Source organism: Oenanthe melanoleuca, chromosome Z (genome assembly GCF_029582105.1).
Source record: "Oenanthe melanoleuca isolate GR-GAL-2019-014 chromosome Z, OMel1.0, whole genome shotgun sequence".
NCBI lineage: Eukaryota > Metazoa > Chordata > Aves > Passeriformes > Muscicapidae > Oenanthe > Oenanthe melanoleuca.
Window position 1 is genome coordinate 61,566,523 of NC_079362.1, and position 72,089 is coordinate 61,638,611.

The 72,089-nt window shown below is 38.5% G+C and overlaps 1 protein-coding gene across 1 annotated transcript; it reads left to right on the plus strand.

The window, feature by feature from the left end:
* Positions 1-22,480: 22,480 nt before the first annotated feature.
* On the plus strand, positions 22,481-47,893 carry EMB (embigin). Its single transcript, XM_056513700.1, has 10 exons — positions 22,481-23,040; positions 27,851-27,931; positions 30,860-30,943; positions 32,520-32,682; positions 33,825-33,913; positions 37,305-37,429; positions 38,350-38,626; positions 39,299-39,332; positions 40,897-40,965; positions 43,032-47,893. The coding sequence occupies exons 1-9, from the start codon at positions 22,959-22,961 to the stop codon at positions 40,928-40,930; spliced, it is 969 nt and encodes a 322-aa protein (XP_056369675.1). The 5' UTR covers positions 22,481-22,958; the 3' UTR covers positions 40,931-40,965; positions 43,032-47,893.
* The last annotated feature ends 24,196 nt before the right edge of the window (positions 47,894-72,089 follow it).

The window sequence follows — 72,089 nt, forward strand, 5'->3', positions numbered from 1 at the left end:
TGAGATTAAAATAGAATGTAGAGAAGTTCTGGTCCATTTAACAAAGAATTGATCTTTTACGCCTGAAACAGAAAGTTTTGTTTTGGGACAATCAATTGAGGAAAAACTAAAGCTCATAAAACTGCCCTATGAAGAAACGTCCTTTTATTCTGAATTACAAGGCCTGAGGAGACCTCATGTCAATGCCTCACATTTATGGAATGCCTCTTGACATCTATGTAAATATTTTACAGAAGGTGAAATAGCTTCAACAAAGGGGCCCCACTCTAGAAAACTCCATCAGCTCCTAGCTAGAATACTTGGTAGAAGCCAGGTTTGCTTTTCTTTCTGCATTGATTGGAGCAGAGAAGCAATGAACCTTCAGCTCCAGTGTTTGAAATCTCTCAGGAGGACCCCAGGCCCTTGCTCAGTGTTTTGGTTTAGACAAAGAGAGTCAACTTTACAAGCACAGAGCAAAAGCACTCATCTGAGAGCTGTGTATTTATGGTACTCTGTTCAGGACCATAAGATCTGTCTCCTGAAGAGGAAGGAACTCAGTTTAACTTTCCCATATTTGGAGTGAATTCACAAGCTACGTTATTCAATGAAGGAAAAGATTATGTTGTGCTTGGAAAAAAATAGTCTACTCATGCATTTAACCAGAATAAAAAATTCAAAATCTCCCTTAGAAGGCATTTCTGTTACTTGATAAAAAGAGCAATTGTTCCTATACCACTTTGATACTCTACTAAGAAGGAGTAAGTAAGACGAATGTCCAGGAAAATGAGGCATAATTTGAGCACCTTTGGAGTTTGGAAACCCTTAATTTTCAGAAACTTGTTGACTGACATAGTCATTAGTGTTCTCAAGGCCATGTTCCTTGAACTAGAATATCGAGCGGGTCAAAATTTGATCAATCAAAATTGCTGTAAAACATAAAATCTTTAAGCATACACTCAAGGAGAACAAACACAAAAAAAAGAATAAAGAAGAAAAAAGAACAATACAGATGAAACTTTGAAAGTGAATTTTTATGTGAATGTCAACAACAGCCACTACAACATACTAGAGAAGGTATAGTATGGTGTACTGGCATGTTGTTGACATGTAGGAAGTTTCTTCCTTCGCTTCCTCACTTCCTCCCCTGAAACAATGATGAAACTTCACAGGTTCAGTTCAAGCTTCCACAGTCCACTTATTTTCCACCTTTGCCTGTACGTACCATTAGAGCTTGTGCAAACAGTGAGCTGATGCAGGGAATGAAACCAAAAATCGGGCATGCATAAAAAGCGATTTTAAACAAGATGAGCTCTTGAAATGGCTTTGTGCAAAACTGTACACTAAGTAACTTGCTGATTAAAGAGAGGGGACAGGCCCAGAGCAAACCACACCAGTCAATTGTAGCTACCCTGAGAAGTCTCCTGTACAGGTTTGGAATGGTCTGGTTTTGGTCGGGTTTTGGTAGCAGGAAGTCCACAGAGACGGCTCCTGTGAGGAGCTGCTGAAGCTTCCACCATGTCCAAGAGAACCAAACCCTGACAGCTCTGAAGATGGACATGCTGCTGGTTAAAACTGGGCCAATGAGAGAGGCTGGTAAAGCCTCTGTAATGACAGAGTTAAGAAGAAAATCAAAATAAAGTCACAAGGTTTTAGCTTCTAGTCAGAGAAAGGGAGGAGGTGAGAAAAACAGAGGGAAACAACTTGGAGACACCAAGGTCAGTGAAGAAGGAGGGGAGAAAATGCTCCAGGTGCTGGAGCTGAGATTCCTCTGCAGGTTTTAGTGAGACCATGGTGAGACCACAATGAGGCTGCTGTGCCCCTGCAGACATGGGGATCCATGGGGATGCAGAGATCCACCCACAGCCCATGGGGATCCAGGGGGACGCAGAGATCCACCCACAGCCCATGGGGATCCAGGGGGATGCAGAGATCCACATACAGACCATGGGGATCCATGGGGATGCAGAGATCCACCCACAGCCCATGGGATCCAGGGGGATGCAGAGATCCACCCACAGCCCATGGGGATCCAGGGGGATGCAGAGATCCACCCACAGCCCATGGGGATCTGTAGGGATGCAGAGATCCACCCACAGCCCATAGGGATCCAGGGGGATGCAGAGATCCACCCACAGCCCATAGGGATCCAGGGGGATGCAGAGATCCACCCACAGCCCATGGGATCCATGGGGATGCAGAGATCCACTCGCCATGGGATAGGTGCCTGTGCAAAGCCCATGGGTGCCTGGAGGGGGCTGTGATCCCGTGGAGAAAGGGCCCTGCTTCCAGGCCGGAGCAGCCTGTCCTTGGAGGGCTGTACTCTGTGAAGAATGACCCATGTCACAGCATTTTGGGAGGGCTCTGTGCCCTGTGGAAGGACTAACATTTGCAGCTGGTGCTGTTTGGCTGCTGCTCATGGGAGTGAACCCACGCTGGGGAAGCTCAGGGATAACTGTCTGCCGTGGGAGGGACCCCCAAAGCCTCACAGGGGCAGGACTCCTCTCCCAGAGCAGGGGAGGAAAACCTCGGTGATGAACTGACCAAACCCCCACGCCCCATCCCTGGGAAGGAGGGAGGGGCTGCGGGGAGGTGTTTTAAGGGCTCATTTTACTTCTCATTATCCTCCTCTGGTTCCCTTAGTAATAAATTTCACTTTGCAACTAAAGCTGAGCCTGTTTTGCCCTTGAAATAGTTACCCTGGTCCTTGTCACTCATGAAGCCTTCACCATTTCTTTTCCCTTCTCCCTCCTCTGCCCAGCTGCAGCAGGGGAGGGTGAGGGAACAACTCTGGTTGGGTGACTGGCGTTGGGCCAGTGTCACACCACGACATTTCCCAAGTCCAAATGTCATAATGCATACACCGATCAGAGCCAAGCAGTCTACTTACCCCTTGCACAAGAACATAAACATTATGGTCTAAAATATAAACTTACTGAAGTACAGAATTCATCACTTCTCATCAGGACTCCTAAAAAACACCAGCTGAGCTGTACTGCTGAAACATTTGATGTGATGACAAAATAACTCATCATGAAGTGAGTTTTGGAAAACAGGCGGCCACCTAACATGATGCAGTTGTCTCAGTTACCTCCTTAACATACAGATCAGAACAGCTGGAATCTGGAGATGAGTAGCTCCGAAGTGGGAAAGGACACAAACTACCAGGAAGGATTGGTCCTCATAATGTAAACATAAGTCTCTACTTTTCAGATAGTCTGGGAACAGATCTGTGTGTGCCAGTTTAAGAGGGCACAGAGCCCTCGAGTCAAGCCTCCTTTCAACCTGGAATAACAAATATCACTGTCTCACCTAAATAGGCACCAGCAGTTTTGATTATGTGAGCTTCCCAATGGATAATCCATAGAAGCAAATATTGTTAAGACCATCCCTCACTTGCCTTCCCACCTACAGAGGAATGGCAACACTATCCAATAAATTGTTCTAAATGTCATTTGTGAAGAACATATTTCAGAAGAAACACTGCAGGAGAAGAGAGGCAGAGTTATTTGCCATACAAGCACTTGATCACAAGTTCAGAAACTAAATTTCTTTAGTAGCATATGCCCCATTAAATTCTTCACATTTTAAAATTACATATTGTCTTATGGCCTTATTACATTTAAAGAAAGTAATGTAGCATTCCTAATTCTTCAGGAATAAATGAGTGTGGAGACCTGTACACTTGTATTCATTCTTTGGCTGCTGCAGTATTCAACTAGAGAATTTAGTCAATTTACCTACATTATCCTGAAATATTTTTTAACAATAAAGACAATGTATTGGCATCAAGCTTGACACTCTGAGTACAAAGAATAAAGCTTTTTATGTGGGTGTTTGCAGCTTTCTGTAATTATTCCCTGTGTTTACATCCTCATTACATAATAATCCATACGTAAGTGGTAAGAAAGTTTGTGCTTCGTAACTTCATCCCACCACTAAAATGTAGAAAGATTTGCTAAATCCCACCTTGATATCTGTCTCTGAGATCATAGCAAATAATAAACATCTGAATAAGAAGCTCTTTAATTTTATGTAATCAGAACTATTCAGTTAGATATCTGAGGCCTTTTATATTCATTAGCTTTAAAAGCTAAAAACTGCTTTTTGGGCTGAACATATTCTTTCAATTCTAGGACTGTGCATCAGGTAGATTGGTACAATTTTGTTTTTTCTTGGAGTCTTCTAAGACATGGAGGGACTTTGGGAGGGCTTTGGGAAATACATACGTGGCGTTCAACACAACAGGTGAACAAGAAAGAAAATGACGTAGGTACATAAGCCAAACAACAGCAGAAGCAGATGATTTAGTTTTAATTTAAAAGTTGCCTCACTTTTTTTTTTTTTTTTTTTTTCCTTAAGCAACTGTGCTTTTATAACAGAAGCTTGAGTTCTAGATCATTTTCGACAAGAAGCACTCTCCTCATCTCTCCAACAGTATGCTGATCACTGCTATAGGTAATACCATGACAAAAATTGTTGCAACACAGAGTTGGGGGTAAGCAGCTGTTGAGATAAGGCTCCTGTAGACTCCACAGCTACTCTATAGCTGGAGGCAAGCTGCCTGCCCAACTGAAGTGCACGCCTATGTTCTGAAACCCATTTCCCCTTTCTACCCAGTTGCAAATGTCATGAGGTGCCAGAGCTTGCTGCACTGCTGTGGGCTGGAGGTGTCCCAGATCACCACACTGCAGTTCCATGCATTCCTCTGTTGCTGCTGTCTGCCAGGCTGTGAGCTCTCCATCAGCCATCAGAGGACTTGAACTCCACCGTGCAGAGATTTCCTTCAACAGTGGGAGTAGGGACAGGGGAGGGGGAACAAAAAGCAATGACAGATTTCCTTTGAAATGAAATTCATACAGCTGAAGTTTACAGTAAAGCAAGGGCCTAGACAATGTGATCATACAATGTCCAGGCTCGTAGAAAATACACTGGATGAATTGTTGCAGAAATAACCTACAAATATCCTATATAGCTAGAGCCAAACTCTGTAGATTATCTTGAGATTATGGAAGCAATGGAGGATGAGATGGAGTCTGACTCTCCTCTGTTGGTGTCATAGTTTAACCTTGATATTCTAGTTCAATGGCATTTCCCTGGTAAGAGTATATTATCTTTCAAAAAACAGTACAATTACATATCTCAGTTCAAAGAAGCACCTGTGATAGCTCCCCTCTTCCCCCCATATAGCTTCCAGGTCATGTACATATCTTCCAAATACTACTTTATTATCTCATATGCACAAGACAGTTCCTCTAAAAAATTAATCATTACTCCTCCTTATTTTCTGTACTGAGGAAAAGAAAAACCACTCCTGAGTATTTGAAAAAATATACACATGACCGCTTGTAGTTTAAGCAAAATCAAGTAGGGCTTGATGTAAACTATTATTTTGTGGTTAATAAAGAGCCATCTGTATATACAGACTGTAGACTACTGGGTTATAATAAGAGTTCCACTAATATTGATGAAAGGCAGCATAATCAGATGTGAACACTTTGTCCCTTTGCCTATGCAAGACGTATGGCTGGCAACTCTATCTATATTTTATTTAAGGTTAATGGCGTATGTTGCATACAATTTAGTAATGCACTCTTAAAGAATGAATAAAAAATACCAGGTTTTAAATATATATCATGGTAAAGAGTCATAATCCAGGAATATGCTGAGAGAAAAAAATGGGAAAGAAACTGCAAGAAATAAGACAGTCCAGAGACTAGTGAGAACACAAAATAAAAACCAAACCCCTCCCACCCCCTAAAAAAACCAAAAACCAACAAAAACCCCACAAAAAACCACAAACAAACAAAACACAAAAAACCAAAAACAAAACAAAGCAAGCAAGGGAGATCGTGCATGCTTATTGTTTTATACCAAAAAACATTAATTTTGCCTCTGTAGTTTATAATAATAGTCTCTGATGCCTGTTCAGAAGTTCTCAGATCTAATACCATTTTTGTCATCCCTAATTACGGTAAGTAATAAGTTTACCACCATTGTTTAGTCTCTCACAGTAGCACATATTTTATGTCTTCTCCAAATTGAAGTATAAGCAGTCTTCTCTGTTAGAACAGTCTTGACTCTACACTAGAGATCATTAGAAAACCCTGCTCAAAGTACCTTTTGATCTGAAAAGGAATTTACTTTTTTGTACTGATGAAACTTATTTAACCTTCAGTGGAGAAATCTCTTCTCCAATGACCATGATATATTTGTCAAATCTGATTTAATCCTGCTACTGACACCTCCCAAAGGAAGTGACTGGGGATGAGTCCGTTCAAAGCTTCTCCTAATCTTGATGTTTCAGTACTTGGAATTACTTACAGTTTCTGACTCACATGAGAATTTTAAACATGGTCACCAGAAAGGACTAGACATCTTCAAAAGCATCAGCCAGCCAAACCCCTTACATTAACCTATTTGTTGACCTCCCCAGGTCTTAGCTTGGAATGATTCTATTTATTTACATGTTATTTACTGACACTTCCTTAAATTATGTGAAAATCCTTCCTCCTGGAAATGTCAGGTTGATTTTCATCATAGTTCAAGAAACAGACTTAGTTATGGGAAAATTAACTTTATGTGCAAGCTTCATCATATTCTACAAAACCAAAATGCTAGCTGCTTCAGTTTATAATACTTCTGCCACTATGCTTTCTTCTGACTTTTACCAAGGAGCCTCAGGAAAAAAAAGTAATTTTTCAAAACTGCAACTAGAGGAGACTTTTTAAGAAATTGCTGCCAAGCCTTAAAGAGGCATAAACTGATGACAAATTGCATGCATAAAAGTATAGGCAAAATGCTGACTATTGTACAACACGAGCAGCTCTTACTGAGATTTAAAAGTAGTGGGTGAGCAAAATTGTATACAGAGGTGTATTTTCACTTCAAGAATCGCTAAAACAGTAAAATCAAAGATAAAATTATTTTACTTCAATTATATGTTGTTAGCCAGATTTCACTGCTCTATGTCAGAAAATAGCACCATAATTAAAGGAATAAAAACAACCATATTTCTCCTTGGACTACTTTTTTTTTTTTAACTGAAATGAAAAGGTAAAATCCTTGACTGTTATCAAAACTAGACTTTCTTGAATGAGAATAAAAGAGGATATTTAAAGACTGAACTACTTAAAAGCACTTCAGTTTTGAGGAGACTTAGTGACAATAATAAAGGAGTTTGCCTATATTGAGGAAAAGGAAGATTACATTTTCTGAATAAATTAGTATGTGACTCCTTTGGAGAAAATGTAAGCCTTAGGAGGTATGTAGCAATCAAACGAGAGCTAGTACAAACCTGGGCAAGATCCAGGGAAGAGAGAGGTTCTTTGTGTAGGTGTTCAGAGAGGAATTACTTACTCAGCCTGAAAACACCATTTAACAGGCACCTTACCTTGAAGTCAGTCAAATGCCACAAAGTGCCATGGGCTGTGCGTTTGATAGGCATCACTCAAAAGGGCTCTGTGCATTACCCATTCGTTTTGATGGCACTGAGGGGCTCAGCATTCCCAGTCAGACTGCACCATAATCCTCCTGCATGTGCCTCTGTGCTCCAGGGTGGTTTTTAGCGCTGCTAAGAAGCAGCTCCCTTGCTGGGGGCAGCCAGTCTGCTAACACTAGCTCCATGCAGGACAGCTGGGGGACAGCCCTACAGTGAGTCCCAGCAGAGTTCAGGATCAGCAGGTAGGATGTTCCTGTGAGGTTCAGGTTCTCCTCCCCTTGTGAAGGTCCTGAGCCCGTGTCCCACCTTGCAGGTGATGGCTCCCCACCGCTGCCAAGCCCCCGTTCAACAGATGAGATTCAGGGGCTGGCAGGAACAGGAAAGGGATTTAATGCCACAAGGCTCTTCTTCTGGTCTGTGTTTCAAGGTCTGTAACTAATTAAACTGTCACCAAATGAAATGCTTGTGTAATGACTGGAGTACTCAGAGGTGCTGGAGTTAGAGTGCCTTGAACACCTCGAGGTATGAGCTCAGCATCTTCCCTGCTAATGGGGCTTCTTCTGCTTCTCATCAAAGGGTTGAAAAGTGTTTCCACCACAGGAAACACATGAGTTGGTAGCTAGTGATAACATTTGCACTCTAAAAGTAAAACTTGAAATATGAAATTAACTAAAAATTTGATACCTGATGCTGTTTCAAGAACTGTTATTGAACAAAGTACATAAATGGGATTTAGAGTATTTCCAGTCATTCCCCAGTGACCACATGGCCACAGATTCATGCTCCTTTTCAGTCTGCCTCTTTCACCCAGTTAGTCTTTAATTATGCTGTAACAAATGTGAAAGCTACTTCAGAGGGGGTGGAGAGACAGGAATGGGGATGGAGCCTGACATGGTGCAAGAACCAGTACCATTTCAGTGTCATCTAACTTGGGATTTTATCCCACTTTGGACATTGAGAGGATGTCATTTCACAGTTTCCCACTCATCAGCCAACTCAGGTCAGGGTCAATACCTAGGTCAATATATCTCTGTATCTGCTCTAATTATAAATGTAGAAAGTGTAATTTAGTTGGGATGTTGGTAGCAATAACTCTTACCTTGAGTATGCAATATCTGGTTATGTATTTTAAGTAGCATATTAGAGAGACAAAGGTAGGTTTCTTTTAGCTTTTTCTTTAAAAAAAAAAAGTGTATACTTAAGTATCTGTACAAGAAGAGCTAATAAAACAATGAAAACAATTCATAAAACCACATAGGTACAAAAATAAAAGCATTGTTTAACCTAGGACTCTAGAACTCTATTAAAGGAACAAAGCTCTGAAGAGTCTCATGACAAACCTGAGGAATAGGGAAGAATAAGGACAAACCCTTACTGAGAGAGAGAATGTGAGACCTGAGAAGATTAAAATTATGGCAGACTACAAGCATAAAAACATAAGCAAACTGCAGACTGTAGTACTGAATTCAGCATAATGATAGATGAGCAGGTGTTTATGTGTGGGAATACATAAATTCCTTGCTTCTATGAAATAAGCAACTGAGGCAAAATCTAGAACAACAATTGGACTGTAAACAGACAGAGAACATAGTCAAAGCAAACACAGGAGTAAAGGACATGAATCTTATCTGAAGGAACAATTTTCTCAAGTCCCAACTTTTCTCCCCATGAAGAGAAATGTGGAAAACATTTAATTCGGAGTGGTTTGGGCAGACCCAGCAAAAGGAAAAAAAAAAAAAAAAAGGAAAAAAGAGAGAATGAATTAGGTACACCAATACTGAGATACACAACTACATTTCCCCCAAAAATGGCTTCCCACTACCTTTCCCACTAGCTCCTTTCTGTTAGATACTGTACACAACATGAAGCATCCAGAACTTCAAGATGCTGTACCAAGCAAACCTTAAACATCTGAGCCAGACTTTTGCATTTTTTCCTCCTTCAAAGAAATGACAGGTCTCAAAAGCTCCTGTACTGCAATTTTTTTCACAAAGTATTTATCACAATCACTAGAACTCTGGAATTACCAACTACAATTAGATAACTAAGGGTTTAGTTTACTAATTACTAGATTACAGGAATGTCCTCAGTGGCATTTAAGTAGATATGTTAGGATTAACTGTAGCATGCAAATATTTGAAATAATGCACTTTAATCTTTACAAGGAAGAATCAAGGCATTGTTTATAAGGCCATCTCATTCTGTATTGACTGCAACAAAAATAACTCTTCACATTCGGTATTCAGCATTCTCTCAGATTTCTAAGTGTTCTAAATTCACCTTACACTGTCACCATCTAACCTACTATTATAATAGGCATGAGAGATAAATAATGGTTCTAAAAGTTGAGTTGATTTAATCATAACCAGAAATAACAGCAAAAAACCCCACAGACCATGCTGAAACATTCACACTTGTCGACCTAGTCATACGACTGTTGTGCAAGCATCCTGCTGTCAGGAGGAAATTGCATTCATAGCTCAGAAAACCAACCTGGGCTGCATCAAAAACGCTGTGGCCACTAGGCTGAGAGGCAATTCTGCCCCTCTGCTCTGCCATTGCAAGTGCCCACCTAGAGCACTGCATCCACTCTGGATCCACAGCACACAAGGGATGCAGACCTGCTGGAGTGAAAGCAGAGGAGCGCCACCAAGGTTATCACCAAGGTGTGAGAGCCACCCTCCTATGAAGACAGGTCAAGAATTAAGGTGGTTCAGTCGGGAGAAGGGAAAGTTCTGTGGAAACCTTACTGTGGGCTTTCAGTACCTGATGAGGACATCCAAAAAAGCTTATGAGGGACTTCTGACAAGGGTGTGCAGTGACAGAGCAAGGGTGAATGGCTTCAAACTGAAACAGAGCAGTCTCAGATTGGATATTAGGAAGAAATTTTTTACAGTGAGAGTAAGAAGGATATGGAACAGATTGGGTGAAGAAGTTGTGGACTCCCTGTCTCTGGAAATGTTCAAGGCCAGGTTGGGGCTTTGGTCTAGAGGAAGGTGCCCCTGCCCATGGCAGGTTTGGAACTAGGTGGCCTGTAAGGTCCCTTCCAACCCAAACTATTCTATGATTCAATACTGTAAGTAAAATTCAGTTACTAGGTACCCTGATGTTATGACTGGCATTTTACTAAATGCATGATTTACCTCAATCAGTAGTAAATCTTTCGCTCAAAAAAACCCCAAAACTTCCAAAAAACCCAAATATATAGTATATTCCAGAAAGGATCAAGAACATTACTTACTACACAGTTCTTTAGGTGTCACCAGAGAATGAGGACCTCTCCTTTCATCTTACAGGTCAGCAGTCAAAATGAGCTTGTCTAAGCAATGAGTGAATGCTGCTACAATTATGAAAGTATTCAGTTTTTTATACAGTGCACTATAAATTCTTGTTGCATTCTGAGCTTTTTTTGTCGAAACTTTATTGCCTATATGGACTGCAAGCACACTGCAGTCTATAGGAATAATTTTAGCACTTTTAAAAACAACTGGAATACTTACTTTTAGTCATGCCCCACCTGAAAGAAGAAATAGCTCATAAAAAATATAGAATGGGCTGCTGATCTGTTTTTGAAGAAGGATGCCTTTAAAATCTATTTCTGGAGGAAGATAACTTTTAGAAGGAAAGAATGCAGTGAGTAAATATGTGAGTGCCCACTGTAATAACAGAACACACTAGGATTCTAAACCTGGTTGAAAACTACATACAAAAGTACATTATATATTGTAATGCCATCAGATTCTCATCTATTTAAAATACTACCATACATTGTAGTCCCAGGAATTTCTCTTCCATTTCAAAGACAAACACAAACAAAGGAGCTAGAGTTTAAAAGTATGTTCCCAGTGCCTACTAAGCATGGACCATGGAGTGCCTTGGATCCTAACATGCTGGTATGGGGTGTCCATACACTGCCTGGCTGTAGGGATGTTTGCAATCAGGCACTGTGCTGTTTGGATCTGGAATTCAGGAGAGACACAATTTGCAACGAGTATCAGGGAGAGATCAAGTTATCCCACACAGGCTGACTCTTTTCCAGTATGGATCTGTGTCAAAATAGAGGACACACGATGGTGTTTAAACATTAAAACAAGAAGTTTTGGACATCAAAAGGAATTGAGACCTTAGAAGAAATTTCGTCGCGGAGAGAGTTGTTAAGCATCGGAATGGATTGCTCAGGTAGGTGGTGATCACCCCTGAGGTGTTCAACAAATGACTGAAGTGTCACTTAGTGCCATAGCCTAGTTGACAATGGGATGGTAAGTCAAGGATTGGAACCTTTTCCAACCTAAAGGATTCTGTTATTCTATGAATAGGTCATTCTGCTAGCTCATTAGATAGAACTGAGATTCAGAAATGCATTTGCTTAGATAGAAAGCATAACTGTGCCCTACATAAAGTGCAATACAAAGTGGAAAAAATGTTATAACAATTCCGATTTTATTTTCCAATTTATTATTTTCTAACAAAAAACTTTTGTAACAAGATTTGGTGAGAACTCAGAGAAGGACAGATTCAGTATGATTTTAAGATGTATGTTATTCTTGGTTGTCTTTGAAAGAGAAAGCTTTTTCATGGTATGTATCAGTGATTTCTGTTATTCAAAAATTTAACCCACCACGGATTCACTGCAAATACATAAACTTCTTGTTAGCTTAACAGAGCTTACTGAATTGAAAAACAGTGACTGATTTAAAAATATGTTTACTGGAAGACTGTGATAAAAGTCAACTTATCTTCCAGGTGAGTTGAGATCACCTTCCTTTCCCAAAATAAAATAGCTGCCAGCACCCATCTACTCTGTCTTGTCACTGAATCCTGCATGCTTGCATGTCAGTATATCCATATCAGCAGTGAAGTTACCAAAGGGATAATGAGGCAGAACCTGAAAAAAGGAGGTTTTCTTTCCTGCAGAGCTGTGCCCCAGGGCAGTTAGTGGTATCTGTGAAAGAAAACTAATGATTTGTCATTATCATTCAAAAGTTAATCTTGCATTGGATAAAGGATTTTTATTTCAATTTAAGCCTGATTTGCATATTCGCTGCTAGCTGGGTTTCATATAAACGTGACTAGCTTAGGTATGTCTTCACTGTTTTCCAGATACAGAACTAAACCTGCACACAAGTTCATCCATGCCAGAAGTACATGGACTTTGGGCAAGACTCAACCATTGCAAATAGGACAGCATACCACTGTTCAGTATGACCCGAAGCACATCCCTGCCTGGTCTCTAATCAGTGCCTACTGACAGTAAAACTGCTACCTCAAACTGTGAAAAACAGTGCATGTTTCCAACAAGGCAGTTTTTTGTGCCTGTAGTTCACATTCTAAATGTATTCTACAGACAGCATTTTCCCTCTAGGTCTGTAAAGGAAGAAGAGTAGTAAAAAAAAACCAAAACCCCACAGTATAAACTTAGCATTAGGGATGATATTCACATTCTCTATCTCATCTTTTCCAATAAGAACTACAACTGATGACAGTATCTGTTCATTCAGATAATATTCACATGAACACACATAAAAAAAGGCAAAAGCTTTTGCAGATAGGTAACACCAAGAGAGAAATAAACAAATGTAAAGTTTAGAAAGCTTCTCTAGCTTTTGTTGTAAGAGGGAAAATGCGGCAAACACTGAACAAAGGCCTTATAAGAATAAGAGACATAAAAGTGCTACTTGATAGCCCTGCTGTTCTCAGTAGAAATCTGAAGAAATGCTTGCTCAGTTCCCAGAGAAATTCAGTCCTTTTGTGAAGGATCTCCTTTTTGTACTTTGCTTCCTTTTTTTAAAGCCCAGAATTTTAATTTTTTTGAACTACAGAGGATTTCTGTTTAGGACTAAATGTGGACAGTCATACTGTGTATCAGATAAGCTGCATATTTGGCAGACAAAGAATTGCAAAGTTTGATTCTTCTGGTTTCAGTTGATTTCAGGTTGCCATTACAAGATCCTGTCTCTTTAGTAAAGTTTCTCTTCTGAAAATCTCCAACTGTGTATTTTTTGAGTGTTCAAAATGTTACACAGTATGTGTTTTAGGAAAATTCAGATCGTAAAAACCTCCCCCTTTATTCTGGTATCAACGTAGCTTGTTGAAAAAAAAAAAGGACATGAAAAGAGATTCATTAAAAAAAAAAAAAAAGAAAAAAGAAGTGAAATAAGGTAGCTGAAAAGTCATGTCATAGTCTAACCCCAGCTGGCAACTCAGCTCCAGGGCTGCTTGCTCATTCCTCCTCTGACAGTGGAATGGGGGAGTGAATCAGAGCAATACAAGTGAGAAAACTCAAGACAAAAGCAGCTCAATAGGGAAAGCAAAAGCCAAGACACACACACAAGCACACAAAACAAGGATTCATCATGGCAGCAGACGTTGAGCCATCCCTAGGATAACTGGTGGGATGGGGTGAGGTGCAGAAAAGGCCTTGATACTGTATAAGCACTGCTCAGCAATAACTAAAACATCTGTGTATTATCAGTACTGTTTTCTGCAAATCTGAAACATATTCCCATACCAGCTACCATAAAAAAAAATTAACTTTATTGCTGTCAAAACCAGCCATTCATCATACATTCGGCCAATGGGATAAAACTGTCTTACAGACCACATTATATTCCCTGTTACAATCCTATATAGAGATGCCCTTTCCTTGCAAGGTTTTCTTGTTTCTCCAGTAGTAACACCTGTACTGCTTCTACCTCAGACATCACAGAACATGCTTTGAGTGCCTGTTACATAGTGCAAATGTTTTCATGGGCAATGGATGGGCCATTTTTTTTCCTACTAGAAAGGAAATATATGATTCACAGAGTTTCAGTGAGCAGAGCAATTTCTGCAGTACACAACAGCCAGAAAAATTAGTGCACTGTCATGAAAACTGCCTGAGAACTGTTTTCTCTTTCACTGTTCAAGGATGAGGCTGCAGAAGAGCTGTAGCAATAGTGATGAATTATACTGCACTGATAAAACTGATATGTACTAAACGATGCAGGCGGCTTGTCCATGCCTATATAGAATCATCACAGAATGGGTTGGGTTGGAAGAGAACTTTAAAAGGACATCTTGTCCAACCTCCCTTATCAAGATAAAATGAAACAGTGACTAAGAAAGGCGTGTGAAAAGTGTATAATTTATTTTCCAACCACTCTAGTCACAGATTTCTGGCAGTGCCTTCTGCAATTCTTTTATTTTCCTACTCCTAAATTCAATTAATTTACTGCATGGAGTTCATGGTCTTTGTGTGAAGTAAAAAATATTTAATTATTACTTTAAAAAATGTAATTAACACCTGCACTGCCCCTGGCTTGAAGCATCATACTAGTGAAGCTCCACCATCCTCAAGAGTGCACAACTGAGAGAAGAAAAAAACTTCAATGTAATTTAGAATTAATAAGCTTTGTCTTTACAACTTTATGAGAAGCTTGAAATAATTTTATGAAGCTTTCAAGCGTGTTTAAAAGAAGTGTGTACCAATACGAAACTGTAACTGAAATTTTATTTCTGGTTTGAACATCCCAAGACAGTTCAAATGTAGAAGTGAGCATACCACTTTTACAGCAAAGCTGGCCAGTATTTTTCATAAACCTAGAAAAGATACCTCTGTAAGAAGCTTTTCCTTAAAAGGAAAGCAGTTTTCATAGTTGATACACTAGCTACAAATCAAGGAGATCTGTAACCCTGAGGCCCCTAGAGATCTACAAACAATCAAACCCTTTGCAGATGTCCTAGAGGATAAAAAAACTTGAATAGCAGTTTTCAGGTCACTCATACTTGGCATCTAACTTCCAACAATGCCAATGTATAAAAGTATACAGACATTTGTCTTCATCAAAATGACTGTGTTCACAGAGCTGTCTGCTGCCCCAGAGGCTCACCTGCAATCTGTGCTGTGTGCTAGAGACTGCAACTCTCATTCTTCCCAAGACAAGTCCAAATATGCTGTCTGTACAAAGGGCATGGTTGGCTGTCTCCTAAAAGAAAGGAGAGTAATAATGGTCAGCAGGGAATGCCTCTGACTTCTTCAGTATACCCTAAGTAGCCTTTTTTATCTACTCAGCTTTACCCTTATCAAAAAGAAACTGGCACGAGGCAGAAAAAACTAGAAAAGAATAGTTATATGTAACCCTTTCCCTGGGTTATCTCGGGTGAGCCACTTTGTGTTTCACTGGACTTACCACTATCCACGAGGCTGGTGTAAGGACAAACACATTAAATGTTGTCAAGCATGGGAATAGGGTCCACATGGAGGGATCCCATTTCCCTCTGACAGCCTTGCTGCAAAGCCTGTGAATCAAACTGAGGAATATAACTAAAGTTAATATTCAGAATGACCCAATATCCTCAAAGTAGAATGTTTAACATTTTTATCTGAAACATAATTTTCCAGTAAATAGACATGCAACTCTTAGCAGTATGTTTTCTAAAGCCTGATCACTGACAGATACAATTTGTTGTTTGTCTTATATGAGTCATTTAAAAACCAAGTAAAATAATTTTTTTCTTATAAAAGACTTTCTTAGTGGTACTAACTCTAGTTTGTGGCTAAATCAAAATTCAATAATTACAGTACATTAATTCTTACACTAGAAATTGAAATGCTGCAATACAGTTAAGTATTGGTTCTAGTAACTCACCACTAATAGAAGGCAAAACACACTACAAAGGAAGCTGGAACAACGAAAAATTAAAATATGCCCTTTTTTCCCCTGGCATTTTGAGGTTCACAAAACTGGAAATAAAATTCATAGATCAGCCAGGATAAGCTGGTATCAGTTATTGCTGGAAAAATTTTTATTAGCTCTGTAGATTTTTCACTGCTGATATGCTGTGCACATTCTTCTCTTCATTAATAATTTTTATATTGAAAGGTAAAATTCAATGAGAGTAAGTTATCTTTGTATAATCCTCCCACAGCTTACCAAGACCAGAAGTATTTTGAAATATATTAATGACTGCTGAATCATACCTAAAATTAAAAACTACTTATGATTATTCTGTTTCATTTTGAAATTCACATTCTATACACCAATATATTTGAGACTATTTTCATTTTTAAATGTATGTATGTATGTGTTTTGCCTATGGAAATGTTACTCAAGTTGTAATATAACTCTGATGAATCTTTTGTGGAAATGCCTTTCAGAACAAATCTGCTGCTAAAAAGTCATACTCAGAAGTTCATCTTTGAACTCCTCTGGTGTGACATAATCTCAGCTGAAAAAGCCATTTTAATTCTATTATTACCAGTGTCAAATAAAATTTATGTACTTACAGGACTAAAAAGATACATGAGATGACTCATAGCACAGGAGCTCCTCTCATTGATCCCACTGGATACTTCTAATGAAGTGGTTTACACCTCTGGATGAAAATTATTCCCATGCAGAAGTACAGAGTACATACCACTTTAGGAATCAGAAAAACAGTAGGATTATGATGCATATTCAGCCTGAAAAATCAAACAAGGGAAAAATAAGTATTCCACAGATTCTTGGGATGCAAAACCTGAGTCCTGATAATCACTTTTATGGCAGCAGGCAAGTAATTTCCTTAATATTAAGGCTCAGATGGCTTTCCTTCCTTTGTCTGAACACTGCTACCTGATATTTTTCCACTTCTCCAAACAAAATATTTGCAGACTGGAAAACATCCCTTCCATATGCAAAGAAATAGAAATGTTGGCAGACTGTTCTGTGTTAAAATAGTTCTTTCCTTCACACATGAAGACAATTATACAAGACCACCTCTCTCTGAACCAATATACTTCTTTGTAATTAAAGTACTAAGCTATTCAGTTCTAAGTATGCATCATTTCAGTTAGTATTGAAATAGTTCTGTATCTGTTAAATGTTGAATTTGGGGGAATTAAAAACTAGTTGAATTATCATTCTAGTAAGCCTTGAAACTGAGTCTTCTCTTTAACAGGAAGAGTATGGTACAATAAGCATGGATATATTCCTGTAACATGGAAATTTCAGGGTATATTTCCTTGTGTGCTACCTTAGATGGTGTTTTCTAGCAACAGGTATATGTATTTTTAAAATTTAGGAGAGCAAATATGCACATTAATTCAAATTCTCTACTGCCAGGTATGTCTAATGCACACAGACTCAGGTCTGTGCCTCTGTGCTGGAGGGGACAGGGCATATCTTACCTGCCTTCAGCAAAGTTTTAATGTGATCAAATATGGCACAGCTCCTTCCACTTCAGTCCTTTGTTTTTGGTTATGATGGCTTTGAAGTCAGTAAAAGTGCTGAAGATTGTCTTATGGCTTTTGCAACCTTTTTATCCTATTTCTGCTCCCCCACTGGGAGTAGAAGTCCTGTCATTAGAGAAAAAAAACCAAAACTTTTAGCTTTCATTTAAAACACAAAAGAATTAAATGGCAAAAAGACTAATAAAAGCTGTTTAAAGTCTCAGGGTTTTGGAACTACAAGTAACACTTTTAGTTGTATAGCATTTCTCCACTTTTTTTTTCACTGAAGCCCTCTTTTCCCCTTCTAAAATAATACATAAAGATTAAAGGAAAAAAAAATAAGTTCTAAGTGAAAGGATGCTGTCAGACTTTCTAAAGTGTACTGAAGTTTGTTCATAAATAAATTGAGTGGATTTTAATTTGATTACTTCCCTCCACCAGGGAAGGCTTATGCCACTAGTTACTAATTTTATACTGCCTTATCTTCAGGCTTTATCTTCAGAATTACAGACATATTTCCAAATTAAAAAAAAAAAAAAAAAAATTGATGAAACTAATCTTCTATCAACAAGCCGAAAAAAAAAACCCAAGAAAACTACAAAACCATAAACCACATTATTTGGATGAGAGAAAGTCTACACTGTTACCACATTCACAAGAAACAAAGCATTCATACACTGATTACCCCAGAGAAGGAGCCCCAAGTAGCCCCAATTCAATTACATAAGGCCTGGTTCTTCAGACAATTAAGTACTCCTGCTTATTGGTAATAAGTGTACAAGTACTGCAGCAGAATGGAGGATACCTTCATTTATAATATATAGTATATATAAAATTCTCATGATTTGTATTGTTGCTGCAAACGAGAAGCTGTTTTTAAAAGTTTGAAGGTTGAAAATTGGAGAAATTGTGAAAAAAGAAAAAATTCTCAAAGATAGACTTCAAGCTGATATTAAAGCAGTAGGTGAGACTCACCTGTGTGACTTCATCATAATTACAGTTAGAGTAATTGTTCTCAATTTGCATTCAGATTTAAAGAAATTGTTCTCAAATTGTATTCAGATCAGAGGCTGCCTTACTTTTTACAAGTATATTACTGCAATGAAGGATACTGCCTCCCTTCCTCCCTTGAAGTCTAGTCCTGTTTGAGTCATTTAAAATAACTTCTGCAAATTTTGAAGCACAGCTTGCAAAGCGAACCCTGTGATGAGGCAGCATCCATTTGTATCACAGTGAACTTTAATTCTACATCAAACTAACAGATCGTAGACATTTCTTCTCTGTACAAAGGGCTGTGCTTTAAATTGTGTTTTCAACAAAGTACTGTTTTTATAATTATATTTTCCATTTTAAAAATTAATTTTTTATTCAGATATCAGAGAGCAGGAGACTGGTGGGCAGAAAGAATTCTTTGCCAAAAATCTTGCTTGAATTTTTGGATGCCAATTCCTTATGATGGTGTGTTTGCCTTATGAACAAAGCCTTTACTGCATAATCTGCAATCCTGCACGGTAACAACTGAGTATTGACAGCATCAATAATCACATCGACAATCTCAATAATTGGTACTGACACAATCAAAGATTTTCAAAAAATATGATCCTAAAGCATTATAGCCCCAATTTTTGTTTCATATACAGCTCTGCCCTTAGAACACAATACTAAACATTTGACAAATGGCAGAATTCTCAACAGAGATCATATGCTTAATCTGCAAATTGTCTTTAAGGAGATAGCAGGACATATTTGGATTTACAGCCACTCAGCAGGATGCAGACAGTGCAGAGAAGGCAACTGCAGAATATGCAGATTGCATAACCTGGCCTGTAATTTTAAAACAAGACAAGACCTCTGTTTAGTTAAATCCTTAAAACAGAACAAGCAAAAGATAAATGTTTGAAGGAGACAATAAAATTCTGGTTTGTAGCCTTGTACTAGCACTCAGTATATTATTTTAGCTCTCAGAAACATGCACATTTTGCATTGTTTTCTAAAAATTTTATTATAACCTGACTGTTATTACAGAATGGAGAACTCATTCCCCAATGCATGTGTTGCATAACATCTATTTCAGCACATCCTTTTAATAGAGATCCACAGTTTACTAACACATTATCTCCTGGCCACGCAAAATTATTTCCTGGAAACTTTGCAAGACTTATTTCTAAAGTAATTCTAAATTGTGTCTCCTGTTTACTACTGTTTATTTTCATGCTTTTACAATTAAAAATTTCCTTCATAAAAAAAGTAAAATCTAGTTAAGGCCTAATAAGGTCTTGATGATTCAGCTTCAGATAGTGAAAGCTGCTAAGCACCAACCCTGAAGTCAACTTCCACCTTAAGTGGTTTTCAGTCCATTTTGTTTGTTTCCTCCTTTTTCACAGTTCTTCTCATATACACATTGGTTACCTTTTCATAATCTGAGTAGATTTTATAAAAAGCAGACCTCCAGCCAAGAAAACTGCTGGATCACATATGTCCTTTGGTTATCCTACCGTTTTAGTTTTTAACAGAAATAAATGAATGCCAAAGACTGGGCTTTGAGAACACAGGATTCAATTGTTAGTGACAAGGAGCTGTTAAAGTACAAATTACAATACATATTTTTATTCAGCCAATAATCAACATATATCAGTACTCAGAGTCTCATTTACTTTCCTTTTGCCATTAAAAATTTCAGCAAAGATCTTCTTGAATCAGTTGAATAAACCAGCAATTTCCCTGTATCAGAGGTTTTATTAAATATATATTTTAATAAGCCTGAGTATGGTGCAACATATAAACTCTTGTTCCAAAGCAATTGTCACATTTGCGAGGTAGCTACCATGTGAGAATAAGTCAGTTTCTCTGTGGAAGTGAGACAAGAGGGAAATATGTTGGAAATTAATAAATTGAATAGATTAGGCTTGGTATGTAAAATTTAAATACTTTTCCTGAAATTTCTAATTACTTGCCAGACAATCTTTCCAGATGCAAGCTAATAGTTGATTTTTAAAAATATCCCAAATATTCTACTTTATCGTTGTTATCACTAACCTTATAATTTCTGAAACCTCTCACTCTTTCAATGACCTTACAAAATACAGCTGTAGTTCTTAGGAATTATTATAATCTAGTATATTATAATACTAAGGCAAACTCTGGAGTATGGAAACCCTTAAATGGCTGTTTGGTTTGATTAACTACTTTCTCTAAATTCTGCTGCTTTTTTGCCTTCCTTCTGCCACCCTTCCTCTTGCCTTTGCCTTTGTCTTTACTGTTCCATTCTCATACTGCTCCATTTGTGGCTTCCGTATCTCATACCATGAGTATAGGAAAAAACAGCTCCCTCAGCAGCAGTTTAATAATTTTCTTTCAATTCAGCATTAAGCAACTGTGGAATGTACCATTAGCAGATGACAAGAGCTGAGATGGAACCCTGCAAAGATGTTCATCACATCTCTGCTCACAGAAGTTAACTTGGTGGAAAAGATAGAAGCCAATCCCACACAGGACTAAACACCATGTCTCAAATTGTCTCCATCAGAACCTCTACACTTTCCACTCAGCAAGAGCTGACAAAACTACAGCTAGGTTCTAGATGGGACTGCCCTAGCAGATCCATTTGTGCCAGCTGCTAGCATTTAGTCATACATTTCTACCAACCAGTCCATGTTGATTCCAGGTGGATAAAATCTGTCTTACCAAAAGGTACTGCATACCCAACTGCTAAATAAAGTGATTATAAAGTTTTTTTTTCACCCATTCCAGGGAGAGCTAACTGGAACTATAAACCAATCTTTTCATATCTTTAGACAGTTGACACTCTTTTCTCCTCTGCCTGTCCTTTTCTTCTCTTTTCCTTTCCCTCACCCTCCTCCACTACCAAGAGATAAGTCTTTTCAGTCCTAACTGGTTCGGACAAAACAGCTTTCAAGTCCTAGCCAGTTTTTTTCCTATTAAAAGCTGAAGATCATCTACCATTCATAAACAGCTTTATCTGAATTGCATTCTCTCTCTGAATCCCATCACTTTGTACGGTTTTAGGAGGCTGGCAGATTAATAAACACAGGAGAGTTCAATCTCTCCTCATAGCACATTGCATTGCCAGTACTCCTGGACACACAAAGCAAAGAGCTTAACTAAACAGTCCTGTTACCAGTCTTTCGCCATCAGCTGAATTTACTGGAAGTTTTTATAAATGAAAATTTTATTGTGAATGTTTATTACTGTACACGTACTGGAAAATATGGATGGAAGCATGAACATGTCTAGTGCTGGAAAATCAATGCACAGGGTATTTACTCTGCATAAACTCCTACAGCTCTGTCACCATGGCGAGCTAAGATGATGTGTTTTTTTGAAGTGACCTTTTTGCATCATTGGTACAAACCTCTTACACAACCCAACCTCTACATTAGCTGAAGTAGATGAGAAGGAAGAAGCAGGAATTACCACATCACAAAGTTATTCTTTCAGAGAATGCCACCTTGTCATAGACCATTTTGCACTATCAGAATTCAGTTATTTACCAAGCAACAGACAGAAATGCATATATCGCACATATATAAATATATATAGGCATATGAATGGGCTCACTAGGTAAGCACACATGAGTACAGAAAAAAAGAGTGTAAACAATTTCACTTAGCCATAATCAAAAACCTGAGGAGCTTTTGCTAGAAAGGAATTCCCTGGGCACTGCTGTACAAGCTGGGAGATTTAGAAAAAGGGATGCAAAAGAGTCGCAGCCCCCATACAGCATAACCCAGCTGTCCCGGAGGCAGTGACCCTCGAAGCTGGGCTCAGCGGAAGATCAGCAGCCAGAGGCGAGGACAGAGAACAGGCTCTGCGTGAGGCAGAACTCCCCGGGCTGCCTGCCCGTGCCGTTTGCCGACGGGGATTGCTCGTGCTCAGGTGGCCCTGCAGCCACTGTCCCTCCGGGCCACAGACAAGTCCCGACCCCTGCCCCTACCTGCCCCTACCTGCCCCGCAGCCTGCCGCCGCCCCGGGGGCTCCCGGCGGCTCCGGCGCCAGGGCCTCGCTGCAATTCGCCGCCGGGGAGCCCCCGCCCTTCCTCCGCCGCTTAAAGCGCGGCGGGCCCGCCGCGGAGCACATCCTCCTGCACAGGGGAGCGGCCGTGGCCTCACGCCTCCGCGGCGGGTTTATTTTTAGTTTTGGTTTTTTTTTTTTTTTTTTTTTTTTTTTTTTTGGCCTACTGAGTTTTCATCCCAGTGAATTTGGGGCAGCTTTGCTTTGCCTTTGGCCCCGTCGTTGCTGGACTAGCCAGCTGTCCCGCAGAGCTGCTCCGGCCCGCTTGAGGCTTCCTCAGGTGCGATCCGGGCCGAGGCAGTGGAGCGCGGCGGCGGCACCATGCCAGCCACCTTCTCCGGCCGGTGCCTGCGGCGCCTGCTGCTGCTGCTCTGTATCAGCCTTTCGGGTGGAAACCTTGCAGGTAAATGTAAACTCTCCCCGGGCCAGACCCCCTCCGTGTCGGGCGGGCCGGAGCGAGGTGGACCGGAGCAGCGCCTGGGAGCAAAGGTCCTCCTTGCTCCGCAGCATCTCCCCGGCTCTCGGGGGGACGTAGCGTTGCCCCGGCACGGCGGCTGCCTTTCAGCTTTGCCGATGTGAGCGGCTGAGACATTTCGTTTCCTCGGCGGCTCCGACCCTCCCCGGTGCCCCTGTCTCCCTCAGCGGTGGGGCTCTCGCCGTGCCCCGGCCCCGCGGTGGTGGGCGGCGGCAGGTGGCCAGAGCCGCGTCAGATCGCCTGTCCCGTCGCCTCACCACCGTCTCCCTCACTTACGAAAGGGTTTATTAGTTCGCAGGTGCAGGATTGGGAAGGTGTGGTGTTCTGCCTTGTTTCTGTCCTGTCCTTACTGAGTAAAGCATCTAAATGCTGCAAAAACCCCGCAAAACAACTAAAAACTACCCATAGATCGATAGATTACGCTACTAAGATATCAGTGTGCCACATGGGTTATGGGGGTGCTCCATGGGATTTTGTATTGCGTTTTTAAATGCAGCATTTAAAAAATCCATGAAGAAGGAGGGCCTTCTAGGCCCCATTCCTCCTTTAGAGGCTTTCAGCAGTTCAGGACTGCTGCTTCTTAGGAAATACGATCTTATTTCTAAAACTAGTGGATTTCTAGTAATATTTTCGTCTTTTTGAGGCATTGCAGAGTAGTAGAGAATGATTGATTGTAGTAGGAATTACCAGAATGCTGGTGTTAGCTATGCTGGGTGAGATTCTCGGAGGTTTTGCCAAGACCAAGAGTTCTGCTCTGTGTATGTGTGCATACACATGCTTGTATGTGAACATCAGTGCTGTGACTTGAATTCATTGTGGTTTAGCTGCATTTTCCATGTGTGAAATGCAGGCAGTTAAGTTTTCTTCTGCCTCTGTTGCACGGTCCTAGTACCGAGAGGACCAGTACTGTTCCTTAGGCGGTGGTACCTTCTGTAAAATTTTTAGTAGTTTCACATAATGCGAAAGGAAACATGCTTTGCATTTCTCCAGTCACGTTTGAAATATGTATTTAAGTATGTACACAGACACAAATCTATTTGTAGTTACTAAGTCTTTAAAATGCGTGTGTATTTCTATACACACAGAGCTTGGAAGTCCTTTCTAACTGTTTACTTCATTGAGAAGTTTTTTGAGTGCAAGTGGTGTGAGACTTGTAGGAATGTGTGAGTCAGCAAGGGCTAATTGCCATAAGATAATTATTTTTGATAGCTGTTAATGCTAAAAACCATACTGATAGTGGCTGAAACAATTTTAAGTATATGTAACACTGTTGGTGAAATGATAGCCTCTCACAGGACTAAAACAAACCAAACAAGTGAATCAAAGAGCAAAACTTTCTTTGTATTTTCAAAAATTCCACAAATCTACCATCTTCCTAAAGTGGTGGCTATAGCCTGGTTTATAGGAGACATCAGAAATAAGCCACTAGGTTTAGTACTTTTCATCTGTATCGAGTGAAACTCTTGTTGTCCAGATTTCTATTAAATGTTTTTATAGTTCTATAAATTCGATAGGGAGGCATTATACTGTGACTTCTGTGATGATTTAAATTAAAAAATAGTAGTTTATTCTTTCATTGGTTATTAAGTAAATATGTATAAAGCTAGTTGAGCGCAGGGACTATCTACACAGCTGCAGCAAAAGAAGTTTGTCACGTGAAGGGAGAAGAACTTAAAACTGTTTTCCAGTGCAGTCCAAAAACTTTGTTTTGGATTTGTGAGGGTTCTTCAACCCAATAATTGCAGTAAAAGTATGCAAAGGGAGCACTTGCTACACAAGGATTGAGTTGCAGACAGGTGTATTACATAGTCTGCAGCTGACCAGGCAGATGCTCAAAAAGACGTATTATATTTTTATTTTCATACAATATCTTGAAGATATTTATTCAGTTCTTCTTATCTTAGTCATGTAATTTTTCAGTTAATTGTTTTGGAAAAATCTAAACTGTTGCTTTTGTTTTACATTGAGTTAAGTGTAATTTCTAAGTGTCAGAACACTGTTGTTCAGAGCTTACTGCTTTGTTTGGTTACCTTTGTCGTTGTCTAATTTAGTGGCAGCAAGTGCTGCCAGATTGATTTAGGAAAAGCAATCCTACCACATCTCATCTTTCACCTGCTGGTCCTGAAGAATTCAAGGAGCCATGAGTGTAGAACACACCTCATTCCTTACAGACTTTACTTCCAAGTTGGGGTTTTTCTGGTTTGACCTGAGGGAATGGCTTTTATCATGTATTTGGAAGGTCTTAATGTTGATTCTCTGATGTCACTGTGGCATTAGGAGGTTCTGGTGGCTGGTTTTGGATGCTACTGAGTGCATGTGAGCTTAAAAAGTGTATGATTGATATTGCACGATTGATATGTATGATTATATTGCACAATAAAATAGAGACATTAAATTAAACCAAAATTTATTTCAGTCTTTTCTTACTCAACTGTTTTTTTTTTTTTTTTCTGGCTAAAAGAGAGCAGATATTTAGAAGATTTTTAAGCCTGAAATTTCTCTGGTGATATTACACCTGTACTTTTTTCCCCAAAATAGTGACTGCCACATGAACCAGAGGTAATTTAGAACACTAAATTCATGATATCATGCTCCTGCCTTTTTCTTCCTGCATGGAAATCAAGGAAATGAGCTCTACAAGCTACCACACTGTTGATTAAATCTAACACAAAGCAATTATAGGCATGCAGCCGTGACTCAGTAGTTTGAGAAGTTATTCTGTGTGACTTGCTTAGATCATTCCCTGTCTATATGACACTATTGAGGCAGTGCTGGCCCATCTTGATCTCCAGTGCTATTCAGCCAGTGTATATGAGAGGAAGAGTGTGGTGCAATATTACCTCTGTTCCATGTAGTTTGACATATGAACAGATAAGGTGAAAGATCTAGAAGCAAGGGTGACAAAAAAAATACTACTTGACTTCTTACTTGATATATGAATCGAGGAAGAAAGCCAAAATGAGAGCCCTGTTAGTATGCAAACCACATTGTAGCCTTCATTGCAGAGAGATAACAGAGCTGCTGTACAGCTTGGCACTGGCACCTTCTAAATTTATCATCTTTGGGGATTATAATTAATATGCAGGTGATCCATGACATACTTAGAATGCCTCAAGATGCCTCAGATATAAAAATTCATGGATATTTCTTCACTGGTACTATGAATATCAGAAAAATAATAGCTCTCTCTGCTTAGTACTTCTGTCAGGCAAAGAATAAAACTCAGTCTTCTTACTGTCTGGCTCATAAGCCAGAATATCCTCAGGTTAGATTTTTTAGGTCCTTTTTGTAGCTGAAGGGCTAGGAGGCAACAGCTGGCCATGGAACTGGTGGACTGATAAAAAAGTGGGCTGCTGTTAAGAGCCACTAATGCTTAATTCTTTTGGTCATATCTTCTGACTGCTGTGTTTTACTCTTGATCCGAACTGGATGATGGGCAAATGGAGACAGTAGATGGTGTAAGCCAGTCATGGCTGTGGTGGAGTAATAACTGTGTGCTGGAGGTAGCAGTGCAAAATCTGTAGGCTGTCTATGCCTGTTAGTGCTGAAATGGGGTAAGAGTGTTAGTAATGTTCATTTGTAGGAAATAGAAGAGTGCTGAATTCAGCTTCTACAGAAGGCATGTGGTTCTCAAGTCTGAATGCACAAAATATCATGTGGCTTTTCACTGTTCACTTGAGAGTTGGACTGGATCCTTGTGGGTCCCTTTTAATTCACAATATTCTGTGATTTTTGTGATCTGTACATCCTTGTTGTTGTCTTGAGTATCCAGAAGAGTTCATGATCCAAATTCCACCCCCCTCCCTAGACATTAATTACAAAGGCAAAATACATGTCCTCTTTTCGTTATGTGGCTGAATCACTTTCTCTGAGTGCTGTAGCATTGGAATATGTCCTAGAATACCTTTCTTTGTCAGTGAAGATAGTTGATAGAAAATAAACACTAGTTCTGGCGCCCAAATGTAGAAATAAAGGAAAGAGGAGACATTTCCATTCCTTTAAAACGCATAGATGTCTTGGATTCTTAAAAGAGTGACACAACTACTAACCAAGTCCTTTGTGTCTTCCATTGCTGTTCTTTTTCCAGTCAAGAACTTAAAGCAAACTAGAGTCTTAACTGGTTCCTGTAAAAACTGTATTGTAGGAGGAGGGTCAGATTTGCAGTGGTACTGAAGAAATTTAAAAATAATTGTTCGTATCACATGTTGACATTAATGTTTGATGCAGATGTCTTTTCTTTTGCTTACTGAGGTGCTAGTGGAAGCAAAGGAGGTATGTTCATCACACTAGATTTGTAAGGTTGTAATGAAGTCCTTACTCTATTGGAAAATCTCATAATCTATGTTAAAATTAATTGCCCAGTGGCATGTGGTGTTTTTAAATGCATGAATAAAACAGGATGTGATTACAGCAAAAAAGTTGCTGGAACATTCTGAGGAATGGCTTTGCCTGGCTATAAGCTAACTGCAAGAAAAAACTCTGTACAGAAGTTGATGATGAAATAAATATTATCACCATTCTTTTTTTCTTGCCTAAAATGAAAGAAAAACAATTGTTGTGTAATTTTTAATGTGTATGCTCAGAACTTGGGGAGCAAAATGGGTGAGAGGATGAGGTGTGGATGTTCTACTGGAATTATTTTCATAGTTTTCATAGATTTTTCTAACTCAAAGTTTCTTTAAACTTTTTTTGGTGTTTTTTTTGTTTTGTTTTGTTTTTTGGTTTTGTTTTTTTTCAGATCCAGCTATGACAACACAAGATTCCAGTCAGGCTCAGGTGAATTTTGTGACTAAGACACAAGTTGGACGTGAATCATCTGGTAATTGTTTTATTTCAATACAATTAAAACTATAGTCCTTTTTCCTGTTTATATTTGTTTGTCATATAGAGTTTACATTTTCACATATAAGTTTCTTGAAATATAATTGTGACTTTTTGGAATAAACAGAAGTAGATATAGGTCTTTTAAAGCCACTGCAAGAGCTTGAGTGTCGTATCTCCAGAGCTGGGGAAAGCTGCCAGTTTCATGACCTGCTGCCCTTAGGCATTTTTGCCTTAAAAAGCAGGCAATGAATCTGGAGGTCGGGCAGCACCCAAACTAGTACCACTGGAGGGAGTGTGTATTCTAGCCTTTAGGCATGATAATTTTTTAATCTGAAAGTTTCATATGCCTGTGTGTTAATGAAAGATATAAAAACCATACTTGCATCACTGTGCCTGGTAGCTTAATCTTTCTTAATTATGACTATGTCAAAACTGCTTGTTGTTCCTTATACCTTAATTGTATTTTTAACAGGGAGCTGACAAAAAGTTCCAGGCAGGACAAGAAACCAGTGATTGTTGGTTCTACTTCTTTCTCCATAAAGATCAAAGGATCAGAATTTCAGTATTGTCCCAAAGCTCGTGTTGATTAGTGCAAGTCAAACATGAGCTGAGTTATATTTCTCTGTGAACTCAAGTTCTGGGAAGTTACTTCACCTACAAGTTGGGCATTTTTTTGAGATAATGGTATTTATCTAGTGTTAGTACAATGTGAGAACCAGGAATGCAATAGCCAATAGATTCAATAACTGTCTACATACACAAACACACACAAACATATATGGAATGTAGAAGGAGTTTAATATAAAATGACATCATCTGAATATTTTCATTTGATGTGTGAATTGAGGAAGAAAGTCATTATGAAAATCCTGTCTGTTGCAAGACATTTTCAAGGCTGTCTAGTTTTTTTGTGGCTGGTTCTACCATATGAACTAGCACTGGTGCCTTCTGAATATGTTGTGAGGGATTTTGGTCAAAAAAGCAGATGATGCATGTACTGGACTGACATAAACTCAGGTGGTCCATGACAACTCTGGCATGCTCTCTGAGTGTTTGCCCACACAGGTAGGCTAAGATCTGCCAGAATTTTTCAGCCTTGATATTTTTTCCCAGGAAAATACTTGGACTAGTTTACTTCTCTAAAGGGCAAAGATCAAGGCATGTGTTCCTGTCTAAAGCCAACAGGACTATTGTCTACTGCTAAAGACAACTTTGATTTCTCTTCCTATAAAGCCATTTTGTACTGTCAGTTAAGATTAACAACTTAACAACAATTTATTGTCACCAGCACCAAATTAAATAGCCTGAAGTTTTGTGCTTCCGTATCAGCCACCTTAATATACAGCTTTATTTAAACTGATTGAAGCTTGAGGGAAAGTATGAAAATGCTGGTGGAGTGAACCAGGCAGAAGGTTCATTGCCTGTGGCACAGAATTCCTTGTGCTGTGAGCTTAACACGATGTTTTCTGAAATTGGCCAACAACTTGAAAAGTCAAGAGTACCTCTGCTTATGCCTTGAGATGCAAACCAGTAGCAAGGACCTCCTTGAGCACAGCCAGATCCTCTTAACTGTAGTTCAGAGGCACGCATCTTTTCCTGAGAGTTCAGTATTTTATGCAGAGGAAGAGAAGGAGTAATTCCAATGTGAGGTAGGCTTTCAGAGGTGCTGTTTCCACTGCACAGTGATCAATTTGGCCACTCAATGCAGCTCTCAGGGGGAAGGCTAAAGCTGTAGCCCAGTTCCTTTGTCTTATCAATTGTGTTTGGGAATCTTTATAATCCATGAACAGGAGATGTAATCAAGCCCCTTTCCTTCTACAAAATCCAGAATAATTTTTTCTTACAATGCTGTGTGACTAGGCAGAATCAGTCTCTAATTACTGTTCATATATTTCTGCAATGCATTATGCAATATTTGACAATAAAATTACTTTCCAAGCATGTAAAAGCATGTGTGGTGTAGAACACTTAGTGTCTGTTTTGGGGTGAAATCTATTTCTTTCTTTTCATCATCTTAATTGAAAGGAGATTGTTATAGCTGGGCTACATCTGTTAGAGCTGCAGCTTATTAATTTGCTTGCTTTCTCTGTTCTTGAAATGCATGGGAACAGATTGTGCTTAGAGTTGCTGTATCAAGCTTTGTAGAGCTTTATAAAAGATCTCGTACTCTCTGAAGGGTATGTGATCTGCAGCCCCACCAAAGAGGAATATTGATAACCGTGCCCCTTGTAAACAAAGGAGAATATTTTTAGGTCAGGTGTATGATGGTTAATATTGGTGTCCTTTCTTTGTAGAAGTGCATTGCCTGCTGTATATCAGAAGTTTTGAGGAGCAGTGAGGGTCTCTGACCGTTTTGGAGTGGACCACAAAATGTTCTTGCCTCTGCATTCATTAAAGCAGCTTTTAGATTAGATCATCTGTCTCTGACTTCCTGGCTGTGTTGTTACATTATAGTAACTTTGGGAATGGCAGCATTCTGTTATCCTGGGGTTTTTGTTGGGTGGGTTTTTTTGGTTGGTTGGTTTGTTTTTTTAAAAATTTTTCTAAAGCTTAGTTCTTTTTCAAGGTCTGGTTTAAAATTTATGTAGTCCTGTATGTGAGCTATAGGTGACTTTTTGAGTCAGGCTGTAAAATTGCTGTGACATTTTCAGATACGACATTCACAAATGCAACATTGATAAAGCTAGAAACCATTATCTAAGGACAGAGTTGCTATAACAACAACCCCACAACATTGCTGCTCTAAGATTATGGCTGCTGACACAGGTCTATAAAAGGATCTCCACAGTAGTTAGCATTTGGCAAGGTTCTTTTTCTCCTTTTGAGATAGTTATATTATAACAATAATTGCCAAACCATATTGATACTACTTAGTGATTACTGACATAGGATAGCTTAACTTTTTCTGCCCAAACCTTGATAGGTCCAAATGTTGCCGTACAAGAACTCAAGCCAGCAGGCAAGGAGAACTCGAATAGTGTCTCAGAGCATGAGATGGTCCTAATTGGTGAGTGTTACTTTTTTGTCTTCCAATTATTTTATATTGAATGTGAGTGCAAACAAACTTCCATATGAGTTGTAGAAGTATCTAGAATGGCAAGTTTTTGATAAAGTGAAGATGTTCACGGTGAGCATATGATGAGTGTGATGAGCCCAGTAAAAGGTAAGTACATTTATGCTATTAAGTTATCTCTTCTAATAATAACTATTTTGCAGTGGGGAATTAGATTCCTGCTTTTAATAAAACTAAAAATTAAGCTTTCTTCCTCCAGATCAGTTGAAATCATAGTTTATTTGCATGAGTGAATCCACTTGGAGAGACCACGTAAGCTAGGATACTTGCTGAAGAGCAGGTGTTAGCTTAGCAACATTTCAGGAGTTAAGGCATGAAGAACAGCAAAAATAAACCCGTTCCTAAAGTACATATGAAGTTCCCATTTGCCAAATAATATTCTAGAATTAATTTTTTGGATAGCTGGAGAAACTGATCTAACTGAAGTGTCTCTGGAAGATTTGCAAAGTACTGGCATGATATATTTAGGGATGTAATCTTGCAGCATTTATGTTGCATTTTCTTCTAGTTGGAAACTTAAAGTACTGTGTGTTTTTGATTCTGGTATCTGCACTCTTAGTCCAGGGATGCCCCAGACATTTTTTGACCACCAAATACTGCAGTGTACATCTAGAATTGAAGCGAGGCATGGATAAATTTTCTTGGAGTACTTAGGTGGCTAACCACACTTCTATCTAGAAGGTCTGAAAGAAAGGGCCAGTTATGAAATAACATGTCAGTGCTAATGGCTAAACAATATCTAAACTGTTTTATTATAAAAGGCTGTTTGTACGGGTCAGAAAAGATCTTTACTGTTATCTTTTTGGTTATGCTTTTTTTTATGCTCGTGAACCTATGCTCATGAGAAGCAAAAAACTGGTAGGTTTTTCTACACTATTGGAATATTTTCCCACTGTGGTTGTACTGACTTGCCAGGAAGGCAAAGGCATCCCTAAATGAATTTGAAGAGGATTTGATGCAGCTTGAGTAACTCTAGCATGAAAGGCCTGATCCAACAATGTTAAGGTTGTGGATTTTATCAATAGCTTCTCTAGCAATAGGATATTCCTTTGATCTCACAGTATCATGAAATCTGCAACTGGTTAAAATCCAGATAGTTATAGAAACTTATCTTAACTCTTCTTGACGTTAATAATATACTTTTCTATGTACATCTTAAGTACTTAGTATTTTTGTTTGGATTAAATAATGTAAAAGCTTAAGTCTGTCTCATAAGTCTCTCTTGCTCTCAGTGAAATGAGTCTCTATGCTTCTATATTAGAGCCTGTTAAGGAGTTTACCTACAAAATGAGAGTGTGTTATTTTTGTAAAGGGATATGTATTTTAAGTTGGTTATGATTTAAGAAAATTACTGTGAAACTCTGATTTTGCAGGGGCTTTTTTCCACTGAAGCATATAAAGAGCACCTATCTCCCCTGTAATCCTGTATATGTAAACACAGCCTCTGAAGCTTTTTTGCTCAAAATAAGGAAATGCATTTTTTTATTAAATATTTTTAAACTTCTTATAGGTACTTCACTGGAAAAAAAAATCTCTTTGCCCAGTCCAACTAAAGTTGACCTTACATGCAAATTAGATAACAGTTCCCATTTGGAAAATCCCCAAGTGACTTGGAAAAAGGGGAGTGAAACAATCAGTCACACCAGTAAAACTCCGAACAGCTGGACTATCCAGTAAGTAGCATTCTTTACACTGTGATTTGCAGATTCTAATGTGTTACCGTGTTATGTGCAGTGCCCAATGCTAGTAATGTGTATATTGGAAAAGGACAAATACTAAAGTTAATCAACATATAAGTTGCTAGAAAGGAGTAGGGTTGCAGATACCTCAAGCCTGGAGGAGGAGCTTGTATTTTTCCTCTAGTGCACAAAAAGCAAAGTTTTTTTTTAAAAAGAACACAGAATAAGGAAAGAGTTCCTTGAAGTCAAATAATTCTGCTCAGTAAGTGAAATAATAAGCAGTCTGAGATTAAAATATTTTAGCAATTTCTGTTTGCACTTTCTCATTTTCCACATGCTCTTTTCCACCTCATTGCTGCTTTGCAAGAGTCTGGAAGGCATCAGTGCAAATTTTCTTCATAGTTAATAAATGATAGAAGTGAAATTTACAGTGAAGATATTTTGAAGGTTTTCTTATGTCTTTCAGACCTCTACAAAAACTCCAAAAGTGTTGTAGAAGCCTTTTTACAACTGATAGTTTATTGCTGTTCTTTAAAATTAGGTCAATTATACATTCTAACTGATTGCTCTATACAGTTGATTTCTGTATAGCTTTAAGAGCAGTAATACTTTCCTAAAATGTCTATTGTAGACAATGAGAATGTAACTGTCACTTCCCTGATACTCCATATACACAGACATGTAAATCTTTTTCAAAGTGACAGTAAAATCTATAGTTTATAGATGGAGAAGATGCTGGACTTCATTAGATGAAAACTCTTTAAAGCTATTCTTTGTGTTCAAGAGATTACTGAAATGGTTTGTTCTTCCTAAACCCTACATAGGATTGATTTGCTTCATCGTTCACATGGTGAATCCATGTCTAATTCAGTAATCTGTAGATAATGCTGCATAAAGGTGCCTTCTGTCAGCATGAAGGGTGAAAATGGTGGTTATCCAAAGCGTGCTTCTGCTTTTGCGTTTTCTTAAAAATGTTGCACCGTTTCTGCATTGGTACTAAACATGAATCTTAGCATTTCAATGATAGTATGTTCTTTTCTCCATTACAAATCCTTGCTGTATTCTCTTGAGTGCTAATTAGCAGTCACTTGTGGTGGTACAAAAAGAAAGTATAAAAAAAAAATCTTTTTTTTAAGAGTGACCGTCTCAGACAGCAGTCAGCTGGGAAGTTACACTTGTATTCTGAAAGCTGAAAAAGAAATCAGTGCTATGTTTCATTTGCAAGGTAATGTATTTAATTTAAATTTCTGTTTCAGCTGTCCACTGCAAAGCTGTATTAATAATCTTTCTGGCTAGTAGGAAAATTGAAACGTAATTTAATAAATAATGGCTAATACAGTCAGGCTAAGTGAGAATAACTATCAAAGTAATTTCTGTAGTGTGGATTGAAGAATTTTGAACAAAAAACTAAAATCCCTTAATAAAATCTAGTACTCAAAAGAGCATACAAGTCTGTTTTTTGCCCTCTTGAGTGAGTTCCCCTTCCTTCTCCATCTTTGCAGCACATTGCACTTTCTGGGGCATGAGAATAAAGGATGGTGTCTCAGATAAATTTCTTCAAAAAGCAGAGCCAGTAATTTGCAAGTTGAGTCTGAGATTTGATGTTAAAGTGAAGTAATGGTTGGTAAAATGGAGGCAGGACTTCTAAAATTTCGTTTGTATTTCTGAAATTGCATTACTGCTTTAGTGCTTCTTTTATTCTGTAATAGTATAGGAATAGTACTTAGATGAACAACTAGTGTGCTTCATTGGGCAGTATGTGTGCCCTTTCTTCTGTTTTGTTTCCTCCAGTAATGTTAGTGTGGAAGTAGTAAGTGAAATTCAGTTGCATGAAGATGTGTGGAAATGATAATAGAAGCTGCTGAGCTGATGAATAACTCTAATGGAGTTCCTGCTTTCTCTATTCCTACCATCCAAATTTTGCAAAGAGCAAGGCAAGCATTTCATATGTGAGGGCTGATATGGGAGAGATTTTTCCTAAATGCAGGCTCTGAGAAACCCTAACTATTCAAATAATTACCCTAACCTCAGCTAAATTAAGCAGTGGGGCTCCCTAATTCTTCAGCTGCAAGCTGCCTTTGTTCAGTGGGATATCTACTGAGGAAAATTATGTGGGTTGAAATGTCAAATATTGATACCTGCTTTCAGACCTTCAGGCAGGAGAGACAGTGAGAGGCAGGAGCTTGCAGTGCTGAATAAAGACAAAGTTGTAGTTTATTCAGGCCTTTTCATCTCTAAAAAATAATTATGTATTTTTCTTGTCAACATGTGGGTAAGGTTTTGTTGAGTAGCTAACCAAGTCGGTGTAGATAGAAAAAACTCCAAGGAGACCTTATTTTTTCTATCTACACAATAACTATTACAGTAAGGGCAGCAATGACTCAATAGGAAAGTCATCTTTTCCAGAACAGTGCATAAGACTGGTTGATTTATTATAAGAAGATCAGAGAATTGCTGCATGATGGTTCAATGCTACCACTTCTGATGCTGTAAAAAGTATTGGCTTGATGCTTTTTGAGATTAATGCAAGAATGAAGGAGATGGGGAAAGAGAAGTCCTTGAATCTTCCAGTCAATAATGCAGGGAGAACAATTTTCAAACTGAAAGATGAGTAATGTGTTGGTATAGACTCAGTAGCTTAAGTCATCACTGCTGTAACTAACTGCAATAGCTTTTCCACAAGGCAGTTTGGGATTATTAGATGTGCTAGCTTCTCTTCTCCTTCCCCCTGATTCCTGGCCTGGCATAACCCCTCTGATTCTGAGGAGTTACGTTTTTACTCAGGTTTGCAGAAAACAGTGAGGTATTTACAGGAAGCTCAAAATAAATACAGAGGACATTAATGGGTATTTTAATATGTTATGAAGTGCTGCTAGCTTCTAAAGGGGTAGAATAGATTAATTTCTTTGCCCTTTGTTCAGGGACCCTTAAGCAGCAGTTGAGGTATGTGCACTGTGAAATACCTCTGGTTTTTAAAACTGTGGAAATCTGACTGATGTACATGCTAGTGCTGACACCTGTCTATTTGTTTCTTCAAAAGTTGGCTTTGTCTGTGCAGCAGAAGTATTTTGTCACCAAGTTGGTGTGATCCACTTGCAAAAATACTGTGACAAGCCTTGCATGTGTTTAAGGGTTAACTGTTACCGCGCCAGATCCCAGAACTTCATTAATGGATATTCATATCCTTAATCATCACTGATAAGGTCACATCTATTGCTGGTATGCCTAGAGCTGAGCTCTGCCAGTCAGTGTGGCTAAATCTCTGACTGCCACATAAGCTTGTTGTGCTGGGTGTGCGGGGTGTTTTTATCCCAATCTACTTGTGGGTCCTCTTCCCTAAATTGCAAGGGGGATTGCAATTAGTGAGGTCATCCCTTTTAATGACAGCAGAGAAGATACTCTCTGCCAGTACTATTTAAAAGGACAGTGTTTCATGATTAAAACATACACATTTGGAGTGAGAACTTTACTAATAAAGAATCTTGATGAATGATACAGCAGATTCTGAGACTGGAAGCTGTTCTTATTAACAAATTGATTTCAATTTAATTCAATTGAATACACATGAGAAGGAGACATTTTTAGGGAAAAATAATTTGTGTTCACCAGTCAGGAAGGGGAGAGAGCAGGAACAATCTTAGCTTATATCAAATTGTTCATTGTAATTGCTGAGAAGTAGAGCAGTGAAACTTGAAGTAAAATTTAAAATGCATGGATCTGCGGCAAATATATTGGTAAGCATCCTAATAAAGAGTGAAAGGATGGGGAAGGGAAAATACATACTTCAGCATAGTACATTTGCTAAGCTCTAACAGTGTCTGTGGGACAGTCTCAATACATTCAGTAGGCTTTCTGGGCACATGCTTTTCAAAGCTTGTGGGGCACAAGCAGTTACAATGGCTAGCTAAGACAAATAGCTCTAAAGCTAAACTGATCTCTTGTTTCTTGTTGTCTTTATTCTGTCCTCAGCAAGATTGGACCAATAGTCCTTTTTATTGGCATGCACCCAAAAGTCATTGCTTCAGCTCAGAAAACGTTTGTAATTACTAATCTCTGTCAATCTGCAGTTTTGGTAACAGAAAAGTTCTCTGTATGTTCAACTTATCAGATGCAATTGTGTATTGGCTGAAACACTTCTAACAGTTTCTGCAGATTGAATGAGGTTGCATGAAAATTGTTTGTTTCTAGTGTACTAGAACTGAACTGAAGCATGCAGCTGCCAAGGAAAGGAAGGAGCAAATGGGCAAGGGTAGAAATCAGTCTGGTTTATTTTTGTGGTTTTTTTTTTTGTTGTTGTTGTTGTTTTTTTGGTGGTTTTTTTTGGAGGGTGTGTTTGTTTTTGTTTTGCTTTTGTTTCGTTTTTGTTCACTTGATGTTTGGTATTAATAACTTTCCTCTAGTCTTCTACACAGATTAAATATCTGAAATAGCAGCCTGAAATGATTCCTCAATTACATCATGTCATGAATAATAGAATCATGAGGATTTTAAGAGGAAAAAATGAATGGGGTATTATAAATGAATACCTAAATGTATTCTTTGTAATACTAATAAAAACCTCTATCTCTCATTTGATTTTTTTTTTTTTTTTTTTTTTCTTCCCTCTTCGTTCTTAGTACCAAAGCTTGAAGGAAAGGAAAAACCTGTAATCACTTATGAAAGAGATAAAGCTGTAATGGTTTGTAAAACTGAGTATAATCCCAAGACTTGGTCCTGGTATATGGCCAATGGAACTGAGCTGGTAAGGTCTCCCTCTGTTGGCCAAGCAAAACATTGTGACAAAAAATAAGTACTTTGTACTTTACTGCAAGCTCCACAAATTGCATTGCCGTTAACTTTATTAGAAATATCTTTATGGAAATGAAAAAAAAACTTTTAATATTTACAAATATTCATTGTAACAGGGATGTAGTTTTTGGTTTGGTTTGTATGTTTCTTTCTTGAAGAGGCCCTGCCATACTCCCAAATCAGATGAGTCTTGAGTGAATTGTTTTTACTGTATTTATACTGGTTATACGACTTAAATCTTGCTACTGGATACAAAAATAGTCTTACAATGGGACATATTTTCACCTGTAAGATGTTGTATGACCCTTTACTTCCCCCAGGTGCAATTCTATTTCTTAGCCTTAGCACCTATCTAGAAAGCATAGCTTCCTAAGACACTTTGGTTTAGCCCTCTTCTGAGCACTGTCATTTGAGAGCCAGTAAATAAATCTGTCTCCTTTATACTGCTGGAGGTTAGCACTGACTTTGAGTATCAGCATATTTCCCAGTGAAGGATATTTCACTGTTCAACTTCCTTGATGAGGCATGTTTTGTGCTTTGGTGAAACCTGTACATTAGATCTGGTGGCCAAGGATGCCTTTGTCATTGGAGAGTCAATAGAGCCAAAGGTGTCTTTTATCTGCTCTTAAATAAACTAAAACAGGTCAGCCAACTTGCCCACTGAAACTGTTTTCCTCCATTGAGTCTAGAAGGAGCTAGGGTGTCCAGCTAAAATAAGTCCTTCCCTTTAAGGTGGGGTAATTGTGCTTCACAAATCCCTTTTTTTCCTAATTTATTGTACATACATATCTATACAGAACTGAATGTTGATTATACTGTTTGGTTAAACACCTTATCATTACATTATTAGGACTTGCAATGTATTTTTTTCAGGTTCCCATTGATAAGATTTTACGTACAGACAAGCTTCAGATTAAGACACCATCTCCCAATGTAAACCGTCTGGAGATACTCAACCTCACCAAGGAAGATAGTGGTGTATATTGGTGTGAAGCTACTTTTGAATTAGGGAACAGTCAAATTAAGTTTGAACTTAAAGTTCTGTCCATTGAGGTACCTCTCAAACCCTTTATAGCAATTGTGGCTGAAGTTGCTGTTCTTTTTACTACTATTGTCCTGTATGAGGTGTATTCGAAAAGGAAAGGAAAAGGTAAGTTTTGATGGCAGTTTTTGGTTGGTTGGGTTGAGTTTTTTTTACTTAATTTCTAGCCTTCTGTTGAAATTACAGCCAAAGGTAGAAAAGTACAACCCGTAGACCATGGTATATGAAGATGTGTCATTTTCACATCTGTATTTTGGATAAAATTCTTTCATCTAAAATGCTGCAATGCAAAGAGCTTTCACTAAGCAATATTCACCCCTAACAGGTTTGATATGGTCCTGGCTTTTATACGAAGGAATTTTGAGGCTATAATTTTTGGAGGAATGCTTAGGAATGGAAACAATTCTTGGTAGCCTTGATGGGAGATTTAGTAAGAAGGAAAAACGCTTGTGTCTAATACAGACCTAAATGTATGTTACCTGTATTTTAAAATGCAGAAAGGTATAAGCCTATATATATATATATATAATATGATTTGTATTAAAATCAGACTAATTAAACATTATCAAAATAAGCTTTTTCAAAAATCTTATTTCAAAATAAGCAACTTGGAGGTAATTCCCTTAGATAAACAAGGTAATTTGAAATAAATATTTAAGAAAGCTAATAAAATGAAAAAATAACATTTTGTTCTGATTAAACAATTACTAAATGTACTAAACACATTTTCTGTTGTTTATTAAATAGATACTTACTTACAATACTTTTTTTGTTCTGCAGGAAGTAAAAAAGAATTTGACCAAATTGACCAACTGTAAGTAAAAATTTTCTATACTGTACTTCAGTATTCTTACATGTTTTTGTGTTGTATAAAATTATACTTTATCGTCCTTATCAATGGGATCAACAACAAAGGTCAGTGTGAAAGAATGGTTTATTATTTTCCTCAACACTTCATAATTTTGGAGTGAACATAACACTATTTTCTACCTGGAACTTGATTTTGAAATTAGGATTTTCTTGTGTGGTTTTTTTTTTTGTTTGTTTTGGGGTTGTTTTTTTTTTTTTTTTTTTTTTTTTGTGAGAGCACCATGCGTCCTCATTATAAGCTCATTGTAGAAGACTGTAACTGCATGGAAATAACTTCTAGGTGAAAGTGTAACCGAAGTGGCTCTGTTTTTTTTTTTCAAAGTATAATTGTCTGTATTAACTTTCATTTCTCTCCTTTGCATGTGGTCAAAGCCTTAACCCATGTAGCTAAGGCTGTAGTTGCTGGGGTGTTGGGAGCTGACAGTGTTGGCTGTTTTGGGGGTTAACTCCAACCTCTCAGGAGATTTCACACTGTGCTGGTAGCTTAGACTTCATGGGCTGTGCTGCTGTAACTAAACTGTTGTCTGCTGTTCGAGGGTCTATACTCCTATGCTATACTTGTCTCTCTGCCTGTCCTCTGAAGCCTGGTTTCCTCAGCCTGTTTATCTCTTAAAACAAGAGGAAAGTTCACTAACAGGTCCTCATTTTAGATATCCAGTCTACTGGTTTTTTTCCCCTTGATCTCTTCTCTCCTGCTGTTTGTTTCCTTTTTCTTCTGAGTAGCTCTTTTTCCCTCCTTGAATTTTTTTTTTGGTGCAGTGACCTTCTTTGTTTTCCTGTGTTGTATTCACTTTCTCATTCCTTTCTTTAGTGCTGAAAATACATTTTGGTGCTTTTACACTTATCTGAACAGACTCAAAGCTCTAATTCAATTACAGAATAAAGTGGGAGTATGTCTTGGGAATATAGTATGCTATTATGCTCCTGAATATTTGGGGATATGCCTTGGGTTGAAAATTGAAAAATTGTCTTTATTGCACAGCCTGCTTCTCATAAACATGCTGAAAATACCAGGATGGTAGCACAGAATAGTGCATTAAAATAACATTTTTGTGCTTGTGGGATGTGGTTTTATACAGCTGCTTAAATTTAATTGTGTAATTCTTAGGTAAACACATATGAGGAAAATTTTTTATTTAACTATGCCCTTCCCCGATTCAAGAACTGAAAGTTGTTTCAACTATTGGCTGTTTAGAAGATGGATCTGTGTACCAGTGAATGGCTCCAAAGGAACACGTCTGGTCTGTTATGTCAGAGGATGACTAATACAGCTGTATTTGGTTGATGAGGCTGTAATTAAATGTCACATCCAGCAGTGTAGTTAGGTGGGAGCCTAGTGAATCACGAACTCTTTTTTTTTTTTAGCAAGAGAATTCGTCTTTATTGTGATACACAGCATAATAGCTAATTGCAGTTATTTCAGGAAAAGACTGGAAATGTTTGTGCTACCTTGCTGTTCACTTTTGGAATTTACCTTTTTTTTTTTTTTTTTTTTTTTTTTTTAATAGTAAATCAGAAGTCACTACTGAGAAACAGAAGTAGTTCTAGGCAGAGAAGTAAATCTGGTTCCTTAAAGGGTAAGTAAGAGATCAGAGTTTACTTTTCTCTTGAGCAGCCTAATATTAGGACAAAGAAGTCCACTTTTCTATCCAGGTATTTTTTTTTTTTTTTTTATGTGGGAGCAATGTAGGAATTAAATCATTGTTTAGACCAAGTAAGATACAGTCAAACAAGAAATCAAGTCCAAATTTTAACCCAATTGTGTTGTCTTTGTCATTGTGATTTATTAGTTCTGCAGTGTTTAAAATGGAACCCAGGTTAATCTGCTTGACTCCTGATCATGAAAGAATCCAGTGAATACCAGGGTAGTTGCAGAGATGCATAAGAGGTGCTGCTATATTCAAAATCCCAGTCTTTCCAGCTGTATTTTGAGTGTCAATTGAGTTTATGGAGGAAGGGTCCTCTGTAATAAAAAGCAGATAATATGACAGTACTGGATAGATGTAGAGGAGTCTGAGAAAGAAGACTGGGCTTAAGAGATGGTGATTGAATGAACTAGTTTTAGAATAAGGAACCAGTGTGTAGTCCCATGAAACCTATATAATGAATTTCCTGATTCTTTTCCCTCTTTATAGTCTGATTATAAGCTGTTTCTACTTTCACTATCTGGAAATGTGAGAGGGTGGTCTATCAGTTGAGGATCAGTCCTACACACACGTGTTTCTCTTCTGCATTTGGCACCTCAGTCTCTCATCTGTAGATGAGAGGTGTAAATGACTTTGCGTTCATGTCACTACTGGTTCGTTCTGACTGTAGGCTGTCTAGTTGAGTAAAGATTATTGCCATACCCTTTGTTTTAAAGAACAGAAGGAAACATATCAGGTAGAGCTCACACAGAGTAACTACTCAGAAAATGATCCAGAACTAAATACTTTCTAAGGTCATATGGTCTCTGTTCCTCTTAGATTTAATCCCAGCTGGCAAGTCAGTCCCATGCAGCCACTTGCTTCTGCTCTCTCTGAGAGAATCAGAGGAATAAAAATGTGTGAGCTTAGGGGCTGAGATACAGCTTAACAGAAGAAGGCAAAAGCTGAACACAGAAGAAAATGAAGGGATTAATTCACTATTTCTTATGGCTGGCAGGTGTTCAGCTGTCTCTAGGAAAGAAGGACTTCATAATGTGTAATAGCTGCTTTGAATTATGACTCTGAATGTGTGTTTCTTCCCCATTTCTCCTTTCCCTATCTTTACGTGCTGAGCATGATGCCCTCTGGGATGAAGAATCCTTGTGTTTAGCTTGGGGCGGGCGTTCTGGCTGTGTCACCTCCCAACTCCTTGTATTCCCCCAGCCTCCTTGCTAGTCAGGGAGAGGACAAGGCCTTGTGACTGTTCAAGCACTGATGACCAATACCTAAAACATTCCTGTGCTATCAGTGCTGTTTCCATCACAAATCCAAATTTAGCACTGTACCATGTGAGGTGAAGAATGTTAACTTTATTCCAGTCAGAACAAGCACACAAGGATTTATCTTACGTTGGATCTGAGGTTCCGTTCTCATAAAGTTCTTGTGACACATAGCACTCAGCCAATAAATAAGGATTCTTCTCTGAGACTAACCTGCTTTGTCTTCATATACAGTGTCCAAGTTTTAATGTCTTAACATGATAAATGCCAGTTCTCTATAACCCCCTGAAAAAAGTTTGTAGGAAGGTGGGGATCAGTCTGTTCTTCCAAGTAGCAAATGATGGAGCAGGAGGAAATGGCCTGGAGTTGTAGTGTGGAGGTTTAGATTGGATATTAGGAAAGCTTTCTTCACTCATGGGTCAGGCATCAGAAGAGGTTGGCCAGGGAGATGAGGGAATCCTCAATCCCTGGGCATTCTCAGAAGGTGTGTGGATGTAGCACTTAGGGTTATGGTTTACTCCTAAATGTGGTGTTCTAAGTTAACAGTTGGCTTGATGTTCTTGGCGATCTTTTCTAACCTAAACAATTCTACTACTTAATTTGCAGATTGGACTGTAAAAAAAAAAAAAAGATGTATTGATTAGAATAAAGATTATTTTCAAACAAATATGGGAAACTACTAAACAGAAAAATAACAGCATTCATATTGTAATAAAATGTGTTTATTCTTTATGGCAGGAGATCTAAGCCAACACAAGTGGAAGTTATTGCAAAGCTACGATGTATCACAAAGAAGATGTATGCAGCTATGGATTTTAAACATTCATGATGTTTTGAAGTAAAGTCCTCTGCATTTGAGAAATAAGATACTTTTAAAATGGTTCTGAAACTGCTCATTTTAGAAGATGATATGGTATATTTTATTTAGACATTTATCTGTAACATTTTACTACTAGCAGTTGTTTTTTTACTTTAGGCTTACTGTTGGTTTATGATTGGTCTGTTGGATTTTTGTATTCCAAACTAGTGTTGTAGTCACTGAACAAAAGGTTAATATAGAGTGGGCAATGTAAAACTGGACTTGTAAGATGAAAATGTATTTCCACCAAAGAAAATGCTTTTTACTAGCTTATGAAGCAAATGTGATGCAACCGTTTTTACCAAAGAAATGGTGAAAGGGGACTCTTTATCAGGACTTAAATGAAACATTGAAAGTTTCAGTTTACTCTGAATCGTAAAATATCTTCATTCTAACTTTTTGTAGCTTCATTCTCAGTTCTACTATATTGTAGTCCTTAGTGGGCTCAGATATTTCAGAGTATATGGAAGAAGTATTGGGGATATAGTACCTTAGACTAACTGCAATGATTCCTTACACTTGAAAAAATTACAGCACTCTTTGGGCCTGCAAAACCAGATTGATTATTATAATTACTATAGAATTCTGAGTTTTTAGGAATATACCTGTATACTTTTTTAATCATACATACTGTCTACTTGGTACTTCTGCTTCTTCCAGCAAACTGGTGTTTCTTAAACTCCTTACAAAACACAGAATGGGTCTTGAGCAGCTAAAATTTTCAGGACAATAGGATAAAGCAGCATGGATACCACTTCTTCTCTTACACAAAATTTTTAACACTTAATGATTTAGAGTACCGCTTTAGAAGAATTAGTTGTCATAATATCATTTAGTTATATTATGCATTCAGCAGTTGAAAAATGTTCAGCTAATAAGAAAACAGTTTGTTATATCAGTTGCCTTTGTTTGAAATAACTAAAACTTAAATTTTGTGAGGAAGAAGTAAAGTGTTCAGAAAAACATTTTGCGGAGGAAAAATGTAAGGAAAAATGCGGCATTTGCAGACTCCATAAGAAAGTGAAAGAAGAAAAAAAATACACAGAATTTCTTTGTACTGTTCATTTTTCTTTGAACATAAATGAATGTAGAGAAAAACCAGGTTTAATGCTCTTCCTTTATTTTTTCTATTTTACTGTTCTTATGGGTTTGAAAAATATCAGAAATCCTATCCTATCCTAAATTGGCTGTTTGTTGGAAATGGGAGAAAAAACCCAGTCTGATGTATGCTTTTTTGTTTTTTCATAATTAATTTTCTAGTTTGAAGAACTACAAGTTAAAGTCCGAATAAGACACAGTGAGAAGTATAAAAGCATTGGGTGATTGTAAGGAGTGAATGCTGATAAAGTTTCCTCTTGCTTAGATACTGTGTTTATTGTATTTTGCCTTGGAGTTTCTATGCAATGTTAAATCCAGAATGCAACTACAGTTTTTATATGAATTTCTTATTGATATAATTTATATTTTTATTGCAGCAAGTAAATGGGGGCAGTTTTAAAATGTACTTCCATATATTGTATGGTAAATTTTAGAGTAGTAATTTGTTTTTTGTAGGCAGTTAAATAGTAAAAAAAAGGTCTTAAGTCTTACTCTTAGATCTTAAGTCTTATTTAGAGATCTAAGAATAATATTCTGAATAAAGCAACATTAATATGTTTTGCTATGGAAATGGAGTGAGATACTGTTTTGAAAAAAGCCCAACACTTAATCAGAAGTGGTTATAATCTTTCTGCCTTCACTTAGCACTCTTACCTGATGTTTTTGCAGTTGGGCTATAAAGTCTTGGCTAACATAGGCAAGTTAAGTCATAAAAATAGATAGTTTTTTGGCATTAGCAGATAAAACCTGGATTAAGCATGGATTTTAGAATCAACACATCTTGTAGGTATATCAGGACTATATTAGTTTGGCTAATATGGCTGCTGAAACTATAGCTTTGCCTTGACCTACCTCTAGCATGTTCTGCTTGCTTTGTCTGAGGGGTTTGGTGTTTATTTTTAGGTTGGTGAATAGTTTTCATCATTGTAAGGGATTTTATTATTTGCATATTCTCCTAGGTTTAAACCCTTTTGGGCTGCCTTGTGGAGGGGAATGACACATAACATTGAATGGTAAATATTAAGTGATTGGCATAGTTAATGGTCAAATTCAAAGGCATAAACTCTACTTTTCTTGGTCCAAGTACCACAAAAAGCTCTGGAAATCTTGAAATTTATCTTTTCAGATGTGTTTTGTATGTTCAAAACACTTCCAATGCAGTTGCTTTATGGCAACCCGAAGACTCTAGGCAGTGATTTATTTAATTTTTTACATCATTCAAGCCAGGAGATACCAAATAAGATCCAAAACTATTGTGAAATGTCCTTCATACAACAGTTGGAGTGAAATGTAAGAATCAAAAAAATCAGTTTTAAGAATAAAATATTAATCTGTAATCCTAACTTAGGTGGATAGACAGAATCTTAACAACTACAACTATTTGGCAAATCTTATCTTCCAGGATTAAAACCTTTTTTTGCAAGAGGGGCTATTTTACTGGATTTTAGACCAGCAATAACCTTGTCAGTTTGTTAGAGGAAAAGGTTGAAATCTGCAAAAGAATCCTGAAGGGCTGTTTCTTAACACTTCAAGGGCTTCACTCCAAATTCTTCCTGCCCTTAGGTCCAAAGTAGACACAAGCAGCTGTGAGACCAAATTCCTAGTGAAGATGCACAAACATTAGAAGAGCTTCCAAACTGGGGGTTCAAATAAACGTGCATTAATATTTCTTTAGTATGGAGACCTAAGCATTGCACTGCAGTTCAACAAAATTGATTAGCTCTAGGTCCTTTGACACATGTAATCCTGGGGAAGAGAGGGAATACTCATCAGTACTGAATCGGCATCCATGTGCATGTAACTCTTTCAGCCCGAGAAAGTTTATAATCTGCCTTTAAGTTGCACCTCAGAACCTTTAAACAGTGACTGCTGAGCAATGAAAGCTGAAAAGAAGCTGACTGGTATCTTAAGGGCAGGGCAGGTTTTTCAGGTGAGTTGTATCCCAAGTGTTGAGCTACCCAGCGTGTGTTGTCTGACCACAGTTCACCGCGTGATGATTCAGTTCTAGCTGGAAGATCCGCAGAGCCAGGATGGTGCAGATACTGAGGAAGAAACCAGTTGAGAATGTTGTAGGGTTGTGGGAAGGAGCTGCATGTTGGTGTTCTGTAGGGCTCCTGAGGGACAGCCAGCAGAAGCTGAAATGACTTGCAATTAGACACGTACAGGAAAGACTGAATGCAAATCTGAAGGAGAAAACATATTTTCAGTTGTACCAGTCAGATGGTAGGAAGTCCTGTACAGCAGCTGAAAACAATCTGCCATTGCTAAGCACTTGGACAGATGAAAGCACGAAGTTAAATGAGGTCTCATAAAATAACTATAAGTTACGTGCTTAGAAAATACTTCTCTGCAGTTTAACAGTTTTGTAGTCTTGTTACTTCATTATACTAGAATGTGCATTTGTAGTTCTTTGTGAAAAAACAAACCAAGTTCCAAACTTTACAGCTTCTGACTGAAGGTCTTGATCTGTCAAAGTTTACTGTTGGCAGTTGTATAATGTTTTTAGTTGTATAATGGTTGTCCTGTCATATCCAAAATTACCTCCTTACAGAAACTTCATTTGTTTTGTTTTTGCATTCAGTTTCATATTTAACCAAAGAGATTTTGGGGGTTTTTTATTACTTATGAAAGTATTTCTATCAACTGCGTTGCTGAATTATTTTTAGATTGACATTAGAAGTTAACAGTGCCTTGAAGGAAGAAATCTGTTTATTGTAGTTAATTCTGTTTTTGTCTTTTATAATATGTTTGTTAAAAGTTTTCCTCTGAACTTGACAGCGAAATCTGTTTTTCTAGTGAAAGACTACTAAGCCTAATGCTTTTTTCATGCTTGCCTTATTTTACATTCTTATTTTATATTCTGTGCTCACTCAACTGTTCCATTGTATTGCTTAAGAAAATTTAAATGCTCTCTGTTTGTTTGATGTATATCCGATAATGAGGATGTTAGTTAGGAATAGTGTGAATTGATATAAGTACTTTAGAAATAACTTCAATAAATTTAACCATAAAGTGTTTCTCTAAGACACTAGGAATGATATCACAAAGTCAAACTCCTGGTTTTAATTTTTTTTTTTTTTTTATTTCTCCATAGCCTCAGATCTTTAGATCCAGACAGCTTGATTACCCAACTGTCTTTACTTAGATCTGTAACCTCCTAGATGCAAATTCTCAAAGATAAAGTAAAATCTGAGTAATTCCTTGTAAAATGCACACACTGCACCTAGCCTAGATTCATACTTTGTAACTTGGACATAAAATTTTGGAAGTTGCATCTGGTGTTTCACTGTAATGGGAGATGGTGCTAAAGGATCTATTCCAGCAGAAGATAGTCTAAATAGAATATTAATTAAACCAGCTAAGTATCACCCTGTATCAATCCTAATTTTTTTTTGTAAAGCACAAGATATCAAAATGCATTTACATGGTGTTTGTTTTCCCATGAAGATAAATCTCTGCACTTGCCTTGGAAATTGAGGTAAACACGTTTTTTTCCCTCCTACTTATCAGTTGAAGGAAGACTAAGGACATTTCATTAAGTTGTCCCCTTCATATAGTCATAAATGCATAATAGGACATTTTGTTAGTACATAAACTGTGCTGTGTTATGTAACATATCCTTGCTCATTACTGTTTTTGTCAAAAGAGCTCAAACAAGATAAATCAAATAAACTGCATAGCAGCAAGCGTATATTTGGTCCCACTTTTGGCAGCAGTTTTGAATGTTTGTGAGCTTGTTCCCCCCTAGCAGAGGATGGTTACCAGGGAGGCAAACCTTTGGAAGAGGATAGAGTACCATTACCTGTATTTCTGCCACTTGGAGTTTGCTGTGTAGAAGGATGTGTCTACAAAAATAGGAAAGATTACAGCTAACTGCTAAATTCTAGCTAAATGGTCACATCCTAAGCTGATATATGATGTGCAGCCAAAACCACTTGGTGGACAAGTTATTGCAATAGAGTAAAAGTGAATCTGTGTGTTTGTAGTACCAAATACTTCTATACTGTCTTTTAAAAATATCTATTTAAAAGTCATTGTGTAGAAAATGGAGAATAATAGCAGAGGAAGACAAAGTTTGGAGTTCTTCCAAAAGAGGGGAATAAGGGAATTTGTATCCTTTGCTGTTAAGGGTCATGAGTCTTCTAAATGCCTGGATACTTCCAAAAAACATAAAGGAGAACATATAGAAGAGTGTTGTTTAAAAATGCCAAACAACTTGACAGCTGAAACATATGCCATGGACTGAAAAGAAAACATCTCCCCAGTGCAAGTAAAACAACAATAGCCTTTCCATATTGCAGAACAACTGTTATTGACTTGCTTTAATTCTGTTTCTGTGGATAAAGAGCTGGTAATCATGTCTGACATTTTAAAATACATTAACCTCTACATTACTTACAGTTCCCTCCAAGACTGTCAGACAGAATGAGGTCATGCAGTTACCCTTTGAAACTTTGGAATCAGAATTTTTTTTTAGTGATGTACTTCTCTTGGTGAGCTGATCTTAATTTGCCACACAGCTCAGCCATTGCATGCAGTTGTTTTGTCAGAACTTGTAGTTTCAGGTACAGTGGTCTGCTCAGAAAGTTTGCACAAGTCTCTGTAACCACTAACTTTTATGACTCAGAAAAGAAGGAAAGAAGCTGTAAGAAAGAAATCCAAATCCCAGAAGATAAAACCACCCATTCAGAAAAGCTGAGTATGTGAATCAACACAAACAAATACTCAAGGACAGCCATTAAACCACTGACAAAAAGCAGATTTGTTTCATTACCCTGCTAGCAAGGCCAGGCAGCAGAGACACGCAGGGTCACTGGCCTCGTCAGGCTCAGCCCATCCTAGCAGACATTGGAGGTGCCCTGCTGCCTTCCCCTACATAACAAAAGACTTTGCACATGTTTGAGGGTGTTACCTCTACGTGGTTTCTGCTTCTCAAAGAATGAGCAACAGTAAGCATGGGAAATGTGAGTTTTCCCACACTAGCAATTTCAGCCTTCCCAACTTCAAGGTCACTTTGAGCAAAACTATTCTTTCTTCACTAGTCTTCTGGTTTTAACCCTTTTAACCCATATACTGAGTGTGAAAAAGTTCTTACTGGACTTGCTCAATCCATGAATGTATAGATACCACCAAGAAAACAGTGCAAAAGCACAGCCTGCTTTTGTAGAAGTAAATAAAAGCATTTCCATCAGATCAGTTAACTTGGGGTCAGTTTCTTACATCAGGCCAGACAGAAGGATCTGCACGTCTGTGCTCTGAAATGTCATCACCGGGAAGTAAGTTACAATACTTGCAAGCTGTTCAGGTGATTTTCATTTCTACCATGCCTTGGATTTTGGCAGTGTAGACATACAGACTACTGAATATTCTGAGTATTGTTCCTATAACTCTTCAGAATTCCCTGCCTTTGGAAGTGTTTTACATTGCTTCTGGCATTGCTTGTAAGAAAAATGTGCAAAGAAGAGAAGAGCAGGCTTTGTCCTAACTCACATTTTGGAAAGAATGAAATCACCTGCTTGTTTCAGTTTGTAATGATAATGGAGCTATCAGATCTAGGACCCTAAGGATGACATGCTCACTTTGTTCAACAGGAGCGTAGGTGTTGTCAAGTTACCTGCAGGCTACTTCAGGGCACTCTTACCTTACTGCATGCAAAGGAAAAGGTCCTTGTAAATGGTGGAATAAGGGGAAGAATTGTGGCTTTATAGAGAAGGGAGAATTTGCTGTCAGGTGTTTTGCAGTAGTCACTGACACTGCCCAAGGTGTCTTCTTAGACTTGAGATCACCTCAGGAGGACGTAACGGTGGTCTGGAACCCTGTTCTTTCCGATGCCCGCCAATGAGAGACTGCAGGAGGCTGTTCTTAGAGGTTTCATGGTTGTTTATTATTTCTTATCTCAGGAATGCTTTGTCCAGCTAACAGCAGTCTGTCTAGCTAGATGTCCAGGGCAGAATCCGCCTGGCAGAGGCAGGACTTATCTTTTATACTCTAAATTACGTATTTGATATTTACAATTAATTCCCAATACCCCACAACCTTATTGTAATGTCTAGTTTTGTCCCCATCCAGTCGAAGGATGCCAAGGTGGCACTTCAAGATGGATGGCATGGAGAAGGAGGAGGAAGAAGCATACCAAGCCCCAAATCCTCCATCTTGACCACTAGCCCCTTAATATAAACATTCTAGAAATCTGCTTATTCTACATTCTAACAATCTAATTTACACTCTGTCTATTTTTGCAGCTTGCATTTCTTCTCTCAATGTTGATAAATTGTTCCAAGGAGCTTAATCCAGCCCCAGAGACACTTGGGCCTCATTTGAGGGTCTTTGGGGACCCTGCCAGGGGGGTTTTGAAGCTCCCAGGGCAGCCAGAGAAATACTCTGGGCTCCCACAGTCACCCCTATGCAAAATTTTAATGCAGAAACATTACAGTTTACTACTGGATAAAAAGATACCAAATTTTAAAAGCAGGACAAATACTTTTTCTGCCATGTCTTACATATACAGCACAATATACAGTAGGTGACAGTTACAAGAATACACTAGGACAAGCTGTGTTTGCACAACATAATGGCCTTTTCTTAGATAATGGTCATCATATGTGTGTTGTGTGACAGAAAAACTGAAAAAACAACTGTGTAATTTGACTTTTCCTTTGAATCTAGAGTGTTTTTATGTATGCTTTTGCAAGGTCAGATATCCTTTTCAGAAGCTGGATGATGTGCCTTTAGTCTTGTCCTCCTAGTGACCTCTCCCAAAAGAAGGTGTGTAAGTTAAAATACTTTGTGATGCTGATCCCTCGCAGCATAGACAAACCACACTACAGATGAGGCATTTGGCCATGGTTTCAGCAGCTATGTAGGGCAAGCTAGAGAGCATAACCTGCAGGAAAATCAAGGAAAATTAATGTCACCATCAAAACATCATGAGTGAGCAGAGAGACAGAAGTGACAGGGTTTCAAAAAGGAGAGCCAGTGAGAACAGGTGTGGGCAAAGATGTGTGCAAAAGAATGGAAGGTGTTTGATAGATTTCAAGGGAGATTAATAGCAAAAGCTAACACTGGTGGTGAATTTGAACACACTGTAGTTCTTTCAGAAAGGCGTCTGTCTTCCTGTTACCAAAGAAACACAGAATTGATAGAATGAATAAACCAGGTAAGGCATCTGGAAAAAACCTTTCCTTCAGATCAGAGCTTGCCCTCTTCATTTTTAATTTCAGTTTGGAAACTATCTGCAAAGAAGTCTTTCAGGCTTCAAACAGGTCTTCAGGCTTAGATTTGCTCATAAATCAGTACAAAGTAAAATCAGCAGACATGAGTATAGATGGTACACTGAGAAAGTCAGTATAGGAGTAGTGTCACCACACAAAAGTATAGGAATTATTTCAAGGAAACCATAAACTCATGGAAAGAGTGAAATGGTGTATTCGACTTTCAAGAATCTTTTTACAAGGTCCCATACTAGAAGTGTTTGAAAATACATGGGAGGAAAAGCAGCAAACCTATTGTAGAACAGCAGTTGATTTAACAAGAAACTGAAAAAACTGAATAATGTGCAGGGATCAACACCAAGGTCCACAATGTTTAACATTGTGATAAAAGCAAGAAGGGTGCTTAGTGAGCTGATAGACTACTGATAGTAAAATATGAAAATGAGTTCTCAGTGTTGCAGAGAAAAAACATTTTAAGCAAGATTAGGTGGCAGATAACAGAAGGTGATAAAACCAAAACAATAGCTAGTTTATGTACAGATTGTTAGGTTGTAGTTTTCCCAAGAGATGTCATTAAAATGAAAAGTAACTGGTGCAGCATATTATGAATATCAAAGCCTAGACAAGCTTAAAAAGTAATTATGTAAATTCACAAATGAAAAGTCTGCCAATATTAAGTACTGATTAGAGCCTTTGTCTCAAGGACGTTCTAATCCAAGGCTGGGTCAAATCATGACAGACATCCCTGAAATATACCACTGTGTGTCTGCCATACTCTCATACTCTTTCTGGTGATATGCTAAGAACAGCAGAAATATCCTGAATTTTTGCTAGTTGCTTAGTTCATGGTTAATGCTGTAGTAATTATAGAAAAACTATACATATTGATAATACAGATTTCTTTTTTTCAAGATTGTTTGTCATCACTTAGGACTAAAAGACTCTTTAAATCAAGAAAAGCTAAGGTACAGTTCGTCCATTTTTTAAATTTTTCCCACCAAAATACACAGTCTAGAAATCATTTATATACCTTAACAAGGCACCAATGTTTTTACTAGTGTAAAGTATGATTCTTCACCACATGGCTTTGTACTTTGGGGTTTTTCATATGAGGAGAAGTAATAAATATTTCAGAAGAGACAAATGAAAGGCTATCGATATCTTTCCCTAGATTATATTTTTTATGTTGGAAGGGCTGTATTAGAGTTACATGCCCCAAAAGTCTATGCTTGTCCTGTTGTTGGGCAGCTGGCTGTGGGGGTGGTTTGACCCTGGCCCACAGCCAAAAACCCACACAGCTGCTCAGTCCCTCTGCTTCTCTGTGAGACATTGAGGAAATAGAAGGCAGGCAAAACTTCTCTGGCTTCAAGACAGTGACACTTTAATAGGGGAGGCAAAGCATGCAAGCTTTGCATGCAAGCAAAAACAGGAATTCATTCAGTCATTCAATACCTGCCATTGGTGGGCAGATGTCTGAATTCTTCCTGGAAGCCAGGGCCTTAGCATGTGTAACAGCTGCTTGAGAAAGCGAATATCCCATCCTGTCATATCTCATATACTTTCTCTGTGCCATTATTGGAGAGAACGATGCTCTGTGGGGTGGAAAATTCCTGAATAGGTGCTTACTAATGCTCTGCCCACCCTGGATTTACTCTCTGGAGAGTCAGAGCACAAAAGAGAAACCCTTGACACTGCAAGTTTTGTTCAGCTTCCCAAAGCACTGCTGTGTTATCAACACTGTTCTGCCACTCAGCCACAATTTTGGAGCAAGTGCTGTGTGGGCTGCAGTGAAGGACATTGACTCATCCCATCCAGACCCAGTACACCTACATTTTACAAGGCTGAGTCTCCTTTCCAACACTGGCCCAGAAACAAACCATAAAATCTTTTTTTCCTATACAACTCTCATAAACTTACTAAGTTTCTTGCCCACTGAGTTGATTTACGGTAAATTTCTGGCAGGAGTCAAAAAGAAGGAGGCCTAAGTAATGAGAACCACCATTTAAGCAGTACAATTCCTCCCCTTCTGCTGAAAACATTGAATGCAAAATACATCATTCTTTAAAGCATATATCCTTCAATAGTTAGCAATAGGTAAGGCAAATATACTTCTTTTGGGATTTTACAGTTTTTCAAATAATCCATATTTGCCACTGGTAATTTTCAAGATTTGGGGTGTTTATGGAATAAAGAGTTTTCATGCAATATGAAGCAGCAACATAGTCAGATTCAAGGCTGTTATTTGCTTTTTCATCTCTCTTCCACAAATCTTAGCAGAAGATGAAATCTAATCTACTTTAAGGTCCAGCTGGGAGATTGATCCTTGGTCCATCATATAGAGTAAAATTTCATAATTACCTCTCTATTAATCAAGAAAGAGCTAAATCAGCACAAAAAGGAGCTAAATAATTATCTATATATGTGGGAGGAAATCAAGCAAAATAAACTTCTCATAATTTTGTACTCCACAAATGTGAATTCAAGATTATAATTTCCTTTAATAAAATTATTCATAAAAGCAAATTACGTTACACTGCACAGTGCTTTGAAGGAGTACCTTGTAACTAGGTATATATTTATACCTTGTCTGATTAGCACTGGTTCAATGTGTTTGGTCATTGCTGACTAGAGCCTGGACATCAAAAAACTGATTCATGCAACTCTGTTGCCTCATTTGTCAATCCAGTGATTTCACTGACTAATGTAGCCTATATTTAAATTAATTTATCCTGAAAGATATATATATATATATATAATTTTATAATATATTTTATTCTTATGGAGAAATGAAAGAGCTGTTTCTGCAATAGTAAAAAGGTCACAAAAGTTTCTTTCCGCTGCTCACCAGGAGCCTGAGTAACATGTGACTCCTAACCTCTGAAAAGGAGTCTTGTAGCAAAATACTGAAATACAGGAGGGTACACAGTAAACTCTGTGCCTCAAAATACAGGGACTAAGTGAGGCAGCTGGGAAGTTATTTTAATAGGGGAAATCCAGTCAGGAAACATTATATGACACTTGATGTGAATTTTTCAGGAAATTATTTATTTAAACTACTGGGCAATTAACCAAAAAAAGTACTAATGAAAGAAATTCTACATCCTGTTCATCAAAACTTTATAACTGAAGTAAAAATACTGCTTCCTTATCAGTGCTGTAGCTCTAATGACAATGAAGAGATAGCTGATAGCACCTGCTGTTATTCAATTTCTTACTGAAACCATCCAGAATCACTCAGTTATAAAGAGTTACTCATTATCATCACTGAATGGAAGGGATCACAGAAACATGATTAGAAGGCAAAGCTGCAGCCTAGGATGAGACATGGTGCAGTGATTTTACCAAAAGACCACAGACAGAGATTGATTGCTGAAATGAATATAGCAGAAGAGATTTCTGCAAGCAGACAATATTAACATAACATTTGAAAAAAATTCTGTAAGTGGAAGTGAGACTTCCATGCAATGATTTGGGGAATAATTAGAGATCCCCAAAGGGAAAGATCTATAAAGTATGCCAGGCTAAAATTATGGGCAATAGCAAAGCACCAGCATATTGAATCAGAACATGATCATGGTCTCTTACTTGGTTATCAATATACTACTAGCATTGATTGCTTTCTTTTGGGGAATGTGTTTAACCATTTAGCTGCCCAACCACACAAATTGAGAGAAAATGAGGTTCTAGTCTATTTCATTTTTCCCCTTGACTTATTACAAGTCAAGCTAAAGTCATTTGATGAGTTATTAAGTTCCAGGTCATGTTTAAAAGAATAGCATTTTATTTTCAATCACGGCAGTTCATAAGCTCTCAGCTGGTGTAAAGGAACAAAATTTACAAAGCTGAGTCAACCAATCAAAACCCTATCTTGATATATTTCCCCTGCTCTCACCAATTCTATTAATCAATGGCATTGATGATAAGGCAGCATTTTAATCAAGGGTAGACTTTCTAAAGACTTCTAGCAAATTCAGTATCCAGAAAGAATATAAAGTTTTTATTAACTAGCTAATTCTGGAATGCTTCAGTCACTCAGCAGCCTTGCCAGACCTATTTTCAGACTGTGAAAGAAATTGGGTGCTGGTGTTTGGCACCTGGTTCACAAGCTCTGGCACCCCATGTTGCTTGAGAAGTTCAGTGTGTTTCACATGGAGCTCTTCTGTGTCTGCCACATAGCATTAGGACAAGGTAATGATATTACAAGGTAATTTGGTACTTACCATCATCACACATCTCTAGAGATCTTCACATTCTCTGTGTCCTTAAGCAATGAGTATTCATTAGGTCTTAAATAATTATTCATAGGAGATTAAAAATTTGGTTGGGATTGATTTATTTAGTTCAGCCCAATTCGAAAACATTACTAGCCATATATCAATGGTAGAGTATTATGATCTCCAGCATTAGGTGGTTGAATGGTATCAGTCAAAAGCAATTAGCTATCAATATTTTAAAAGAAAACAGAGACTGCAGGAGAGAAAATAATTGGTCTCTTTCCACGCCTGCACCATCCGAGATACAGGAGTGTCTGTGAGTTTTGCAAATCTTCACTTTGGCCGGAAGGTGTCACTTTGTCACCGTTGTTTGCAGGTTTGGGACGAACTGCTGCCCATCCGCAGAGCCCCGCAGTGCCCAGAGCCCCGCGAGCCGAGAGGAGCGGCTGGACAGGGATGTCCTGAGCACTGGGATATCCTAAACACAGGGATACCCTGAGCACAGGGATATCTTGAGCACAGGGATGTCCTAAACACAGGGATACCCTGAGCACAGGGATATCTTGAGCACAGGGATGTCCTAAACACAGGGATACCCTAAGCACAGGGATATCTTGAGCACAGGGATGTCCTAAACACAGGGATACCCTGAGCACAGGGATGTCCTGAGCACAGGGATACCCTAAACACAGGGATACCCTAAACACAGGGATACCCTGAGCACATGGATACCCTGAGAACAGGGATACCCTGAGCACAGGGATGTCCTGAGCACAGGGATGTCCTGAGCACAGGGGTGCACTGAGCACAGGGATACCCTAAACACAGGGATACCCTGAGCACCGGGATACCCTGAGAACAGGGATATCCTGAGCACAGGGATGTCCTGAGCACAGGAACATCCTAAACACAGGGATACCCTGAGCACAGGGATGTCCTGAGCACAGGGATGCACTGAGCACTGTGGCTGCAGCCACAATCTGAGGCACTCAGCTGGGCCTCCTGACAGCAAAGACAAAATGGCACTTTCACTGCAAGTGTGCCTATTATTCTCATTCCTCATGCTTTTACGGAATATTACTGTTTTCTATCTGAGAATGAGGTAATATTCCATTTTATTAGTCGGTTTTCTTTCTGCCAGGAGATAGGACTGCTTTCTGTTCAAAGAATTAAGTTACTTAAGTCTCTGAACTGTTTTGTTTTGTTTTAAACTGTAAGAGACAGTGCTGCTTCTGACAACTAACAGATGATAGGGAAGCGTGAGACCAAAGGCAGCAATGTTACTGAGAAGTTAGTGGGAGGGTAGGGAAGAATCAGCAGTGGATTCTCAGACATGACGTTTTCTTTCCTAATGTTGAGCACTTCTGTCAGCCTCCCAGCTTAGGTATTTATTTATCCTACTCCATCTGGATTTCATGAAGAGACAGAGATGTGTCCAGTAGCAACTCAGAGTTAATATAGCCATAAACTGCCCTTTGTCTGTGAAGCAGCCTGAGCTGAAGGACTTCCACTTGTTCAGCATCACAGTAAAAATGCTGGAAGATAGCACCAGGATGAATCTGGACCACCTCTTCTTTGCTGGGTTTTTTCAGCAAGGAAGGACAAGGATGCAATGCTTGAAACACTGATTCAAATCAGTTGTAAAAGGAATAGGTCTCTTTTCCCACTGGCAAGGCTCTACTTGTTTCCACAACTGTTTTACAGCATCCCAGATTTTATTCAAGAGAAACAGTCAGTGAACAGCAGATCTGTGCAAACATCCTTACAAATGTTCTGTGGAGTAGCAGTTTTTAGATAATCACCTTCTGCACAGCCTTCACACACTCTCCCTGTCAGATCCCATTAAAATCATTGTGAATAACACTACTGTGTTACCCCAAATTTATAACCCACTGTTGTCAGCCTTGTTAGTTCATAACGTGCTGTGCCAGTACAAAAGACATGACCTTCCAGAATGGAGTTAGTGAAGCATTAGGCAAGCACAATAATTCTATAAAATCGGAAATATGTAAAATATAATACATGCAGAAAATCGCTGCTTAGTATGCTTTCACTTATTGTGATACATTGCAACAAAATGGCTCCCTGTGTTTCAATTAATTTCAATTTCAACAGCAAAGTTCATTGAGTGTATTTGATCCTTTCCACTGTGATAGAAAGAGTGGCAGATTCCTTCTCTAACTCATACCTATATTAAAAAGATATCAGGGAACTCTCGTAATTCACTATTTCTCTTAAATAAATATTTATGGAAATCTTAAAAGGGTGTGAAAAAGAAAAAGAAAGCATTGCTCTTATAATTGCCCTACTAAATACCAGATTCTCATTACTTTTCAGGAGAGAAAGAGGATATCTATTTTATAAGGTACAATAGGTCAAATCAAAAAATCCCATCAGCATACTCAAAATGTATTTAGAGTCCAGAGCATCCCACTAGGTAGGCTGTAAACTGAGAAAGCCAGAAGTCCCTGAGGAGCTTTCAGGAGGTTCTTCCTTTCTGGGGAAGACAGCAGATCCAAACAGCTGCCAAAATGTGTCCCCTTTGCAGCTGTCAGAGTTCACTGAAAAATGGGCTATTACTGTGTGTGCAGTGCCTGGCTTAATTCGCTGACAACTGGGCAACATCGTTATACCAATGTATATCATGTGAGCTATGTACATTTTCTAGTTTGTTGGCTAAGAATGTGGTATTTGAAGTATCATTATGTCAGTCTATATCGTGTGAACAGGATATATTTTCTACTGTGTTGACTAAGCATGGGTTATTATTTGAAATAATTCTTGATTATTTTAGCTTTATTTGAGCTTTTTTTCAGTCTTCAACATCTCTAGTTCTAAAATTTTTATGGATTTTTTCTAAAGTTTGTTTTTTTCTAAAGTGTGTTTTCTTCTCAGTCCTTTGAGGGACACAATTCTTTTCCTATCTGAAGATCTTTAACACCATATCTAAATTCCTGGAAGAAATTATGGCATAATGTATCTATTTTTTTTTTTTTTTAAATACAGCTTTTGATTTGTTTTGGGATGAGTATCCTGGCTAAAGGTCAAAATAAATAAACTCTTTTCTGGCAAAGAGTTGGAAGTTTCTGCCAGCATCTTTTCCTCTTCTCCCTCCTATTACAAACTCTCTTGTAGCAATCTCAAAAGAAAAAAAAAATTGCTAGTTTTAATGATTTAGATAATTTAGATATCTATCACTTTAAATCCAGAAAATACTTTTTTTGTAGCTGATATTGATGAACAGTGGAAAATCAAGAAAACAAGCTGAAATGCATATGAAATATGCACATTTTAAAAAAGAAAAGCATATTATAAAGTGAATATTGTAGGACCATACTCAGTTCTGAGATAGGAAATATATTAATATTTTGTTTCCATTAATTCCACTAAAACCAAGGTTTGCTCTTCCAGGTCTTATCTAGCTAAATACGTTGTTCCTAGAATAAGCTCTCCAACCTCCTGTTGGTCTCCCAAATATAATCAGATATTACTGCCTTTTATCATATGTCTACTAGGGGATTTTGTTTTTCACTGGTGATTAGGCCAGGCGGAGGTTAATGAGGAACAGTGTGCACAGAATGTGACCTTGCAAAGCTGTTTTATCCCCCAGCAGCTCACAGGAAACAGTCTTTTCTAGTTTGCAGTGAATCATTAATTTCAGCTGACAGACCTGAAGGCACATAGACGTTAGCGTGCAGCCTGCAAGCCACCTCTCTCTGCTGACCTTACCAGTGAAATCACTGCAGCTTCTACTGTCTTCTCCAATTTACCAGCACTCCAGAAAAACTCCTCCTCATCCCCAGAGACCACTTTTCAAAACGACATAATCTCACAGCAGTACCAAATATTGCAGCAGTATGTTTGTAACAGACTCACAGATGTCCAGCCTAATATACAAGAGCATTAATTAATATTTTATATGATTCATTAGAATTCAGCAATTGAAATAAAACTGTTAATCATTTTTTGAAGAGAAGCTGAAGTTATTCAGACTTGAGGTTTTGGGGTTTTTTGGTTTTTTTAGGGTTTTTTTTGGGCACTGTTGTTTCGCCATCAAGAAACAGAAATTGAATAATGAATAAAGGACTTTCACCATCATTCTGTCATTTGCACCACTCTCACTTATAAGTCCTGATGTCTCATATTCTCTTCCTTGTTGTGACACCAGGTATCATATTATCTGTACAAAAGCTTTAATAAAATTTCAGCATTAATATGCATGAGACTCACTCCAGGTAGCACTGACAGCTGCAAGGACTAGTGTACATTGATTACACCACAGGATTGATAACTTTCTCAATCCAAATGGATCTGAAAAGGATGAGCTGTGACAGGAAGCTGAGATATCAGAACAAGGACATTATTTTATGACTGCAGAATCAAAGAAGTATGATGTCAGCTGACAGAGATCTGTTTCACCAAAAAGGGTTCAGATAGACTATTTCTAAGTGTCCAGGTCATGTTGTCTATCTCTGTTTTAGCTGTGTACTTCCATGTCACCATTATCTTTTCTAGTCCATAAAAAATGGAGTTTTGTCTCCATGGGAAACATATTACTTCACAGTAGATAGGGCAGTAAGAACAGATATATCATATCTGAAGGAAGAAGAATTAGACTGTGGAAGGTGTCAGTTCCCAGAGGCAAAGGTTCCTTTTTCCTTATTTACTTCTTCCCAAATTAAATATTAACTTAGTCTAAGTGGATGTCTGAGGTCTTGCAATTATGCATTTTGAATATGGTAGCAGCTAGTTTCCAGGTGTCATTGTTTTCAGTGTTTCCTAGTAGAAATCTCAATATCCCCTATTGAAGTACAGGTGATTCCTAGCTCACCAGGATGAATTTTTCTGCAAATTTTGAGACATGTAACCAAAAATGAGGCACTGCAAGGTCCAGTGCTGTGAGTGCTAAACCTCTGTAGGTCTAAGCTGCTTGCACCTCTGTGGAGGCAGCAGGAGCTGTGGCACTGGAGGTGCTGCTGTGGAGGCATGCTGAGACAGGACCTGCTGCTGTGAGGAGCTTGGTTTGTGATGTCTCTGCCCCTGACTGCTGGGGCTGGGTAGAAAGCTCACACAAGTACAGGGAAAAGGGAAAGAGGAGCTCTGGCTTCAGTGATGATACATGGACCTGCCTGCTTTTCTGTGCAGGAAGATGAAAATAAAGATGATAGCAACAAGTCAAATGAGTCTGCCTGTCTCTAGTTCTACAATGAGTAATGATGTTCTTAACGTTTACCTTGATAGAAAAAGTTTATTTTATTCTTTTAAAGCTTGTCTGTAATGCACACTTTTTTTTTTCCTTAGGAACTCAGTACATAAAGCTATCCTTTATTATTTTCAGAGTAAATTCCAGTTTTTGAAGTTCCTGAAAATCTGCAGTTCAAGCTTTCTTCAAGGTTCAAGGATTAAGGCTGCAGTAATCATAACATAGGGTGCCATACAGGTAATTTTGTCCTGAAAAGGGTTAACTCAACCAGTTTGCAAATGAGAAAACCATGGAAGGGAGCCTGAGGCTCTGGGCTCCTGCAGTTAGGCAGGGGATGGTGCTCTGGCTCTGATGACCTAGCTGCTGCAACTGGGATGGTCACACCTCCCTGTTTCTACTGTGACATTTCCTGATTCCCCAGATCTCCTGTGAGCTCTAAGAAAGATTGTTCAGAGAGTTCATACAGCAATAATCAAATAGTTTGTTTTGCAGGGTTAGTTTTCTAAAGTGTCTGAACTGATTCACAAGGGCACTGTTCTCCAAAGTGGGATGCAGGCCCAGGAAAGTCTTGGTTTTCAGATTTGGGGAAAATATTTTTTGTATTGTCAATAAAAGGTATTCTAGAAAACTACCTCAAAATTTATCTTAATCTCATCCTTTTTAATCTCTGTTTTTGTTCATGTCTTATAATGTGCAAAATAATACAACAGTAAATATATATAATTTTTTTAAAAATAAAAATGTATAGCGAGCATGCTGAAAATCTTTTTAATGATGGAGTGTGTCATCAAAAATTTTGAGGACTGCTGAATTAGAGAATCAGCTGATGAAAATCTGAGTAATGAGGGTGCAACCTATGTGAGGGGATTGGCACCCTTCTTAACAGTAACTGGTAAAATTAGTCCTCTGTTGTGATAGTCACCCACCACTTCTTCTTTTCATTAGTGAGGTTAGCAAAGTGAGAAATAAAAAAAGAAGTCATATCTGTGGCCTTGACTTCCGAAATTACAGAGTTCTCAGTGGCAATAACCTCTAACAGACGTGTGAAAAACAGTCCCTTAAATTTTCTAGTATAAAAGCCTAGAGCAGATCAATAAAAGATTTTAATAGTATTTATGAAAATAGGCTTTCAAGTGCACCTTTATTTAAAAAATAATGATGTTTGTTTCATTTCAAGCTTTCAGGCATCAGATCACATGTACTTCTGTGGACAATATCATTCTCTCCTCCCTGTCCTGGGTCTACTACATTTAGAGTGCCTACAGTTACAGGACCAGGACCTAATTTTAAATGGACAATGAAACAATATTTACAGATGTTATCCTCTTGAGTTATGTTTAATACTTGGACTGAAGGAATCACCCCACAAACTGCAGAAGACATAATAACTTAAAAATCTACTTGATGGCTTCACAGCATTTTATGAATGTAATTTTCTGCCTGAAAAACACAGCTGGAATTGTACAACTAGGCAAATAATTCTGTAGAAAGCTAAAGCTTTCTAAAAGCTTTCAAAAAAATACTGATACCTACACAAATATCGAGCAAAACCTATGAAATAGTACAATTAAGTGGGTAGAAAGAAAAGGGATTTTTCTGCGTATTGAGAAACCAGCCTCTGTGTTTGGATTTGTACATGTTCTAGTTCTTGCTAGACTTACAGATAGGTTGAAATGTTACCATTAACTTCAAAATCTTAGAAGAAATAGTACTAATGGCAAGCTGTATTTGCCAGATGAGACATTCTACTGTGGAAAATTCTCATGATAAGAAAAAGCAATGTTTGCTGCAGTAACTCCAAAGGGCAGGTTTTTTCAAAGACATTACTGTCAGCATCTACGCTTCACAGGCAAGTGACCTGGCAGAGAGAGGAGCACATGTTGCTAAAGGGATTTTGCAGTTAAGAGACCTCAAATTAACTGTGCTGGCAGCTCCTGCATCAGCTAGAGGAATATGCCCACTTTAGGGGTCAACAGTCCAAAAAGTTCTGCAGCCTTTAGAAGGCAATCAGCATCCAAGTGCCCCCGATAAAAGATTCTGATGCTAATCTCAGTTTTTAAGTTTTCTTCATTTTTGCAATAGCTTACAGAAAGTAAAGAGGCAGAAACTAAAATGACAAACCAAACCCATGAGGAGGCAGATCCCAAGGGCTGCATAAATCCTGGTCCATCTGACACATTACACACGCTCCAAAACCTGGCTGTAGTGCATGCCTAAGTAAGAAAACCAGAACAGAGTGAGCATACTGTAGTTTTTTCAAATGCCCTTGCAACCTTCAAAAACATGCACTAGGGCTTACTGGCTGAACGCAATGCCTCTGTTCTAGCAGCTTCAGAGGACTTTCTTCCTTTCACTCAGATCATAAACTTATTGAATCCGTGCAAATTTTCTCTCTCCATAGCAGCTCATGGCAGCAAAGTCCCATAGGTAAATTGAACATCATGCAAAGGACCTCCACCTTTGGTTTGTTCTCAGACTTTCCACAATAGCTTCTTTCAATGCTTTCTAGCATGTATAGTGGAAAATATGTACTCATTCTCACACAATTCACTCTCTCTCCTGATTTCACAAACCCACCATATACTCTCCATAGGCTGGAGAATTTTAGGTTACTTAGCTGTTCCTGGTATACAGGTTCTGGATTTCTCATAGCAATAAAGTATTTTCAGAGAAGTAATTACACTTCAATCCACAAGTGGCTGGTAGTAGGATGTGAAAGTTGAATTACGAGTGGCACAAAGAAGGCAAAATACAGAACAACTGTTTGTAGCCCCTTCCAGGGTCACTTCAGGCAATTGCAGTTGAGCTTTCAAATTTCTTTACTGGGGATACTGAAGATGTTAAAAGCTCATGCAGGATCAGCAAGAGGTGAACAAATATTTGTCAAAGAAAAATGCATCAAGATGCTGTATCTGAAACAGATGGGCCTTTAGTTATGAGACTTGGGAGTATACCCTGGGAAATTGCTGCACCATCTTCATTCCCTTTCTTCACTGTTCTCTGTATTTGCCAGGATTTATTGCTTTGTCAAAAGAGGAAGAAATTGCTAAGACAAGAAGATATACTTGAATTTGTGGTTATTTGTCTGTCTCTTTCTCTTAAACAATTACATCTTTAGAAAAAGAAAAAACTTTTGATAACCTGTATTTCAGAGTTATGGACTCTTTGGGCCCTCAATTTATTTTGAACAACTCATATGACTTTAGCAACTAGTGATTAATTTTGACTGATTTTCTCTTGTTTTCTATAACTAAAGTATACTAAACCAAGACTGGCATGGAGCAAAATCACTGATTAACTTATCAAGGACAATAAAAATCAGGGCTTAGTGCATCATAATTTTCTTGTTCATTTTTGTGAACAGTAGGCAAAAGCATCAATAAATTTGAAATAATGATAAAGCAAATAACTTGAAAATCATGTTCTATTTACTGTGTACATTGTGTCTTACCAAGTTTATCTCAATAGGAGGGAGATCTTTCCTCCCTAGAAGAGTTTATGTCAGTGCTTTCTTTATATACTCTACTGAGTCATTGGGTGACCAGATAGTTCCTACAGGTTGAAAGGTACCACAGAAGGTATATAATAAGCATTATAAACATAACCCTTTAGTCTTCTTTTCAATTTTAATTTTAATTCCTTTCAGCATGAGAGTTAGACTTACACAATATTTTGATGCTCTTTGCAAAAACAACAAAGAAAGGATAAATCTTCAGTTTATCTATCCTCACAGTTCTGCAACTAGGACAGTGAATTGTCTAGACATTTATATTTTTTCTGTCTTTCTTTTAGAATTACTGTGTGACTCAAACTCAAAAGCAGAAGCAAACTACTTCAAATGAAAAACCTGTTTAAAGGATGGTGATTTATAGAAACTGAGTCATATTTTTTGTCCTGTTTTTGAAGAACAGACAGAGTGTACCACAAACATGTTTTGTAGCTCTGCAGAACCAAGTATTTTAATAAGATTTTTCTGTTATGTTCTCTTTTTTTTGGGAAGTATAAGATGATGAGGTATGAAATCTGAGAGGAAGATTACTGGAAATATAGAATAACTATATTCTGAAATACAGAAAAACCTTGTGAACCTTAGAAATGCAGTAACATAAATGTCATAATATTAAGTGTGAAGATGAAAACATAGGGACTAAAAGATGTAAGAAACAGAAGGAAAGATGTCAGGTTAGGCGACAAAAAAACTTGTAGAAAATCCAAAGTTCAACTCTGAATAATCCAGATTCGATTCACTCAAGAGAAATAAGGAAGTATGGCCTTAAAAAAAAAAAAAAAAAAAAAGTCCCACATATATGAGAATATTCTCATGAATATTCTGAAATATTCACCTAAAGTATTAACAGAGATTTGGTCACAAATTCACATCATTTCTATATTATACTTGTCTTTATCTCACAGATATTTTTAAGATACAGGTATTTTAAAATTATTTTGAAGTAAAAGCCTTCCAAAACTATGCTTAAACTATGCAACAAGCAATTGCTACTGGAGGCAAACTCAGTAAGAGAAGCATTTTTTGCAGACATAATTGTATTAAACAAAAAAATGATCAAGTTTAAATCATATATTTAATAAGTGTATTAATTGTTTTATTGTTTCAATTGTTTCATCCCTATCTCCCTTTTAATAGCTGATTAAGCTATTTGTTTACAACAAAGGATAATATATATTTAATATGTAAAGATATAATTAAATATATATTTTAATCTATCTATGCTGTTCTGTATCACTGGAATAAGATTTTAGTAACCTACTCTGCTGTCTTGCTGGGAATAAGCATAAACCATCTCACAAAAATATCCATAGATTATCCAATCTGACATCAAGATTCCTTAACATCCCAAAGCAGTGCCAAAGCACAGAGAATAATTTTTAACTTTTGTGTGTACAGGTTATTGAAACTTCACATGTGAGTGCACACACACAAACACAGACACATACAAATGACCAGCAGATCTCTAATTCAGCAAAACTGTGCTGATTTACTCATGGAAATGCAGAAGACACATGCCAAATATAAAAATTATTGCCTCTCCACAAAGGACAAAAACCTCAAATATGCACTGCATACTAGGCATTTTCCAAGGTTCCTGATGGAAAGATACCAAGAATAAATGGCTCAATCTAATTTGTTAAATGCCGTGATAATATTTTTTCCCAATGTATGCTTAGAAGTACAATATCCTGAAGTGATTTGCCATACAGACAAAGTGATGAAGTAACCATTCCTTGCACATGAAGAACAAGAAACTGATCAGGACTGGTGTTGGGGTTTAAAACCACCTGGAAATTAAGTTCCAAGCTACCTCTTCCCTTTCCACCACCCCTTCCAGGGAAAAAAGGGCAGAGATTACAGCTTGAGATAACAATTTACGATCAGATGAGGAATATAAAGAGTAATACCAACAATACTAATAACAGCAGTGTATAAAATAGGGTAGTTACATACAAAAAAATGGCTGCAGAAGTCCAACCCACCCATTGTTACCAAGGGCAGGGACATGTGGCTTCCTGAGCAAAGGGAGAAAATGGCAGATGTGATCACAGCTGAAGTCTTTTTCCCCCAAACCCAAGGCAATGAAAAACAAGGATGGACAAACCTTCCAGCTGGAATACCATGCCACCCCACCACTATGTTCACTGCTTTGCTCCCTTTGAAAAAAGGAGCAAAATGTCACAGGCTCTGTGTTGCATTCCTTTTGTCTTCCACACAAAGTCATGGGCTGTATTATGATATTGAATAACAACCTAAACATGCCCATACTGCTCCAGGCTCCACAGCCTTCACAGCAACTTCAAGGGAATAAACTCTGTCCCATCTGAAACTAGGACATCAGCATGGGTTCAGAAGTCGTGCTTGCCTAGCCTAATAACCTGTGATGAAATGTCTGACTTGGCAGAAATCTGGAGACCAGCAGGCATTTCCTACCTGACAGTCTATACTTCATCAGTGTTTCTGGCACTGTGTCCCATGAAATCCTCACAGAGGAGCTGCTGAAGTACGGGCTAGGTGAGCAGACAGCAGGGTGGGTTGCATGGATAGACCCAGAGGTCTATGAAGTTTATCTGGAGCTAGAAATGTGGACCCAGGAGTGCACACTGGGTCTGATGCCATTCCATATCTTCATCAGTGACCTGGATGAAAGAGCAGAGGGTGCCCTCAGCAAGGCTCCTGATGATGTAAAACTGTGAAACAGCTCCAGGCACTCCTGTGTGTGGGCACGGCCCCCAGATGGAAACATTTATTAAAAGTGTACACAGCTTTTACAATATTTTCACTGTCAGCTGGGCCTGGCTAGTCATTAGTATAAATATTCAGATGTCTGCTAACCAATAATATATATGATTGATTCTCTAATAGCAACATCAGCTTTTTTTCCCTAACACAAGTGCTTGTATAAAAATTTCTTTTGCAAAACTACTGTGCTTCTGCTACTTGTTATATTTTAGAAATGTTATTACATCCCTCCTGCCTTGACTGAATAGTCCTTTCTTTTCTAACTAAAAGCTCTTTGTTTTCTTTCTCTACACTCCTAAATGATAGGGACCTAACAGCTGGAAAACTACTTTTCAGGAGGGAATCCTGGTGGGCACAAAGTTGAGCAGAAGCCATAAATATACAAGCAATGTTTGAAAGTTTGCATGAGAGCAAGTGAAAGCACTTCAGCTTACTGAGTTTAACAGAGCACACCGAGGAAAATGAAAGTATTGAGGTATTAAAGGGCAGCTGCCATTAAAATCAAACTTTTATGAGCTTTCCAAAAAGAGCACAGGATGCCACCAGGAGCCTGTCTGCTTCAGTCACTCAGTAGTTCTTCCTCACTCAGTGACCAATGTGTGACAAAGGAAATGTGTGAAGTGTTCAGAGAATTAAGTCAATGGATATGCAGATTAAGGAACATTAGCCTTCTAGCCTCCAGAGAATATATTTTTCTGTGTTTCTGTGAGGTTTTTGTTTGTTTGTTTGTTTGTTCTTTCAGGGTTTTTTGTGTTATGGTTCTTCAAGGAATGGAAATCATGCTTCCTTCATTGCTGTTTTTATGTTTCACCCTGTCTCTCCTCTGAGAATAACCCCAATTTTGTTGTTTTATTTACTGTAAGTAAGCTAGGGAAGATTCTAATGTGATTTGTCCAAAACCATTAGCTCTATGCAAATTATTTATTAAAAGTCTGCCTGTTCCAAATTAAAACAGAAAGTAAAAGTTTCCTGAGAAAAAATATCTTATGTACTTGGTCAGTGCCCAAAGCTGATCTAATCTATTTCTAGTCCTTGTGGTGATACCTTACATCCTAAAATAAAGTCTTTGGACTCCTATGACAAAAGCATAGAATCTGATTTTTTGGGCAGAAAAAGAAAGATATTTTGGTAAGGGATATTGCTGCCTCCTAATCAAATTAATCCCCATATGGACACCTGAGGGCAGTAAGTCTTCACTAGCCATCTTTCTAACTTATGCTGCTTACTTTCTCAGAGCAAGACAAATAAAAAAAACTCAAAAAAGAAACGAATAAGTTTCCAATAGTCATTTTTCAAACAGGATAAAGAGTTTGCAGCAATCCCAGACACAACACAGGGGAAGGAGAGGTGATTGAGAGCAGCCCTGCAGAGAAAGATTTGGCAGTGATGGCTGATGAAAAACTCAACATGAGCTTGCAATGTGCACTTGCAGCCCAGAAAGCCTTGGCTACATCAAAAGGAGCATGGCTAGCAGGTAAAAGAAGGTGACCCTTTAATTTAAAACCTCTAGTCTTTGTCCTATTTAAATAGACCCTGATAAGATATGTGTCCTCATCTTTCTTATCAGCCCCCTTTAAGTATTGGAAGGCCACAGTGAGATTTCCCTGGAGCCTTCTCTTTTCCAGGCTGAAACCCCAACTTTCTCAGCATTTCCTCAGAGGAGAAGTGTTCCAGCCCTCTGGTGATTTCTGGCCTCCTCTGGACCCACTCTCAAGGTCCACATCCTTTTTGTGTTGGAGGGCCATGAGCTGGATGCGTTAATCCAGGTGAAGTCTCATGAGAGGAGAGGGGCAGAATTACCTCCCTCCACCTTTTGGCCATGCTGCTTCTGATGCACCCCAGAACAGACAATGATAAATGAAACCCGGGGGGGAGGGAAAGAAAAAAGAAAAAAAAAAAATAAAGACTAAAGGTAATTCATCAATTCCTCATTGGAGATAGATGAAACACATCTTAACAAGGCTTTTAGTAAGATACATAGTAAGATGAGACAGTACGTCTTGCTGTAAGCCAGGGCTGGACTAAATGGCTGTGAAAAGTCCCTTTATTATCTGATCATTATAATGTGAACATCATATCATAGCACATATACACATTAAAAATGCTAAGATCTGAAGATTATTCTGGTCAAAGTTTTATGAAAAGACATTGTTGAGAAGATTGCCAGGTCTTGAAATAACTCCTCAAACACTTCAACAATATAAACTGACTCTGTGTAACGCACTGGCCACTGTCAGCCTGGATAACTGTTCTGCAATGCTGGGAGAACCCTGGAGATGGTGAGTGGCATAGGAGCCACTGTGAACCTGCCAGCAGCAAGGGCCAGCAGGATTCAGCCCTGCAGGAATAGGAGCAGGGCCTCCGGGAGGGACACGACAATCCCCCTCGATTCCACACAGAATGATCTGGCGTCCTCAGTTCAGGAAAGACAGGGCCAGGATTAAGGGACCCAGCAGAAGCCCACCAGGATGCCGAGGGAGCTAGACCACCTGCTCGGCAAGGAGAGCCAAAGGGCTGGAGCCCATTCTGTCTGGAGATGAAGGGCTTTGGTGGGACTTCAGACCTCCTGCCCATGACCTTGCATGCTGGGAAGGAAAGGCCAGACTCTCCATATGAGAGACACTGGGCAAATATTGAAAAATAGAGCTTCAGACTGGAAATAAAGGAATTTTTTTTTTTTTTTTTTTCCCTGGTGGGGACAGCTCAGAGTGGCACAGGCTGCCCAGAGGCTGTGCAATCTGCCTCCTTGGAGATTTTCAGCACCAGACTTGAAAAATCCCTGAGCCACAGGGTGTGGCCTCCTCAGTGATGCTTTTTTGAGCAGAGAGTTGCACAGGGGACCTGTGTCATGTCCAGTCTGAAATTTCCTATGAACCTGTCATTACTCCTCTCTCCCAACACTGTTCCATGGCCCATCCAGTTCCTCTCACCTTCAGGCCTTCCCCAAGACAATTATGTGGATGAGCATCACTCATTTTCACAGCATCTCTCCATAACATTTGTGCAACTCCAAACACTCTTGCTCCACATGCTGCAAAGTCTCCCCAAGGTCTCGAGGCAGTGACCCCTGCCAGCCTACCACAGCCCTGCACAGAACTTTTGTGGCTGGCTCATCCTGGTTCTGGAGAAAAGGAGGTCCAGGCCCTGGTGGACACCAAGTCAAACATAAGCCAGCAATGTGCTCTTGCCTCAAACAAGGCTAGCAGTATCCTAGAATGGATTAGGAGGATTTTTAGCAACAGACTAAAGAAGATGATATTTCCCATCTGCTTGATATTGGTGTGGGTGCCATGTCCAGTTTTGATAATTTAGTACAAGAGAGAAATGTACATTTTGGATATGGTGTCTGAAGGAGGGCTACTAAGATGGTAAAAAAATCCATCAGAAAAGGCTGAGAGAGCTCAGACTCCTCAACCTAGAAGTTTTGGGAAAATTTTGGAAGTGAGGAGAGTGTGCAAAGACAACAGATCCAGACTCTTCTCCCTGCTTCTAAGGTGTAGTGGACACGAATTGAAACACAGGAGGTTTCTCCTGAACAGAAGGAAATATTTTTTTCCTGTGAGCATGAAGGAGCACAGAAAAAGGTTGCTCAGGAAGGCTGTAGTATCTTCATCTTTGAAAGTCTTCAAAAACTGTCCAAACAAGCTGCCTCAGAAGACTCTGAGGTGAACTTCTGTTAATCCAAGGTATAGTTGTGAGCATTCCTAAACCAGCAAGACCTTGGAATTAGTGCCAAGAGAGGTGCCCCAGCACCTCTGTTATATGTGTAATACACCCTACCTCCACAGGATAGCTGGCAGGAGCTAAGAATCAAGGCCTCAGGGAGGAAAACAGAACAGGATGACATCATAGATCCATCAAACAAGTGAGAAGCAGAGAAGAATGACACCAGAAATTCCCCAAACAAGGAGATAACAACAACAACAAGTCATTGAGAAGGCCAAAGAAGAATTTTGCTTGAACTTTTGTGCTAACCTTTAGTCATGAGCTTGTAAAATACATGCCCATAGGCTGCAGTGGCCTCTTACTCACTGTGGGTTTGAGTGTGTTTGAGGTACACCAAAGTGAGTAGCTAGCACACTGAGAGGGTTCTGGCCCTTATAAGAAACAGGAACATTTCCCTTTTAAGAAAGGCTGAGTTTTTGCTCCTGCTCAACTCCAGAAGGGACTGCTGAGAGGGAACCTCATCAGTGCCTATACCTATCTGAAAAGAATGTGCCAAAAGGATGGAGCCAGGCTCTGCTCAGTGGCCCCAGGCAAGGAGACAAGAGGCAACAGGCAGAAGCTGGAACACAGGAAGTCTCACCTGAGCACAACAAAGAACTTCCCTGTGTGGATGAATACACCCTGGAACAGGTTGCCTAGAGCAGCAATGTAACCTCTCCCTCACTGGAGCTATTCAAAGCTGCCTGGATCCAACCCTGAATTACATGCTCTAGGGGATCATGCTTGAGCAGGGAGACTAGACTTAATGACTTCCAACCTTATCTTATCCATTCTGTGTAGCAAAGCTTCAGGGCCCAGGACCTGGACTGTATGCTGGAATCAAGACTGCCATGGAAGTATAACAGCTTTATGCCCTGGGCTGAAGCTGGGCTGAAACATAGGAGCAGCACCTGTAAGCTTTGGTTCAAGGGGAAGCCTGAAGAAAGAATTTCAAAGGTGTATTCAGTGGCAAATTGAGAGGAAGCAGCTGTGGTAGTCATGTCATCACCAGAACTTGCACACAGCCACAGAGGTACTGAGCTGCCCTAAGCACAAATACTTGCAGTTTTAAAAAAATAAATTCACAAACTATCCAAACATGTCTTCCTTGCAAGCCATCATCATGATATGCAAGCTGTCCAGCCCATTTGATCTCAACTGTTTTGTGAATCTGTGATTCCATGTTTTGAGGAAACACAGACCTCCTCTGACCTTTTTCAGAGATGTCTCTCAGAACCAGAAATGCTCTCTCT

What these genes read in the sequence shown, in the direction of transcription:
- EMB (XM_056513700.1), top strand. Translation starts at nt 22,959, where the DNA reads ATGCCAGCCACCTTCTCCGGCCGGTGCCTGCGGCGCCTGCTGCTGCTG. An exon ending in GCATGAGATGGTCCTAATTG is followed by an intron (nt 30,944 to 32,519) that starts GTGAGTGTTACT and finishes AACTTCTTATAG; the next exon opens with GTACTTCACTGGAAAAAAAA. An exon ending in TTTGACCAAATTGACCAACT is followed by an intron (nt 39,333 to 40,896) that starts GTAAGTAAAAAT and finishes TTTTTTTAATAG; the next exon opens with TAAATCAGAAGTCACTACTG.